This window comes from Physeter macrocephalus, chromosome 5 (genome assembly GCF_002837175.3).
Source record: "Physeter macrocephalus isolate SW-GA chromosome 5, ASM283717v5, whole genome shotgun sequence".
In the NCBI taxonomy this organism is placed as follows: domain Eukaryota; kingdom Metazoa; phylum Chordata; class Mammalia; order Artiodactyla; family Physeteridae; genus Physeter; species Physeter macrocephalus.
This window is the reverse complement of record NC_041218.1, coordinates 1,949,737-2,021,825: the sequence shown is the minus strand read 5'-3', so window position 1 is coordinate 2,021,825 and position 72,089 is coordinate 1,949,737.

Here is a 72,089-nt window from a genome sequence, read left to right as displayed (position 1 = left end):
CGGCCAGCCCCACACCCCTGGCCACTCCCTCCCCATCAGGTCCCCGTGTTATCCAGGTGGCAGGAGTGAGAGCGGTTAGATGACATCCTTTGCTAATTCGCTAGCACAATCCGTATGTATGCTAGTCAACGCAAACTAAGAAAACCAAGTTCTAACCTAATTAGGAAAACCACTAGCTGTGGAATACGTTATCGCGATAGAGTTCTAGCAGAAACAACGGAGGTGATTACCGAAGTGATTGCTTTTCCCACTTTTTATTGCTGCAACAAATACCGGCAAGCATAATATTATATTCCCCAAAGCTTCGTCTTGGCAGCTAACTTGTTAGTACAAGGCTTTGATGATAGTTTCTCATTGCAATGGGTGTTTTTTCAAGATTTTTGTCACATCATTAATAACTTCATTCAAAGATCACACATCTCTGCTTCAAATAAACCACTCAGCCACGTAGCCAGCATCTTGCTGACCTTACTTCCAAACAACCTCTGACAGTTCAGCAGAAGCACATGAGTAATTGCTTATCTCGTGTCTTTACTTACAAAATACTTCATATTTGTTGCTAATTATCTTTCCACGGCTGCACAAGTAGGGCATATAAGAAGATGCATCTGTGTCTTTGAAATTATTTCATAAAATACATGTAGATAAGTGTACAGAGACACATACTTTTTTGTATATTATTTAATGGCAAAACAAAGTGATTATCTCCAACAATCGATGCAGCCGTCCTAAAAGAGAGGAGTCTACGCTATTATCTCAAGACGCTGATTTCATATCTAAAGGTCAAACTATTTGGTTATTTCATCTAAATTTATAAATACTAGAGATAACTGAACAATTAACTGATCCGTGTTGCCAGGCTCTTCCCGGTCTGCATAGCGTAGGATGCGGCTTAGGGCACCTGGAAGGCGTCTACTCTGCCTGCATTCCAACCTGGAGCCGCTGGAATTCTCAAAGTGGCGAGAGGCTAGGGGACACCAGGTGTTCTGCAGATCTCAGCTTTCGCGTCCTCGTTGGTGTTAACCCGTCACCAATACTTAACTGAGCGCTCCTTACATATGTAGCGTTTGACCAGGTCATCAGAGTTTTAGACTCGGAAAAGGTGGCCTGGTCTTTACGTCATGATGGTGGCAGGTATGAAGCAAACTGTCTGTCAGCTGACTTACAAACATCAATCAGAAAATGATTAAAAAAACACCTTGAACCAACTCACAGTTGTTCAGTAGAGCTGGTTAGAACAACAGTGGCCCAATCAATACGTGGTGCAAAGACCATGAAAAATAGACCTCAAAAAATAATAATAATAAAATAAACTAGAATCTGAACTAAACAAGCTTAGACCTGTGTGCGACTTCCTCCTGCTTAATCCAGGCTATATGATCTCAAAAGCCCATTTGGAGCCTTTGATTTTTTTTAGCCTGCTTTCAATATTTCAGTTCCAGAGTTTTTATAAATCTTATATAAAGTATTTAGTCTCAGAAGAAAAAAAAATACCACTGAAGATATACTTTTAGTTTTGTCAAATGTTGGTTTGGCTTCTATTTGGCTTGACATTTGAGGAAAGTATCTGAATGAGATCATTTTGAAAACTATATCGGTTGAAATCTAAATTTGACTCAATGAGATGTGTGTTCCTGAATGTGAGTTATCTTTGAGTTCATTTACCTGTATGATCCTCAGCTGGAGCGTGGGGTAGGGCAGGGGAGTGACAACGAGAGAAAGAGAAGGTGACAACCCTGAAAACCAAACTGTATTTATTTCAAGAGCAGTAAAGTCAGGGTTCTTTCATTGCCCAGAAATTATTTCAGTGTTTTTGAAAAAAAAAACTACTGGAAGTACAGAAAGCTCACCTTGATAAAAATTATTATACCTTTAGTTTGCTTCCTGAAGAAAGGTCAGAGGGCCTAGATCCAATTAATGGTAAAAATCTACTTCAGTCCATGACGTAATTTAGTGGTGACCACATTTTACCATTCCTACCATCTCTTGAGACAAAAGCTACCACCGTGTATGTTACCTAAGCCCGTTCATAACGAGACTCATTATACGGACTAAATCCCCATACATGAAACAAACCAAAAAACACTGTACAGTTTCTCCTATAATGAAATTTTATTATGACAGATAAACTGCCGCTGCCTGGTCTGTAAGGCAAGAGATGAAACAGACTGGTCCCTAAGTTCTACCATCAATTAGTAATTAAAATTAAATACTTCATACCCAGAGGAGGGAAAGAAGGACATCATGCAAATACCTTCTTTCTCTAAGTTCCGAGGGCAGCTTTTTGTGTGTCTTTGTTGTTTGTAGCTTAGGAGTTGAAGTGGGTTTTCCTGCCTGGAATGGTTGGAATTCTTGAAGTGGCAAGAGGCTGGGCAAAGTCAGGCGTCACTGATGCTCGAAGAGAAGAATCTCGGAACTCAGCAACAATCGGCCATTCTCCCGCCCCTTGCAGCGCACAAAGGGAACAAAGATGAAGGCTGACTCTCAAAGACGAGTCCTTCTCTGATCGAGATGAACGAAGCAGTTTGGCTTGGGATCGTCCGAGACAGACTGTTGACTAAGACACAGGGACGCGCCCCTATAGGAAACCCTTCCCTAGTGATGGAGTGACGCCTAAAACACAGATCCCAGCGAAGCACCGCGATGGTGAGAACCTGCAGGACCACACCGGGGCGTCCTCTCCACCACGGGCTGATTACATCCCCGTCGCGTGTCCGCCAGCGCGTGCTGTGCGGGGGCAGCCGCGACGACCGGGCTCCCGCGGTCCTCCGTGCAGCCTCCCAGCTGGGGGACGCCTCGGACACAACAGCGCCCACGGGACCCAACACGAAATCCATTTCATAGCCCAGGACTCAACAGATGGACTAAGTGATGAAAGACGAAGCCAGGCCTGCCCGGTCGCAGGCAAGTCAAAGGGCCCGTCCCTGAGTCCCGCTCCCGGCACCGGAGGTCCTACCCTGCAACCCCGCGGCGCTTACCGCGGGCATCACCCACACGTGCACGGCTCTGTCCTGGCCTCGGCTTCGCAGGAGGAGGGTGAGCTTCTGCTGAGAAGACTCACGTCCGGACTTACTCTGTCCTCTGTGGTTTTGGGGTGGGAATGGACAGAAAACGAGCCTCCAGGATGCCTGAATCCAAGTCCAGAATCTTTGTCACCCTGAGGTCACAGGACCACGCGCTCGGGCTGGACGTCAGCCCCGCGCTAACGTTTCTTAGAGAGTCCTCTGAACACCTGAACTAGGAGACTAGGGACAGAGCGCGGCAGCAGGACGGGAGAACACAGAGGAAGGACTGGAACGTGCAGCCCTGCTCTCTCTCCTTCCCGAAAACTTAAGAAAACACCGACTCAGGACACCATAAACACAGGACGGCCAAATTCCTCCTGCAATACGAGGCCGTTTCTGTCTTCTCCCCTTCACCTCTGCACTTCACTGAGAAAAAGCCAACCCTCTTTGGCCATCACTCATCGCTGCCGGCCCCTAGAGCCAGGACGAGCTGGCTCTCAGTGTCAGAAGCTTTACAAACCAACCCCCGTGTCCTCAGAGGCCTGCAAAAAAGGATAAAGCAGAGAAGAAGCTGAAACCTGATTTGGGACTCCCATTCCAGGAGCTGTTCTCACCCTGACAGGTGGGAACTGAGTGGAAGCCTCTGTCGCCGGTATTTGTCTTTTGTCCGTAACTGGCCTGTGACCTGCTTATGAGTGAAGGGAACTGATGCGAATGAAGCTCCTACTATGTGCCCGGAGCTACTCAAGGTCCTCACATATCTCTACGGATGAAGCGCGGGGCTTAGGGGCTGGCAAGGTCGCAGAGCTGGCAGGCAGCACAGGTGACAGGATCCCTTAGGGTAGGGACTGTGCCATACAGAGGAGACCTCAGTATAAACACGGCCCCCATCAATACTCACCGAATGACTGACAGACTCAATAAACATCAAATAACAGAATAAGGAACTTATTTCCCTTCCCATACCATGAAAGATGCAGGCCTTTATTCCGCTGTAACTGCAGGGAGAAGAGGCACCAAAAACTAATGCCTTAAGGCTTCGTCGTGTTAAAGATACGGTGTCTAAGTGAACATAATTAATATACAAGTTCATTTACATAATATTCCCATTGTGGAAACCCATCAGCATTTGAGTTCGCTTTTCTTGACTCTTAATTCCAGTGCCTGTCTGCAATTTTTAAAATTATTAATAGTAATCCTACCCTTAACTCACTTCGAGATGAGTGTGGGTGCAGGGCATCCTGGGAACACCTGTGTCCAATGGCGCCAGGAGTTGAGATGGGAAGAAACAAAGAGAATTAGAAGGGCTCCACCCATGTACATGTGACTCACCTTTTGCTTTAGGGTTGTAAACCCGATGGAAGAGAGTAACCCATGGGAACCTCCCTGCCCTCTGTTCCCTGAAGACCGTCATGTTCTGTACACCTACCTCCAAAGTCTCCCTTGGCTCTCTGCCCCTAATTCAGCCCTTCAGCACCCATGAATGAAGCCGTCTCTCCTTCCTCATTGTTGACTGCTGCACCCCATTGCCTGGCGCATAGTAGGTGCTCATTAGACATCCCCTGAATGAATGGCTGGACGGAGGAAGCTGCCTCCCGGTCCTCCCTGCCTCTCCGCCACCCCACTCCCCGCATGCCGCAGAATCATCTTTCTGAAGCGCATCTGCTTTAAGAACTGAGGGGTGAGAAACAGTCTTCTATGAGAGAGAAAAGGCGCTTCTTAATCTCAAAATATATGTTCAGCAAGAGGAATATTTTTATAAAAATAAAGGATAACCTGAAAGAACGCGTACACTAGAAGCTGTAATTTCAACGATGGAATTTACCCTCTTCGTTTGAAGCATCAGCGGTACATATTATATCCGCATCAGTGACAATGATAAACAGTGTTTTAAGATTTAAATACATCAATTATAGCGTTCCTGGATATTCAGATGTCTTTTCCTGTTCCATTTTTTTACACAGTTCCTCACAGACTTCAAATCAATGCTTCAAAACATTTTTCGTTCGGTGTAAACTCATGGGAGCCATTCTTAGTTATAGTGTTCTTGTGAAAATAAGGAAAAACAAGGTTGCCTTGAGCAAAATGTATTTATCATGCTAAATGACATACGTTTTTATTCTGTATCCAGATAAAAAGAATACTGGGAAGGTTAGGGGTAAAGCATGTAAATCTCGAACAAATTTTCTGAACTGGTTTGTCACTGAGAGCCCGTACTTCATTAGCAATTCAATCCTTTGCTTCAAACATTATTCTTTGCACCTATTCCGCTAGTGAAATAAGCCACTGACATTGTAGTATAAGTTACTCCTAGTAAATCACTTTTCTACAGGTAGAAGGGAAGAACAGAAGAGAAAAATGGAAAGGCAGAGGGGCAAAGCCATCGGAATTCTGCCCAGAACAGCCTGTGTGTAAAGCTGCTTTCCCCACACCTCCCCTGAAAATCAAGATTTGGGAGGGAAGAGAGTCTTTCTACTATAACAACAGATGAGAGTGGAGGCTGACACAAATACTAAATACAGCCTTTGACTCTCTTATGCACAGTTTGAAACACTAAACAAAATCTACTGAACCTAGAATACTAGCAGCTGTAATTCCCAAATTCATTTTTCAAATAAATTCGTTTTAAGGCCCTGCACCATGGCGCCATCTGGTGTCGACAGAGAGAAAGACGGCCCAATCAAACGTGCAGTACGCATTCCCTTTGTTAGCTAGAAGGATGAAAAATTTAAAACACACGACTGTTGTCTTTCATCACATTAAATCCTAAACGGCTACGAAAAACAAATACAGTCTGAAAATAGGAAATGATTCCGTTGACAATGATCTTATTCTGAGCGGGTAATACGTTCAGTTCAGTTAACATCAGCACTGTACCAGTTCTTGCAACATGTAACTTTTACTAACTCTTTCCAAATGCATCTGTTTTTAAGGAAGAAAGGCGTTTTCCAAGCGGGGATGCTGGTGAGGTGTCTTCGTCATGACATGCAAAGCGCAAACTGGCGCTTTCTCAATCAAACACTGCCACCGAGGGAATTTTTTCCTCCTCCTCCTCCTCAGAGGAAAATTGGAAGTCACAGATCTACAAAGGACTTGGAGAGTCAAAATAATCAGGGAAAGAACAGTGCAAAGACCTCAGAGTCGAGTTCACCTTTGCTACCAGAACATCAGTACCCTTCCAGGGAAACGCCCCTGAAGCTCCAGCGCTCGGCCCCCCCAGCTCGCGCTCCCTGGGAGACAGCGGTCGGAGCACTCAAGCGAGCCACGCTGACCCCCGCCCCCACCGCGATGGGTCCCTGCACTAGCAGAGTCACGGTCAAACACAGACTGAGAAACGGGGATAAGGCAAGCAAAGGAAGCCCTTCTGCGCGCCCCCCGGCAGGTCGGCTGTCCCCGCGTGGCCGTCAGCGCCGCCTTCCAAGCTCAGCTGTCTCTCGGGACACCCTTAGGAGAAAGCAGACTCGACTTCCTCAGCACATGACGTGGCCGTCCCTGTTTCCCTGGCTTTGCACTGTCTTTCTGGAATGCCTGGCCCCTTACTCCACTGGCCCTTCTGGGCAGACGCATCTGGGATGAGAGCGGCTCCTCCCGAAGCCTCCAAGCCCCTCAGCGAGCCCTGCCCCGCCCCCTGCAGCCCCTCCTCCACCCCCATCACATGGTGGCCTTGCTGCCGTGTCCCCACCTGGGCTGCAGGCTCCGAGGGCAGGGGCAGGGCACTGTGCCGGCTCGGGCTCTGGAAACGCTGATTGACGGGGAAAGGAGAGACAGGGAAGGACGTGAGCACAGACGAGGACGAGGAGAAGGGCGAGCAGGCAGCGGAGTGATGCCGCATCTCAGGACGCCCGCTCCGGCCACGACACGGTCCCCACCGCCCACATGCAGGCCTCGTGTCCTCCGGGGCCCATCACCGCCCCCCGAAGACGGAAGAGTCCTGACGCCCCCTCCTCTCCAAGAAGCCCTGCCCTAGCTTCACTGCTCGCGCTGCCCTGTTTCGCTAGACGAGGTGGACAAGGAGGGGAGATGAGGTTTGACTCCGAAGGGCGCCTGGCAGCGCGGAAACCCAGGCTCTCCTTTGGGGAGAGCAAGCCTGGCCTGCCATCCCCAGAGGCCCGTCTCCTACCCCCAGCATCGCCCCACGAGTGAGCTGTGGGCGGCAGATGAGGGACAGGATGCGCTGCCTTCACTAAAGACCATTTCTCCCCCTTCCCCCCTCCGCCCGCAGAGCGACTTATTAGGAAAACACACCGGAGGGAGAAAGGTTTACCGCGGCCACCGTGGAGAGTGGCCGAACACCACCTAACCCAGCGGTAAGACGACCTCATTTTTAACTTTGGCATCCCTTGTGCTTCTTCTCTATGACTTTAAAGCTCCATCCAGCGGTGGGCCTGCAGTCGACGTGCCTCTCCGAGGTTCTGAAGAACAGCTCGGGGAAGGAGCTGAGGGGTCTCGAGCCCCAGAAGTTCTGCCCCATGGCCCAGACGGCCTGCCCCGCCTCGTCTGAGAAATGTGTCTCACCCTCCCTTTGGAGAAACCTACCCAAATCCACAGACAGAACGGGTGAGCAATTATTGCTTTTTTGATCTTAATTATGCATCGATCCAGAAATTGATCCCATTTTATCCAACTCTAAATTCTGGCTAAAGTTATCTTCTGTGAAGGAAGAGTCGGGATAACTGCAAGAACTTTCTCTGAGAACGGAAACGCGGACAAAACAAAGGACGAGAATATCTCAGATTTGGCGGCAACCCTTTAAATGATGAATTCATAGATTTCAGAATGTGGAAAAAGATTTTAAGGCTCGCCGGGATCTCGCTGGCTTGCCCACGCCCGGCCAGGCCAGCGCTCAGGCCGGAGGCCCTTGGTCTCCCGAATGGGAGCCCAACCAGCGCCCAGCCTTGGATGCAGGTGACCTCCACGAGGGATGCAGAGAAACTGGAACCTTTATACACTGCTGGTGGGGATATAAGATGGTGCAGCTGCTTTGGAAAAGTCTGACGGTTCCTCAGAAAGTTAAACATAGAATTACCATGTGACTCACCAATCCCACTTCTAGGTATGTACCCAAAAGCAGTGAAAACAGAAACTCAAACAAATGTTTGCATACATATGCTCACAGCAGCATTATTCACAGTAGCCAAAAGTCTGGGAAACAACCTAAATGTCCATCAACAGTTGACTCTACACAGATGTGGTCTATCCGTACAGTGGAATATTATTTGGCCATAAAAAGGAATGAAGGACTCATACCAAAGCATGGGGGAATCTTCAGAACATTCTCCAGGTGAAAGAAGCCACCCACAAGGTCACCATATAGTATGAAGCCACTTATGTGAAGTGTCCAGGATGGGTAATGTCTAGAGACAGAAAGCAGGTCGGTGGCTCCCAGGGTCTGGGAGGGGGGATGAGGGAACAGTAAGCGCCTGTGGGAACGGGCTTTCCTTTGCGGACGAAGAAAATGTTTCGGAACTAGATAGAGGTGATGGTTGTACAGTAGTGTGAATGTACTAAATGTCACTGAGTTATTCACTTTTAAATGATTAATGTTACGTCATGTGAATACATAAAAAAGGAAAAATATATTTAGCTTGTAATTGATTAGGGCTAAACATAATCAACCCTTCTTCCTACAGCTTGTGTTTGGGAATTAAGTAATTTCATCAGGTTCAGAGTACCCATCAGCTGGTCAGCTCCTTAGAAACCCCTCCAGAACTGCCCTGAGGGGAGACACCCACCGCGCTCCACATGTCATTAGTGTAGTCACCCCACAATGTCAATTCTAAATGGACGTGTGAAAACCTAATCATACGCTAGTTACAAGTCATACACGTGGTTCAGACCCGGCCTGGCTTATTGCGCCCAAACCTCAGCGGCCTGTCCCGTGCACTGGGGGTGGGACAGGGGCCCAGACCGCCCTCAAAGCCCAGGCCCGCAGAACACGGGGCCTCTCTCCTCCGGGAAGGGACGTCCGCAGGGCGCAAGCTGCCCTGGGGAAGGGTGAGGGCTTCGGGGTCTCGGCGTTGATGCTCTGGAAGGAGGGGGGCTTTGGTCCTGCACTGGCCCCACTTCTTCCCACTTGCATCAGGAGAGGCCAGTGCGTGCTAAACCCCAGGGGAGAAAGTCTGCTCTCACCTTCCTACGGAGAATAACTGGGTTTCTTTAAACCACAGGTGCTGTATCTTCCAAGAAGAACCTTCGCGTGTACAGATATCAACCGGTCTGCTCTGGGCTGGGTCCTGACTCTAGATGTTGGCTACATGTGCCCGCTGTCCTGTGACGTGAACGCTGTGTTCTTCCTGCTCTGGGGCCTTGGCGTGGGCCTGGTCTAGCAGCGATCGCCGAGCTGGTCAGAACACTGAAGCGGATACGACGACCCTCCAGCCGCCCCTTCCAGACCAGGAACGGCGCCCGGCAAACAGGGTGCCCGTCACAACACCCGCCCAAACAGAATGGAGCACGTGCCTTCGTGACCGGTACTGATGCTTTACTCAATGGTTATGAAACGAGGAAAAAAACAGTCCTATAAAATAAATCAATTATCATCAATACTTAAAGGAACACTGTAGTCAATTATTTTATAATTCACCCCATAATTTATTGATCTATAATTATTTTTAAGAGAGGCAGGCCTGTATCATTAGCATTATAACATCAGTTAACATCTTCCTTGGAGCAGCAGACTGAGCAACATCGCCCGAAATTAAGTAGTAATGTGCAGGCGTTACTGACAATATTTTAAATGAGACTGCCTGGGCAAGTACAGGCATAATGGCAGGACCACTGAAAGAGAAAGAGAAAGAGAAGGGGAAACAGAGATGGGAGGAAAGAAGGAGAAAAAGACAGAGAGGAAGGAAAACGAGGAGGAGGGAAGAGGAAGGAACTGGTTTCCTGAAGCACGTGTGGGACACTGAGTACGTGGCCAGACACTGAGCGCTTGCAGTGTCACAAAAGTGTGTGCGCGCGTGTGCGCGTGCGTGCGTGCGTGTGCGTGCGTGTGCGTGTGCGCGTGCATGTGCGCGTGCATGTGTGTGCGTGTCTGGGGTGTGTGTGTGCGTATGTGTGTGTGCGTGTGTCTGGGGTGTGTGTGCGTGTGTGTGTGCGCGTGCGTGCGTGTGCGCGTGTGCGTGTGTGCGTGTCTAGGAGATGTTATTCTGAAAGTTGCCAGGCTTGACGAACTGCTCAAAAGGGAAATCCCAAACGCAACGGAACAGCCCACATACCTGTCCCAGGACACATGAGGCTCCAAGAAAGGTGAAGAAGAGTCTAGTTACATATTAGCTAATTCACTTTCTGGCAAAGTATCCTTATAAATAATCGTATAAGAAGCCAGAGGAGGGCTTCCCCGGTGGCGCAGCGGTTGAGAGTCCGCCTGCCGATGCAGGGGACACGGGTTCGTGCCCCGGTCCGGGAGGATCCCACATGCCGCGGAGCGGCTGGGCCCGTGAGCCGTGGCCGCTGGGCCTGCGCGTCCGGAGCCTGTGCTCCGCAAGGGGAGAGGCCACAGCGGTGAGAGGCCCGCGTACCGCAAAAAAAAGAAAAGAAGCCAGAGGAGAACGTCGAGGAGGAAAGACACTCCAAGGTAAACAGAACCTGCATATGACTAGCTGGAGGTGTCCTCGGAGGACGGAGGGCACCCTGGGTGGCTCTCCCCCGAGACCCTCCCCTCACAATCTCTTGCTGTCATTTGCTCAGGACTTCCAAACTCCCCTAACTTAGGGAATGAAATCATGATGGGAGGCTTTTTAAATCAACTTGGGCTGTACGTAGCTAAAAGGTTACACATTTTTCCACCGTGTGTGCGTAAGTCAAGGATCCCCAACCATTCGGACTCACGATACTCTCTCAATGCTGATCTAAGTTTCTGATAATAGACACCACAGTGAAAGCTCCCTTAGAAATGAAGGAGGCAGGGAGAGAAGATACTCAGTGAACTCAACATATTCAATGGAAAAGACAAGACGAAACAGCACGTTAAGCATACAGACGACCCATTTATGCCTCATCTCTGCCTTCAGGATATGTTATGAGAAAGACTGACTGTCAACGCCACTGTCAGCCTCAGAAGGTTACCTGTCCCCTCCCCAACCCCTTAACAATACCTTAACCCGCTCCAACATCCCCATATAGCGACCACTGTAAATTCTGAATAGCCTGCTGGTGTTTCCAGACTAGATCGCACCTAGACGCTAAGACATCCCGTAAGTTCACTGCCCTCCAGTACATGCTCCTTCTAAGGAGACCCCATGTTTCAATACGCCTTGTGATCCTGCTGCTTTGTGATCCGGCGAGGATGTCCCAGTGACTGCAGACTGAACGAGAAGGACGCACAGCGTGTGAAAGGAAGCGTTTTTATTTTTGTCCCTTCAAAGACACTCAGCACACACCCTCTGCCACTGCCTGAAAGCCCAGCAGGCCCCGTGGGGGTTCTAATCACTCACGGGGCTTTGTTCCCAAGCCCAAGCACTCCCTCTGCCACCTCCAGAAATCTGAAGACCATCCACAAAGCTAAAATTTGGTTCTTTGGGGAGAGTAATAGGCAAACTTCTGGAGAAACCGATCAAGAAAAAAGACAAAGACACAACTAAGTAATATTAGCCATAAAGGGGGGGGGGCATCGGATATGATGCCAGATATAATTATTAAAATAACCTAATGCCAGAAATGTGAAAACTTGGACTCATGGATAAATTCTTTCTAACACAGAAGAACTCAAAAATCAACAGAATTCCTGAAGAATCGTTTTATTATTAAGGAAACCAAAGCAGTAGTTAAGGATTTCCCCAGAAAGAAAACACAAAACAAGGTGGTTCTTCCAAGTGAGTTCTAAAAAACTTTCAGGAAACGGATCAATCCATTCGCGTGCAATTTTATTCTTCCAGGGAATGAAAGAGCAGGACACCCCCATCTTATTTCCTGAGGGTGGTATAAACTTAAAGTCAAATTTAGACAACACCAACCTCATTCATGAATATATATAACCCAACTCCCGACAGAGTTTTAGTAAACCAGATCCAACACTGAATAAGAAAATACAGCATGTCATGGCCAAGTTTGATTTATTTCAGAAATGGAAGAGTATTTTAACATTAGAAAACCCATAAACTTCATACACTATATCATCAGAATATCATATGGTTATCTCAGAAGTTAGAGAAAACACATTTGATATAATTAAACATCATCCAAGCTAGGAATAGAAGGAAACTTCTTTAATCTGGTCAAGGTCGTGTATAAAATATCTACCATGAACATAATTCTTCATCGGAAAACACTGGAAGAAGCATTCCCTTAAAGCCTGATAAAGAGTAGGATGGCCACCAATTGCTGCTTTAATTCAACTCTGGACTGGTGATTAGAGCCAGCACCTTAAGGAAGTTAAAATACATTAAAGTCACAAGAATTGGAAAGGAAGAAACAGAGCCATTATTAACCAAAGAAGATATACAAAGAAAATCCAATAAACACTTGAAAAGATATTTAATCTCACTAGTATTCGGCTCAGTGTAAACTAAGAACAGAGTGAGATACCATTCTATGCCCACTATATTAATAAAAATTAAGAATTCTGACAACACCAAAGCTCAGAGAGCCTACGGATCAAGGGGTCACAGAGCACAAACTGACACACCTCTTTGGAAAGCAATTTGCTATTATTTTGTGAAATGGAGCATTTGGACACACTACAACCCAACAATTCCCCTCCCGGGTGTCTATCCCAGAGAAACCCTCATGCATGTACCTGAAGAAAAATATACAAAAATGTTAACAGCAGAACAGTGCACAAGACTAGAAACAACTCAAATGTCCTCACCTGGAGAATAAATAAATTGTGACAAATTCACACAAAGGAATGTCATGCAGCTATGAAAATGAGTAGACAGCAGCTACCTGCAGTAACAACTAAAGTCTCCTTCTCATCCCAAGAGCCATCAGGGTAGAAGTGGGCCAGGCAGCTAGGAGATAACTGGGTTAAGTAAGAGATGCTAAGAGCTCAGACTAAGGTAACGGTCAGAGGTAGACAGATTTGTGGGTCTTTGGGAGTGAGATGAAGAGGACTTGGAGACACCTCAGCTATGGGACGTGTCAGGGAGGAGTCCTGGGCTTCAGGCTCATGCACCTGGTTGGGTGATGTGAGCACAGGAGAAGTGGTGGAAGGAGTGGGCACAAGGTGCACCACTGTATCTAGATACAGTGGTGAGATAAGCACTCTGCAAAGAGGAAAAACCCCAAGGAAATGCGTGAAAGACCACACACATAATGGGGTGAAGAGTCTCAAGTGGAAAGGAGGCAGTAAGTGCAAAGGCCCTGAGGCAGGGTACGCTTGATTCAAAGACATCAGGGAGCCTGAGGGGGCTCCCAGGAGGCTGGGAAGACACTAGAAGAGGGAGGTGGCTGAGATGGAGCAGAGCCTTCAATAGTACGCATCAATAAATGTCAGATACCACCCTCCTTTGGATTCTCGAAGCGCCCCCGGCATACGAGGGACCCCAGTCTGGGAAGCACAGATGAACCACCCTTCAATAAAGTCAAGAGTCATTTTATAACATGCATAATCACTTCCGTATTTATTTCTACATTACTGATTTTCCCCCTCAGGTGATTAGGTTACTACTTGTAAATCGCTATTCTGTCTCATTCAAGTTCCTCCTTTCAAGCCTAAGATTTCCAATTTATCAAATTTCTTCTCCAAATTGAGGCTTAAAATTAGAGCAAAAATGCAATAATAATAAGCTAGAAATAGCATGTTGCTATAGTGATACCAAAGTCTAAAATTAGATTTTGATCTATAAAAAACAGAAAGTTCATTACCGTGCTACTCATTTTTGCCATTCTTCTCTGGGTCAAGCCCATTTCAAAAAGAGCCTTTATTACATACAATCACAGAATACCTGTCCCACAGTGAGAAAGAGATGGATCAGGTAATTGAAGTCCACAGGTAATCCAGAAACCTCATTTCAGTTCAATTTCAAAACCTTCTGCCATCAATACTTTATTATATCTACTCTCAAGTAACAAAATTGGCTGATTTATGAAGTTGGACAAGTTTTTTGGCCTCTCTAGACCTCAGTGTCCTCAGTTACCAAGTGCAGAGACTATGCAGATGACCCCAGCAGCTGCTCCAGGGCTAAGGTGCCCCAGCAGTTCCCATCACCTTTCCTCCATCCCACAGGCAGGAGGCTGCTAAAGGGACATCAAAGATCAACCACCAATGGATTGATAACTGAGACACTGATCCATTTCGTGGAGTCTCAGATCCAGAATTCACAAGTCTTCAGGCCACAGTAAACCATGCCTAAGGGTAAGACGGTAAAAGCCAATGAGGCAGGACATTGTGGCTTTATTCCATGGAAGCACGGGAGATAAAAGAAGGAGGGCAAACACAGGGCTTCCAATGCCTGTCAGGAAATACTTAACTAAGAGACGACTCTGTGGTTGAGAAACACAAGAGGTGGATGATAACAGAAAATCCCAGGTATGGGTGATGCCTCTAAGGTCTCAAAGTACAGTCAAAACATTTAGAACATCACCCAAGCTAACCCCTTAACTTACCAAAGATGGTCACCTCAGTTTAGTGGGTGCTGTTTTTTGTAGCTACACAAGTTGAGTTTCATAATAAAAAGGTTAGAGGTTCTTTTCCCAAAATTCACATTACAACCAACTTTGCTGGAACGCACTGACTCAGTAAAATAAGGAAAATGGGGAGACCAGTTGTTCTCGATCCTGGCTACGGATTCGAATCATCTGAGGGGGTTTTTAAATGCTGGTGCCAGAGTCCTACCCCCAGCAGGTCTGATCTCGTGAGACAGGGGTGCAACCTCAGTTTTGGAATTTCAAGAAAAATCCCAAATGGTTCTAGCTGCAGCTACGATTGAGAACCACTGAGTTGTCAAAAATCCGGAAGCACAATGGAGAAAAAGACGTATGACAAGAAAACCGAACAAACGGGATGCAGGTTAATCACTTTCTTCTTATGTTTACAGAATTGTAACCAAGGAGAGAAGAGGTGTCGGTCCTATAGGAACACTGGGGTCTAACCAGTTAAGAATATAATCCTATTTCCATTCCTTTTCTTCAAGCACATTTCCCACTGTGCACATGATTCAGTGTTCCTCTCTCATCAATCTACTCAGAATGTGCAGGCCTCCTGGTGTGATAGGTCCTTCAAGTTTCCTTCTACTTGACTAAGGCACCTGAGAAGCATGCCTGCAGCTCACATTCTGCATCACTACCTGTGCTGTGACCCCTCCACCTATCCGGGCAGGATCAGCTTGACTGGCTCCTCAATCCACAGCCACAGGCAGTTGTTTTCAGCTATGAGTTGGATTAAAATCTTGACTTCGATATTGACAGTCGAGTAGCCCTGAGACAAGTTTTATCGACCAAGCATCCCTCACACTGATGGAACCAAGATACTGCTTCTCTGCACGGGCCGGCTGTTGGTGTCATGGCTGTGTTTCAGTGTGGACCGCGCTGGGCAGGGCCCACGGAGAGCCAGGTGACATCGGGGATACCAAGAAGTACAGATGGCTCTGCACTTGTTGGATGAATCGGAACTGATATTTTAAACTCAGGGTCTCTACTGTGCTTGAGGGAGGAAAGAGATTCATAAAATAAAATATGTCCCTTCATCCAGGATACTCAGTACCTGGGGTTCTCAGTAAGAAGGCCGGAAAGCAGGGCACTCACACGTGGCAAGGTTATCTGTCCTTCCAGAACCAGCTGTGTATGGAGCCAGGCTCCACCCACATCCATCTACCCCATCCCAAGAGTTGAACATCTTTGTCCCTTGGACCCTCCAAGGTATTGAGCTGGGAGAGCAAGTGAGTTTTTTATAAATACGTTTTTTGGTAATCAGAAAAATAATAATAATTTTTTTAAAGAAGAAAACCTCAACGGTCTAGAGTATAAGAATGCTCATAAAACACTGATGAGAACGTACATTGATCAAACAGGCTGATGGAAAATTTGATAAAGGAAATTTGAAATTTTTCAAAATGAGCATTTATGTTGGGCACATTTTTTTTAACATCTTTATTAGAGTATAATTGCTTCACAATGGTGTGTCAGTTTCTGCTTTATAACAAAGTGAATCAGCTATACATATACATATATCCCCATATCTCTTCCCTCTCGCGTCTCCCTCCCACCCTCCCTATCCCACCCCTTCTAGGTGGTCACAAAGCACCGGGGCACATTCTTTAACGCTGCATCTTTACTTCTAAGAATTTGTTCTCAGGAAATAGTTTAGGGTGCACGTGAAGATTTAACCACAAGGCTGTTCACCTCTGCATTATTTTTTATAGATAAAAATGAAAACAATGTTGATGTCCATCAACAGGTAACTGTTTGGCTAAATCATGGTCTAGTCATGAGGTGAAATAAATACTACTTGGATATTAAAAATTACGCATGAATGGTCAAACAATGAATGCTCTTAATTTCCTTAAAACTTCTTAATCTTCAGAAAATTTTCCATAGGCATGTTTATCATCAAAAGAAACAAAACGGTAAATATCGTGGTGATCATTTTAAAATATACAGAAATATTGAATCACTACGTTGTGTAACAGAAACAACATAGTGTTGTAGGTCAATTATACTTCCAAAACAAACAAACAAAACAAACTCACAGAAAAAAAATCAGATTTGTGGTAACCAGAGGCAGGGGGTGGGGGGAGAGGAAATTGGATGAAGGCCGTCAAAAGGTACAAACTTCCAGTTGTAACATAAATGAGTACTAGCGGTGTGATGTACAACATGAGAAACAGAATTAACACTGCTGTGTGTTATAGAGGAGAATTGTTAAGGGGGTAAATCCTGACAGTTCTCATCACAAGGAAAAAATTTCTTTCTATGTCTTAATTTTGTATCTGTTTGAGATGATGGACGTTCACTAAACTTACTGTGGTCATCATTTCACGATGTATGTGAGTCAAATCATGCTGCACGCCTTACACTTACACAGCGCTGTGTGTCAATTACATCTCAGTGAAACCGGAAGATAAAAAAGAAACAAACTCTACAAACAATGTTGTAGGAAAATACAATTAACATGGAAAAGTACTAATAATATATTAAGCAAAATTTTTAAAAGTGCTGTAGTTTATAATGTGTTATGTGGGGATATATATGCATATGTATAAACACACATTTATATATATATATAATTTCATATTATATATATAATAGTTATAGTAATAGTTAGGTGAGAGACAAAAGCCTGGAAGGTTATTTAGGTTTTTATTACATCTAAACATTAAAGAATTCATCTCTTGATAATGGAGTTGGGGGTGAATTTTATTTTCTCTTATTTGCTTATCTGTATTTTCTGCCAAGAACGTGTGCTACATAAGTACGATTTTTTTCAAATAATGAGAGTTTTCCTTAGATAAGTATTTATGGAATATTTTAGGGCCCTGTTTTTAGATCTTTACTCCAAATATCAAGAAAATAACTGTTTGCTTGAAGAGAAAATGCTAGTAGGGAATGTTAGCAAGGAAAGCCATAGTGATGTTCAGGCGGGCATGATGCTGCAGCCAAGGTTCCCGGGAGATGGGATGGTGCCGGGCCTGAAGGAGGGGGTCGGGGTGGAGAGGCTGGGCAGAGGGCTCTCCACGTGGGAGGACAACCACACCGCCGAGGACTGCAGGGAGGGGCCCTGAGAGCCCTTCCTGGAATACAGCCCTCCCGGCCTCTCACTGCACAGAGGGTCGGCCCAGAGTCCACACAAACACCACCCAGATCTGCGCTTCCCCAGCAGGTCTCCCGACCTCTGAGCCTAGGAAGGCACCTGGCACTTCTACACGGCATCCTTCACGTCTCCATAGTAATAGGGACGAATGAAGCCTTCTCTTAATTACTTCTGCAGGCGCAGGAGGGCAAGGGCAGCATGCATTTGGTTTGCAGCTCTATCCCTACCACATGCTATGTGATATGTACACAGTACAGACTCAATAAATATTGTCTGAATAAAAACGAAGGACGTGCCTGCCAATCCTTTACAGGTCAAATCAGTGAGACGGTAACGAGAGTAAAGTTTCACACAATAACAGGCTCACAAAGGCTGGATTTGGGATTTAATTTAGAAACTCTTTTATCAGGTACCACATACTTGGATCAGCAGCCCAGTTTTAACTAGTGACATCTAGTTAACTAAAATCATGCATGACCCATGAACATACATGACTGGCCTTACTTATAGTAGGTTATCCACACAGAGAAAGGCAGGACTCCTTCCCCTATGGCCCACCACTTACCATCAGGGCTTGAAATTCCCAACATTAGTCATTCACTTGAATTTAACACATTAGAGGCTTATACCAAAATTCAAATTTATTTTCATGGAGCGTATTAGCATATTTTACCCTTATCCACCTTAAACGCTTAGCACTAATGGGTTCTCTTTCACATATAGACTATCTCCAAATAGGATTTCAGATGGTTTACAACAGTATAGACATAATAAAACCAAAATCAACCAACACTGAGAAAAAGATGAAAGTCAAGTAGTAAAGACTAGCAATAGGTAAGAGTGGTCACTGTATGTCTACCTACCTACTTGGATGGATGGATAGATGGGTGGGTGGGTGGGTGGGTGGATAAATGGATGGATGGATAAATGAATGGATGGACAAATGGATGGATGCACGGATAAATGGATGGATGCATGGATAAATGGATAGACGGACGGACGGACGGATGGACGGACGGACGGATGGACGGACGGACGGACGGATGGATGGATGGGTGGATGGGTGGATGGACAGACTTCCTGTCTGTCAAGCCAGAGCTGAGTTACATTATCCTTACTTAATATCAATACAGCAGTTCATGTGAAAATAGAGCTTTTCTTGGTCCCAAGCAATGTGATTCTAAACAATGCCATCAACGAACATTTTCTTTAAAATGCAGATTTAAGTTACGTGTGGCTGTGTCTTTATTGGCATTGTGGGCACAGTGTGGAAGCACAATTCTGCACATTTCCTTCTCAAAGAATCCAGTTGATGTGGTTCAGGCCACGTCACCTTATCTATTTTTAAAAATGGCGATAACAGTGGGGAAAGTGCACGTGACAAGCACTTCCCTAAGGGCTGGAGGGAAGGCTGTGGAAACTGAGAGATTTTTAGCCATGTAGCTAGCAAAGACTGTTTTCTTGAAGAGGCAAAGGAACCTAACCTGTCCACTGGCGAATAATGCAGGGAGGTGAGAGGGAGGAAGAGCCCTAGGCAGACTCAGTATTTGTCTCTGCCGGAGTGGTTTCCTGAAGCCATGGAGTTCCATATCAAACAAGCCATGATCTGGGTTATTTGTCTTGGTATTACCCAATTCCCACATATTCTACTGTATAACTTTAATCCCTTCTTGTATTATAGGTACCAACAGATTACATTAAAAATGAACCACGGGCTTCCCTGGTGGCTCAGTGGTTGAGAGTCCGCCTGCCAATGCAGGGGACACGGGTTCGTGCCCCGCTCAGTGGTTGAGAGTCCGCCTGCCAATGCAGGGGACACGGGTTCGTGCCCCGGTCCGGGAGGATCCCACGTGCCGCGGAGCGGCTGGGCCCGTGAGCCATGGCCGCCGAGCCTGCGCGTCCGGAGCCTGTGCTCCGCAACGGGAGAGGCCGCAACAGTGAGAGGCCCGCGTACCGCAAAAAAAAAAAAAAAAAAAAAGAACCACTGAATAAGTCATATTTATCTTTTAATAGAAGTATTTGATATCATCCATGTAAGTGCCAAAGGAAAACTATCAAAAACGGTTATTTGAGTTTGGGCAAAATTATAATTTAGATGATACTCTTGGCCATAATTTGCCAAATCCAGGGCTTCTTGACACCACTCCAGAAACATGAATCCAGGTCCCTGATCATCAGCATACAGGAAAGGCACCCAATTTGTCTAAAAGTACAGATACTAAAATGCGAGTGAAATATAAAAGGGGCTAGGTCTCAACATTGGTTTACACCATTTAATACAGGGATTTGATAAATTAGAAAATCATTTTGCCCTCCTGATTCTCATGATGGCGTTAGGATAAAACATCTGAAAAACCATTTAAAAGCTTAAATCAATATTAAGAACATTCAACTTGCCCAGTTAACAATTTCTGTCTGTCGAGTCAAAGGTTGATGGTGGATACATAAATTCTATGAAATGTCTTAAAAGATTCTTGACAGTTTTTTTCTATGAGTTGAAGCAATCGGTGTTAGAACAACGAATTACAAGGGAACAGTGATGTAAGAGAAAGAGAAATGACCCAAGACAGGCTTTAAAGGACAGACAAGCCTAGTGGCCAACACAATTTGGGACCCTGGGCCATGACGGTACCACTTGCAGGGGATATATGTCAAGGTATCCAAACGAGTCTTGGCTGCGAAGTCTGAGCTCTGGAGATGCCATCCTCTCCCCACGCCTCGCTGTTCCCCAAAGGAAGCCTCAGTCTCCCATATCTTCTACAGAGGCCGCAAGTGTGTAGAAAAGAAGGAGACTCACACCGACCTTTACAATTTCTTCACTCGTGCAGCCTGGACGGCCAGCCCTTGCTTTAGGTCATGGGGCTGGTTATCCTCTATTTCTCTTAGTCCTGTTTTAACATTCTTACCAAATTTAAGCAGCTCACTGGGAAAATCTGACTCTGGCCAAGATTAATAAGAGTATCTTGTTTTCAGGCTGTAACGTATCTTCACATGCAGAATTATTTTTTTAAATATGTCATTTTATTAAGTACACTAAACAGTTGTAAATTTACATTGAAGTGAAGCAAGGGTGCCTTCCTAGGTAATGGTTACGGGCTATATTTTAAAACAGCAACTTTGAATGTGTAACTTTTCCATCAATCGTACAAACACAAATTTAAAAGAGTTTATGCTTCATACGTAAGCATATGTATCGCACAGCTGCCTCCAAGAAAATAAAGACTTTTCCTAAGTCTTTAGAAATTAGAAAATTTTGAATGCTGCTCTAGTATAGAATTTGGGCCTAAGACAGCATAAAACATTTTCTCCCCAAAAGCAAATTTTCCATTTGTTCAGAATTGTACTTTTTAAAAAAAATAAATTTATTTGTTTTGGCTGCACTGGGTCTTTGTTGCTGCACGCGGGATTTCTCTAGTTGCGGTGTGCGGGCTTCTCATTGCGGTGGCTTCTGTTATTGTGGAGCACGGGCTCTAGGCACGTGGGCTTCAGTAGTTGTGGCACACGGGCTCAGTAGTTGTGGCTCGCGGGCTCTAGAGCGCAGGCTCAGTAGTTGTGGCTCACGGGCTTAGTTGCTCCGCGGCACGTGCGATCTTCCCGGACCGGGGCTCGAACCCGCGTCCCCTGCATCGGCAGGCGGACTCTCAACCGCTGCGCCGCCGGGGAAGCCCTGCCGTCTCTTAGTGCATTGCCTGTGACGTGCATCTCTGTCTGGCACAATGCTTATCCAATAATAAAACTGTTTTCTTTCTCTTCTACCTTTGTGCAGGGCTTTTCTGGGTAGGCAGGAGATTTTCTTTTCAATTTTATTTCCCCGACATAATCTCCCCATCTCAAAATTCTTAGGTTAATCACATCTGCAGTCCCTTTTGCCATATAAGGGAACATTCCCAGGTTCTAGGGATTAGGGCCTGAGCGGGGACTAAGGCCTGGACAGGGATTAGAGCCATTCGTCAGCCCACCACCCACTCCTACCCCATCACCTTCTAGCCCCCCTTCTCAACTTTATTGCTCTTCGTAAGTCTTATCACCTACCTGAAATTATTTGGATGTGTATTCAGTTAGATAGTTTTTGTCTAGTCACCCAGCACAGTATAAGCCACATGAAGGCAGGGATTGAACTGTCTTTTTTAACCACCGCATAGCCAGCCCCTAGAAAGGTGCCAGCCCCTGGCAGGAGCTCCATGAGTGTTTGTGGACCAAATGAAAGAGGAAGTATGAGCCCCCGAACCCGCGTCCCCTGCATCGGCAGGCGGACTCTCAACCGCTGCGCCGCCGGGGAAGCCCCGAGAGCGGTACTTCTGATTTGGATAATCCTCAGTGATGTTCCCAAATGCACTTATTAAACCTACAGACTAATGAGTCCCAGTGGAAATTCCATGAAGAGCATCGTCGTCTACCCCCACCTGTCCCCACTTTCTCCCACCAGATCCCTTGGCTTCAGCGTTCTTCGCTCAATGTTCCCCATCCGCAGTCAACACGACCACCCGCCCAGGGGCTCAAAGGCAAGAAACCAAGAGCATCCTCGGTTCCTTTCCTTCCTTGCACACTGTAAGACACACCGGCTCTGTGCCATCCTTCAGACGTGCAAATGTCTCCATCCGCACCTGACCACGCCCCCCCCCCCGCTGAGATCTGAATTCACGCGGTGTCTCGCCACGAGGGCTCTCTAGCTCTGCCACCTGAATCAGCCCCAGCTCCGCCTCCCCAGCACACCCTTCGTTTCCTCCACGGCGCTGCCCGCTGTCCTCAGCGGCCCGTCTGTTGCTCATTTGCGGATTATGTGTCTCCCCGGTGGGACCTGAGTTCCGCGAGGGCTGGTGTGCTCTGTCGTGTCCATCCCAGAATCCCTGCCGCCGGGAGCAATGCCTGGCACCTGGGGGGGTCTCGGCAAGCGTCTGGTGAGTGGACACCAGACGCTTGTGGAGAGCACGTGTGTGGAACCTTTGATGCTAATAAAGAGACAGGGCAGTTTAGGTATTAAGAGCCCTACGAGAGAGGCTTCACACCCGAGAGAGAGTTTACTACAAGGCTTTTATAACACGGTTCCAGGGCGGGTGGAGGGAAGCCGCCAGCGATGAGCACACCTGCCCCGGAGAGCCTCACCTGGAGGGACGCGGGGCTCTGCTCACACCGCCCTTCGCACCGCTCAGCCACGGGGCTCCGGTGAGGGAGGGACCTTGGAGACAGTCTCTTCCTGGCAGCCCCGGCACGGGGACACAGTGGGGACACGCAGCACCGGCCCCGCCCCCAGGGGAATCCGGAGAGACAGAGGCCAGGAACATCCTCCTCCCGAGTGAGGACCTGGAGGCCTGGCGGGACTGGGTTACAAATTTCCTAAGTACTATGCGAATGCTGTTCACTAGTGGCTGTATGCTAATGAAACCGGGAGGAGGGCATTTATAACACTGCCGAGGGGACTACACTCGGGGACCAGGATTGCAACAGGCTATTTCCCGTTCACGTTCTGAGCTTGCTCTGTCCATACAGACTTTCCCTCCCAAGGCTTTTCTCAGCGACCTGGATTCTCGTGAGCATCTTCGCCATCACCACGGCCTCTCCACGGCGTCTGGGCTAAAGCAAAGGCCCTCCTGAGGCGGACTCTCGGGCAGAGGCCGCTCTGCGCCCCCGGCGCGACACCGACCACACGGGCACTCAGCCCGGAGGCTGGTCCTGGAGAAGAAGGGCGTCGCGAGCACACCCGCTGTGAAAGCAGCCTCGTCGGGGGCTGGTGGAGACAAGCCTACCAGCAGGTGCTCTCGGTGCCACCGTCTGCCCACACACAAGATCTGTGCCTGCCCCTGTCTGTCGCATGACGCTTCTTAGCCCGACTGTGCTCGCCTGTATCCGCGGGGTAGGCCAGGAACGCAGTGGGGCTAAGACCCCCAAGACAACCTCAACCCCTGTGGAAGGGGAGCTGTGAACAAATACCCGCGCCTCCAGAGACCGCCCGGAGGCGTCCTCCACACCGCGTGCCCGCAAACACGACCCTCCGCGGGGCCGGCTTCTCCGTGGCTGCGCCATCTGTGCCCCAGGCTTGCGCACAGCCCCTCGCTCAGACGGGCCCCTTGGCTTAACGCTCTGCTGTGACTGTCTTGAATCTTCCATCCCTTTTGAACAAGGGGCTCTACGTTTCCGTTTTGTGCCAGACCCTGCAAATGCCGAGGCTGGTCCAGCTTGGTGGCCTCCTCCCTCCCGGGGGTCCTCTCATCCTCCACGTCCAAATCCTCGTCTCACGGCTGCACTCAGGGAAACTCAGACAAGGACGGCAGAAGACCGCCTGTGCCTTTTCTTGTTCTCCTCCTCGGTGACCTGCGTCCCCCACGTGTCCTTCAATCCTGGGAACAGCACAACACATCACGACAGTGTCAAGTTCTGTGACTCGGCTCTGGTCCTCCCACCCCTCCGGGCCCGGCTTCAGGGACTAGAGATTGGTGCCCCCGGCGTATGCTGTACGCTGACTACAAGAGCGAATACGACACAGGGTCCTCTTGGCATTCACTGATCCTTCCAAGGACCCTCCACGCCGGGGCCTTTGCACTGGCTGCCCTTCTGGAATAGCCTCCTACACGTTATAACTGTGTAATACAGAGAAACACACGCACGCACGCACCGGGACTGCACCTACATAACGAGGGCTGAGAGAGTCACGTGAGCCTTCTTTGCTTTACCAATGATTTAGCATAGATGTCCTCTAAACCCAAACTCCCCAGGTGCCTGGGAAGCACCTTGAGTTCACGCCAGTCATCAGATGCATTGTTTCCGGAGCACTCCTCTGGTATAAAGCCAAACGTGCCTTTGACAGGAATGACGGTGAACTCAGAATTAACTTCCAAATCCCATAACGCGTCCCTGTGCCGCGTGAGGAAGCTGTAACGGCCCCTGCAACTCTACTTCACTGTAGAGTCTCAAAGGGCAGAACCTTTATATTCTGTGGACACTCTACAGGAAGAAAAAGTTCTACCCAATATCCAGGACTGGGCCATTTCCTGGGACAGTGTTCAATTATTAATCTGAGCCCGATGAGGCTACATAACATCTTAATGGAAAGTCAACTGAAAAAGAAAGGTTGAGATAGCTGAATTTTTTCTCTTCCTTGGAAAAATGTTCCATATCAACTAAATATCCATTACATTTCAGCTAATATTAATATTAATATTTTATTCACTGAGTCCATTAAATCTAACATGCATTTGTCAAGCACTTGTTATGGGTTCACCACTGGGCTAAACATGATGAAGGTACGAGATATATATATATTTTTTTGGGGGGGGTGGGGGCAGGGCCGTGTTGGGTCTTCATTGCTGCGTGTGGGCTTTTCTCTAGTTGTGGTCAGCGGGGCCTACTCTCTGTTGCAGTGCACAGGCTTCTCATTGTGGTGGCTTCTCTTGTTGCAGAGCACAGGCTCTAGGCACGCGGGCTTCAGTAGTTGTGGCACGTAAGCTCAGTAGTTGTGGCTCGCAGGCTCTAGAGCGCAGGCTCAGTAGCTGTGGCTCGCGGGCTCTAGAGCACAGGCTCGGTAGTTGTGGCGCACGGGCTTAGCTGCTCCGCGGCATGTGGGACCTTCCCGGACCAGGGATCGAACCCGTGTCCCCTGCATTGGCAGGCGGCTTCTTAACCACTGCGCCACCAGGGAAGCCCCAAGATGTATTTAAGATATAGTTTCGGCCCTCAAATAGTTATAAATCTGGTTAGGGAAGCAATCTATTTTTACTTGAAAACCTTGATTAAGCTAAAATGCATTTACACAGACGGTGCTGTGAGAGGACAAGGGATGTTCCCTGAATACATCAAGTACATTCTGACATCGAGGCTTTTGCACCTGCTGTTTTTTCTAGAATCTTCTTTTCCTCAGACATCTCCAAGGTTCGCTCCCTCACTGCGTTCAGGTCTCTGCTCTAGTGCCCTGTACCAGTGGGGTCTTCTCTGACCCCCCCCACCCACTGTTCCTGTCTTCTTACCCGACGTGCATTTCTTCCCGTCCATCCTGACCTACAGTGATTCCTCCTGTGTTCCCCTCTTCTGTCTTCCCCTCCCCAGGAACACGCAAGCTCCGTGAGAGCAGGAACTCGGTCTGTCCCCGTCTCTGCTCTGTTCCTAACACCCACAAGAGGGCCTGGATCCTAACAGGCATTCTATCAGCATTTTGTTAAGTATTGTTTAGGGAATGAGTCATAATACAGCTTATTTCACAGTATGATGTCATATGGATTAAGATATTTTCCAGGAAAGGTCACAAGTACCACACGAAATTATAACTTCCTAAGAAACAAGCGCTACCTGCCAACATCAGCATTGCAAATCGTGCCATCAAACTTTACTTCAACTTGCTGATTGCGTAGATATCCCAAATAAATGCTGAATTTTTAAACATACAAACACATATAGATGTATTTACACATGAGCAATAGATAAAGTCAACCCCAATTAAACGTATTCTAAACTCTGAACATTAAAACCAAGGCTGGTGTTAATTTCGGATGTTCACACAATTTGAAACCAACAAGTTCCATTTAGATGGGAGCCACATTTTCTAAATATAGACTCCTTGTCAGCATAGACTGTAAAAAAGAGAGACAAAAGCAACTCTCCAGCTATCTCCTTTGTCTCAAGGTAATTAATTGCTATGCGATTATAAACTCTATTACGCTAGGATTTTTTTAATTTGTTGTGTGTTTGTTTGCTTGCTTGTTTTGTTTTGCTTTAGTCCAGAGAGTTTATTCCGTTGTCAGATTGAAGCTGAAACATCTTGCATGTGTAGTTTTCACCCAATGAAATACAATATGCACACACAGGCTTCCAAAAAATCCTCCAATTGAGGACCATCAGGAGATGCGTGCAGGGGTCAGGGAATCCTGAACGAAGTAGAAGGAATGGGGCCTGTTGAGTCAGACAGGGCTGAGGCCCATCTTCCTTCCCTCCCTCACTGGCAGCAAGCATCTCCTGGTGAGCGCGTCGGCCCCTTCTCAGAACATCTTTGAATCCATCGTCTGCATCACACGACTCTGTCATTAGCTGCCCCATCCGTGTTGTGTGGTGGGGAACATACGGGCCTTCTCTCCATACGGGGAGTTTAGCCATCTGGGAGTAGGGCCTGCACAGGGATGATTTCTCCTGCATTTCCTAAAGTAATTAAGCACCAAGCACACAGTCTAGATACATGTGTTGGCTGACAGGTATTTCTGCTTCAAAGCCTGGCAGACAATCCTCAGTGACCACCTTCTACAGACTGAGAATCAAACGCAACTGAGGAGCCCACCCAATATCAATAAAGGCCGCCCCCCCGGCAGACTTTATGCTCCTAGGTGTACTTGGTCCACTGGGGCCAATCTCTCCTAAGGACATGGTAGAATCATCAGCGAAATACCAACAAATGAAAACTTCTGTCGCTGATTAAATACTAAAATAACTCTGCTACAACACAAAGACTTTCATGCCAAAACAAGCAAGGAAAAAAGGTTTAGAAAGCGTCCTCGTCCATCAGGGTGGAGGAGAGACAGTAGACTAAACGGACTCCAGCCAAACCAACCTCAGAGACAGACCAGATATACAGTGGTGATGAAGAAAGTTCTTTTATTTTCGTTTGCTTCCCTGCAGTGCCCCTACTCTCATGGCAAGCTGTCCGGTCAACGAGCATCACGCCCACCTACTAGAAAACAAGCAAATATCCGCGTCCAGTTCCATCGGAATCCCGGAATGGAAACCCTGAGATCAAGGAGGGCTGTGTAATGGTAAGGACCACGCTTCTCTCCATCTCTTTGATGGAAACCACACTCTGGACACAGCTAAGCCTCGTTTACATGTGTGTATATATATATATACATATATATATATATATATATACACACACACATAATCATTCCTGCAAAGCTTTAAGACAGGGAAAGAAACTCTGCCATGAAATGCTTTACCTGACATCAAAATCCACCCCCCCAGTCCTTATCCCAGCCCCTCAATACAAAGCAAGTTTCACGAACACAGGCAAGTGCTCAATTTAAAGAAAACTGTGGGCATTAAAGCAGATTGTTTTATGTCTCTGACATGAATACTCCGGGTGGATGAACTATTGAGGCCTGGGTTTAAGTGTGATTAATGCCTAGTACTTGGAAAGCATCCAAACTTATTAAATCTGATGGAGGAAAACAGCATAACTTTCTCATATTATTTCCAAGAGATACGATTAGAGTGAACTGTAGTAGTGAATGAAACTAGAAGTAAGCCACAGGGCGGGGGCGAGGGAGCGCGGTTGTATTTACAAAGAATTAAGCAGGAGCCGAGCGCTTTAGCAAGTACAGGCAGAGTTCAATCACCTGAACCCCAGGAAAACAGCGAGACTGAACACCACGCCAACACCACCCCCGCGTGTGTTCTGTGACCTCCCCACCCACTGCCAAGCACGGCACAATGCTGGAATAAAAGGAAAAAGGAAGTGTTTGCTGTCTGTTCCCTCCTCTCCCCCCACAGTGAATATATCAACACACACACGCACACACGCACACACACGCGTGCGCGCACACACACACACACAAAAAGGAAGTGTTTGCTGTCTGTTCCCTCCTCTCCCCCCACAGTGAATATATCAACACACACACGCACACACGCACACACACACGCGCGCGCACACACACACACACACGTGACCTTGTACTCTGCCATGCCATGGCAGTGATGTTTAACAGCACCCTTTAAATGACCCCCTTTTCACATAGAACCCAGGAGCTACACAACCTATGCTTACACAGTATGTTTACAATCCCAGACAAGCTTGTCTGAAACTGATTATTCCCAGATCTAACAGTTTAGGTATTATGTATGTTCTGCCTTTCTGATCTGGAGTGCTTCTCAAAGGCAAGCAGTCCTAAGAATATAGATATTCACAGAATTCTTTCACTCCTTCTTTGAACAAAATGAAACTCCAAAGAAACTAACAAACGGAAGGAAAGTACAGACTGGGATAAGTGAACTCCCAATATCAAGCAGAGAATTTATGAGGCGTGTCCCATGTGCCCAGAGGCTCACATGAGAAGGTCAGCACAGGTAGGTCTGACGGCTCACTTTGGGGTCTGACAGCTCTGCAGAGACGCAGAAAAGGACAGCAGTCCGCTAGACCCAGCACAGACTCTGCTATGACTTTAAACATCACTTACCCAGACACTCCAATACTTGGATTTAGGGTTATTATTTGAGAGCAGAAACATACAAAAATATTTGTAATATCAAAGCCCATCTGAGTCAATTACAAATCTCAAGGCAGATCTGAGAAGTGGGAGGAAAGATGCTACACCCCCTCCCCAGTCTCTGAACTGATAAAAGAATAACAAATTTTTTAAAATCTGCCAAACAACAAAGCTTCAATTTATTATACATGCTCATCAATTTAACCCAGGAAAAAAAAAAACCTTAAAAGCCTGAGGGTGATGCAGGCCCTTTAATACCCAGGCCCTAAGCACGCCACAGATCAAGGCCCAAGCCCCAGCCTGCTTTGTCTGTGAAAGATGAAAGCCGGGTGAAAACAGGTGAAGGCTTTTTTGAATCATCACCTGCAATTAAGCAAAGGGAAACGAAGAGGAGAAGAGGTAAGCTGAACTCACTTGAGAAAGACATCCCGGACGGAGCTGGTGGACGCTTGCTGCCGCGTCTGCCGGCTCTCTCGCCCCACATCACGCACGGTCGCTGATTCCCTGCCTGGAAAGTGCAGGGCACGCCCGCCGGGAAACACACACGAGCGCGCACACACACACACACACACACACACGGCATCTGCACCTTACTCATAATTCTTTACGTGTGTCTTTTAAATTTTTATTTTATATTGGAGTAGAGGTGATTAACAATGTCATGTCAGTTCCAGGTGTACAGCAAAGTGATTCAGTTATACACATACATGTATCTACGCTTTTTCAAATTCTTCTCCCATTTAGGTTGTTACGTGATACTGAGCAGAGTTCCCTGTGCTGTACGGTAGGTCCTCGTCGGTTGTCCATTTTAAATAGAGCAGTGTGTACATGTCAATCCCACACTCCCTAACTATCCCTCCCCCCGACCCTTCCCCACTGGTGACCATACGTTTGTTCTCTAGTCTGTGACCCTTTCCATATATTTTTAACCGCTTGCCAATCTTTTGGAAACACTGTCCCAAACAACAAAGGTTTGCATGAGATTTCACTACATCTAAACATAAGGTCTTTGGACACCACAGCAATACTGGATTGTATATTTGAAACTTGCTAACAGGGTAAACCTGAGAAGTTGTCATCCCAAGAAAACCCCGTAACCGAGAGGTGATCATTGTTGACTTACTGGGGTGATCATTTCCATATACACACATATCAAATCCCAAACCTCTGCTAAACAAACAGAGAGGTGTCTGCTTGACTTTCTTCTCCACCAACATTCCAATCATGATGATTCCTAAGGTCGTTTCAAAAGTAGAGAGTGTTTACCCAAAGTTTCCAGACCTAACCCATTTCCCATTAATCCTATTTCCCTGATGAAGCTTCCTTCCTTCGAAAGAGCACAGTGATTTTAATAAAAAGATGCTGCAGCACCTACGTTACAGCACTGTATTGTCATTTTCAACTTCTGTTAGAGAAAAGCTGCACTGTTTCCAAGTGCCCGGTATCCCCTCCACGGGTGAACCGTCTTCTGCTGTGAATGGCAGGCCCTGAGGGGCCCACCGGCTCCCCTCCGCCAGAACGTCCTGCCGCCTCTTCAGAGATGGAAGAGCTCAGAGCAAGCAGCGCCCTCTGCCTGCCCATCACACCGTGTAGAGTGGTCAGTGCATACTTTACCAATGTGCTTACTGGCTCCAAAGGGCCAACTGTGAAACGGAAACTGACACTCGGTAATGCCAGCTTCACATCTGTGTGTTGCCCGTAAAGCATCCCAAATAAACTCTCAGATTAACTCTGATTTCAAAAAGAAACCCCAACTGTATCAAAATGAATAAGTAAGAAGTTAGTAAGGTTGACTCCTCATATGACAGGAAGCTCAAAAAATTGTCCTTTTTTTTCCTAAAGATCATTTGGGAGGAGGATGGAAAGAATATATTCCCTCCTTGTGTCAGAACAGTTTGGAAGCTTCTAAAACTCCAGGTGCATTCTGACTGCTTTCATTTCTATAAATCGATAAAAAAGAATTGATGTGAGCTAGCTCTCTGACACCTGGAGGTTAAGGGTGATGTCAATGCACGAGGCCACCAGAGAGGACGGCTGCTTCTCGGCCTCTAGAAAGCATCTGCTCCAAGGTGAGAATTTAGTTTTCATCTCACAGTTAATGAAGAGAGCAGAGAATCGTGGCTATTGGATAAATCCCGGCCTCAAGCTGGTCCCCAAGGCCCACGCTCCCCATGTCAGAGTCAAAACTTCTATAAACGTTGACCTTTCTTGTATCTCCCCTGGAGCCCATCAGCCATCTTTTCTATTTCTGTTATTTCTGACCCCGGGTTTATGCGCCATGCTAGGCGCCCAACTATAATGCTCCTGAGGAAAAGTGAGCCTTCCCAAGTCAAATCAAACGTGTCCAGTAAAGAGAACTGTATCTTCCGGCTGGATCTGCATCTGTGGTCCAGATCCCACGGACTCCCAACCTTTCTGAGCTAAGCAAGCAAACAATCCAAAGAAATGGTGTTTCCAATAATCTTGTTATTTTGTCAAGGAAATGAATATGCAAGCAGTGGCAGGCTGGATAAAATATGCTTTTATTTTTCAAACAGGCAACATATCCAAGATAGCACAGCCTCGGCGGGCGGCGTGGGTGGGGGCGAGGGACTGGGAGTTCGGGGTTGGCAGATACAAACTATTACGTATAGAATGGATAAAGAACAAGGTCCTACCGTAGAGCACGGGGAACTAGATTCAATACGGTGTGATAAACCGTAACGGAAAAGAATATACATATATGTACCACTTTGCTGTACAGCAGAAATTAACATTGTAAGTCAACTATTCTTCAACCTTAAAAATAAAGAAAACGCCGTGAATTTAAAAAAGTAAAGAACACCGCCCTTCTTCTCAGTCTGTGCTAGACCTCCACCAGGCGCCATCCCATCAACCACGGGTTTTCCTTCCCGGCAAAGAGCCTCGCGCACGTCGCCCTACGTTTTCAGCTATGGCGTTAAAAGAGGAAAAAGACACTGATGAGGCAAAGTCCTACCCGGTGGCTTTTCTAGGTAAAATCTTGGGAGCACACCAGAGATGTGCCAGTTTGGGTTCCTGCAGGTAAGAAAGGGACGCTTTACTGCCAACAACAGGAATCTGAAGAATTTGTCAGCTCAAACTAAGTGCGAATGAAGAATGGATCGGGTAACGATGTTTCCTCACCTGACTTGCCAGCAGTGAGTGAGGTGCACATGAACGGAATTCAGCTGATCTCCTACTACGGCCCGGGAACAAACACGGCTACTCTGGAAAGTGAAGGACGGATCTCAGACTCCCATCAAAAGAAACGCCCGAGCAAAGGCAGACTCGAGGTCGGACCATGTGCCTCTTCCTTTAAGGCCTTGCCTACCCTGAGATTTTAGGAAACTTATGAATCTTACCGGCTCTCCGTGTAGTTGTCACCTTGTCAGGACTGGGGAAGTGGGAAGGTCAGGGCCCAATTAATTTGTTTACCTTCTTCTAACTTAGTAACTTCCAAGGAGCTAATTTCTTTGGCCCTCTATTGCCCAAGGAGATACCAACACTTCAAGTTATAACAAAAGCCACCAACTTTTTTCAAAACTCAGCTACAGCTGCAGGTGCCCCTGGTTTTCTGTTGCTTGCACTGCCTTATACCTTTCTGAAGCAACAGTTTTTTGCTACAGGTACGTGGACGAATGGAGCTTCCGGCCCCCAAGAAAGCTAGACTCTGGCTGTGCTCACAGAGCTCCAAGCCTTCAATCACTGACCTGCCGCTGGAAGCAAGGAGATGGGAAGGGGCAGAGGAGGAGGGCGAGCTTCTTAACCAGGGTCTTCATTTGATCTCCTCGGCCTCAACTGCCCGCCTGCAGAGAAGGGGACTCAGCGCCATCGCATGTTTCCTTTCAGCATGAAGGACTCAGGGGTCACGAGGAGGGGTCTGAGTCGCTGGCCCTCTCTCTGCTCAGTAATTCTCAGAAGGCTCTAGGTCAGAGCCCGGAACTTCATGGGGCACCGTGGCTGGAACTGACGAGATGACCAACAATGGGAACCGAGGTCCAAACGCCCTGTCCCCAGCTGGGTCACCCTAACCCGGCCAGTCCGCCCACAGAGAGAGGCCCTGCCCTAACGGGCCAGCCGCGCTCCCAGCTCCCTTAACCAGAGCCCCCAGCAGCCAGCCAGTGCCGGCGGGAAGACCAGCTGAAGGTGCCGGTCTGGATCTTTAACCAGGGAGAAGGCATCTATCCGCGTGGGACAACTATTACACGTGGGGCCCCCCACGCTCCGAGTTCAGAGAGCCACCTCCTCCCTGGGGTTGCAAGGATGCACAGAGGAAGGGAGTAAACGCACAGGCCAGCGACGGCGCACGGTTGTTGCCGTGAGCGTGTTCCCGGTATCTCCTAAGCATACCTACACTAAACACGTTATCAGCTGAGTCTGAAATTCAGATATAAGCGGGCACCGTGGATTTCACCCGGCAGCCCTAATTCCAGCCAACCTGGAATCCGACCAGCCATGTCCTCTGTGTTTCCCTCCCTGGTTACCTCGGGGGCTCCTGGAGGGGTAAGGGACCGGGACAAACACCTGTGGCCGCGGCAGGCCGTGCGGCCGGCGCTCGGGGTGGAGGTCACATCGCCAGATCTCCCCACGGCTCGCTTCCCCCCTCTGTCCCTCCCGCTGGCCCTTCATTCAAACAACGCCAGGAGCCTCTCCACGCCCCAGATCTGTGCTGGCGCCGGTGGGGCTCACGGGCCCCCGTTCCAGGACCAGGCGGTGGGCTCAGTCTGCAGCCGCCCGGCCCCTGGTCCAAAGCCTGCATTTCTTCAGTCATTCTGTGTCCCTCTCGATTCCGCTACAGGCGCCGGTTTGAGGGGCTCCAGGGGCCTGTGCGGAGCGGGGCACACGGGCGGGCTTTCCCTCCCCCTGTCCCGGCAGCTGCGCCCACAAAGCAGAGTCTCCTGCCACCGACACGCGAGGTCGCATCCACGTTCACACACTCACGACAAGATCAGCCTGACTGGCCCCTCCGTCCCCCTCCTCGTCTCCCACCCTCACTGGTCTGGATCTGGGGAGGAACAGGGGTCTCCACATGGCTGGGCAGGAGGCTGCTCCCCCCTCCACTTAGGTGCTCCCCTGGCAGGCAGGACCCGCGCCTGGGACCGTCGTGTGACACTCAGAGCTGGCGCGGCCCGTGTGCTCTGCAGAGACCGTGTGTGGCCAACACCCGTGGACATGGACGTGGCCCCGGCGCTGCAGGCGGCCTGTGGACCCGGCCTCACTGTGCACCTTCTGCTGCCACGTTTACACGTGTGGCACAGCCTCGGAAAGAAAGCCAGGTGCCCCTGGGTGCTTCTCGCCCCGACCCTCCCTCACCTTGCACCTTCTTTAGCATCCTGCTCTCTGGCCTCTTCAAGGGATGCGGTAACCTATTACACACCTTCTCTTTTTAAAATGCTTATCCAGATTCTTAGGTTTTCAGCGAGTATCCACTATTTACGAATGTTTAACGTTCAACACACAGACCACTTGCCAGCCTGACCTTGGCCGTCTCTCCCCAGGAGCCCCGTGGTAACTGACCGGCACAGGTGCCTTTGTCAGGGACCCTCCCGGTCTTTCCATGTTTCGTCACTCAGCCCCCGGCTTTATCCACTCAGCAGATGCCCGCTGGCTGCTCACCACGTGTCCAGGCCGCGGGGACACAGAGCGAGTGAGAGCATCGCTGCCCTCGGCCCGCCCGGCGGAGGAAGTCGGCAAGCGGGAGGCGCACCAGGTGGAGGGATGGGGTGAGCGCCGGGGCACACAGGCGAGGTGATGCCGCGTCCAAGAGGACGGAAGCCCTTCTGTGTCCGGGGGCTGCGGGCAGCTTCCCTGGAGGTGACATCTGATCCAGAAATTGACGAGACAGTTGGATGTGCAGACGAGGGGAGAGAGGGCTCTGCTGGCAGGAGAAGCAAGTTGCCGGGCAAGGTGGACAGGACGGGCACCTGGGGACGACGGTCCAGTACGCGGCGGCGGCGGCGGCGAACGCGCCTGGAAACACGGGTGGGTGAGCGAGCTGAGAGCCCCGACGCCAGACTTGACTCGTGCATTCAACCTGTATTTCCTGAGCACTGATTACACGCCAGGCACTGGTCCCATCCTGGGGACCCAGCACTGGCAAAGCCCCTTCCTCAGGAGGTCACACTCTAACAGGGTAAGACAGTGATGAAACTAGCGAAACAGATCAGACTCAGATTAGGACAAATGCTGTAGAGAAACAGATAGGAGGGAGGAGGCAAAATGAATGCCAAGGAAGTGGAAACTGGTACTTTTTTAAAACAGAACTTTACTTTAGATTAGTTTTAGATTTAGAGATAAGTTGCACAGCTAACACAGGGACCCTCTGCCCGGTTTCCTCTCCGTTAGCAGTGGGGCATTTGCCACAGCTAAGAATCCAGTGCTGCTCTCACCAGCAGAACTCCAGACTCTGGTTCAGGCGTCCCCCGTCTCCCCACCAATGTCCTTTTCTGTCCCAGGCCCCACCCGGCACCCACACTGCGCCCTCAGCACGGCTCCTCATCCTCCTGGATCTTCATAACCTCAGTGGGAGTTGTCTGATCTCACCCTCGTGGATCAGGCTGGGCTTATGCGTTTTGAGAAGACTGCCCCAGAGGTGCTGTGCCCTTCCCATCACATCCTATCTGGGGACAGGACTCACCGAGACAAGTGAGCTGAGGGAGGGACGCACGCAGGTAACAGAGGGAAGAGAGCCGAGCGAGGGAAACGGCAGGTGCAAATGTCCTGTGCAGGAACGGGCCAGGCGTGATGGGAGCAGCAGAGAGGGGCCAGGGTGGCTGACACAGCGCCGTGTGCAAGAGGAAACTCGGTAAATGGGCTTGGACAGACAGAGGGCCAGATCGTGGAGAGTCTTGGAAGAAATGGGGACTTTTGTTGAAGTTTTTTGTGCAAATGAATGCCATGGTCAGAACAGTCGCAACGTGCATGAGAGACAGCCACTACTGCCTGAGCCCCCCTCCTGCATCTCTGGGAATCCCCTCCTAGTCTGGGGGGAGGGGCGGGAGGGCAACAGATCCTGGGACCCCATCCTCCCCGGCACAGCTATTGAAAGCATCACCTGGTGCAAACGCGCTTCCCAAATCAAGTCGAGCCGAGTCAGTCGAGGATTTCTCAGAAATTTGAGCCAAGAGATAAAGAAGGAATCAGGCAGTGAGTGGAGGGCACCGGAGAGCTTCCAGACTGGAGGTGGCTGGCCACACCTGACCGTGTTTAAGCCGGGGAAGCCAGCACATGAAACGAGAGGGATGCAACCAAGACGTGACAACGGCAGCAGTGGTTTAACCCCTGATTATTTATTTGGTCTCCACTCCCAGCTGAACTGAGACCCCACTGTTCTTCACGTCCCATCTCTGGCTTCTCCAGTTCCTGAAAATAAACACCCTTCCCATTTTAACAAAAGCTAGCTTGAACGGGCTTCTCGTTTTTGTAGCTAAAAGAACGCTGACTATAAAAAGAAGACTGAGCCGGCGAGCGTATTTGGGGCGAGTACAGGGAAGGGTCCCGGGACGCAGGCGGACCCGTTGTAAGACCCTGGCAGTTGCTCTGATGGACAGACGTCCTCCTGCGCCTGGTCCTCCCCGTCCTCAGCCCAGGCGGCAAAAAGGTGTGAAAGGAAAGAATCCCCGTTACAGTGCCAGGGATGTAGTTCGTCACCATTTCCAGGAAGTATTCAAGTTTTTAAAAATGAATCCTGAAGCTACAACCCCTTAACCCTATGGGAGTAGCTCTTCAGGGTGGAATTCCAGACACCAGGGCACAGAGGAGTGGAAGGTAACTTTGAGCAGGTGAGCCTTTCAAGTGCTCCCACCTGGTGACCGCGGCCACCTCCAGATAAGCTTGGCTGGGACCGCACCACACCAGTAGGATAATGTCCGTCGTTAGAGGCAGGAAGCGAGCCTAAGAAGGCGGCATCCTGAACGCTGCCAAAAGGGTTTGCTTCAATCTCAAGCTTTGATCACAAATGTAACAAAAATATCTAAGGCCGAGGCAGCCTTTCCTTTGCACATACATCCAAGAGGCTATTAGTACAAGAATCTAGAAGTACGTCCAAATAAATATTCCCCACCAGACCGCTAGAATCATCACTAAGTATGTATCTACACAGGTCTTTAGATATTTCAAGTCTGGTCTCTTTGGGGCGATGAGGAAACTGCTGGGCTGAGATGAGGACGACTGACCCAAGGTCACATGGCTGGTGGCCACCTCCTTCACCGCCCACCGGCTCACAAACTCACCCACCTGCACGCAAGGCTGTGTGTCATCACCATCGGCACCCTCATAACAGTTCACTTTTCTGCTGCTTCACCTTGTCAAACGGTTTCCTACTCCAGCTCAACAGTGCCATTTGGGCCAGTCACGTTCTTCCTTGTCCACTGTCTACACAGCTACATCCAGAGACTTAGAAAAGAAATTAATGCCCAGTCTCCCCTCTTCCTTTCAAGAGAAAAGCGAGCTTGGGCCTTCCCTGGCGGTCCAGAGGTTAAGACTCCGCGCTTCCACTGCAGGGGGCTCGGGTTCGAGCCCTGGTCAGGGAACTAAGCTCCCGCATACCACATGGTGCGGCCAGAAAAAAAAAAACAAAAAAACTTAATCAAAAACTTTAAAAACACCAGCTTTCACAGAGAGGGGAGCGCCAACGCGCTCATCCGCGCACCGCAGCGCGCCAGCTCCCTCTGCGCCGGGACGGCAAGGCGGGAGCCTCGGCAGCGCTCGCACGAGCTGCTCTGTGGCCGGGATCCGCCCAGGACAAAAGCTGCCGAGTGGCAGATGTAGTAATATTCAGGAAACGCAAACATGGCTCAGGACCGCCTTCCCACATGCAGGAACCCTCCACGGGGACCCTCCTCTCCGCCTGCAACACCGCGCACACAGCTCGCCACCCTCAACGACACGCAAGCTGCCCCTCTGCCCCAGCAGCTACCGTCGCTGCTCTCCTGGAGTCGCCTTTTTATTTTTATTGTTTATCAATCGACTGACTGATTGATTGCTGCGTTGGGTCTCTGCTGCTGCGCGCGGGCTTTTCTCTAGTTGCGGCGAGCGGGGGCTGCTCTTCGTTGCCGCGTGTGGGCTTCTCGTCGCGCTGGCTCCTCTTGCTGTGGAGCACGGGCTCTAGGCGCACGGACTTCAGCAGTTGTGGCGCGCGGGCTCTAGAGCGCAGGCTCAGTAGTTGTGGCGCACGGGCTTAGCTGCTCCGCGGCACGTGGGATCTTCCCGGACCGGGGCTCTTACCCGTGTCCCCTGCACTGGCAGGCGGATTCTTAACCACTGCGCCACCAGGGAAGCCCCCCAGAGTCACCTTTTTACTTTGTAACAACTCAGTTGGGAGTTTCTGTGAGTCTCAGCTGTCCCGTGAGCTCAACCGCCAACTACATCCCCCCCACCTGCTCTCTCCTGCTCCGCACCCTCTCCCAGATCCCCATGACCCCTTCCAGCACCGGGACACTGAAAACAACCCAGGGTGAGTGCCTACCTGGGCGCTGTTTACTTGGAGAAACCCACCTGGGGCAGGTGAGGATGGTGAGTCTGCGGCCTTCCTGCCCTGGGGCGCTCCCGCCCCTCCTCCTCCCCAGATCAGGTGGGGAAGACCTGCAGCTTCATGGTCAGAAGGGGTGAACTTGGTGCAGGCGGGTGGCCAAGCAGCTAGAAAAGCAAGGGGCTGGGGAGGGGTGGGGTACTGTGGAAGCAAACAAGCCAGGAGACAGTTGAGATACACTCACACAAGCTGACTGCTAAACTACAGATGCAGGGGGAGGCGGGGAGGGATGGCATGGGAGGTTGGGGTCAGCAGATATAAACTAGCACGAAGAGGATGGATAAACAACAAGGTCCTACTGTAGAGCACAGGGAGCTATATTCAACATCCTGTGTCCTATATTCAGTATTCAATAACCATAACGGAAAAGAATATGAAGAAGGATGTATATATATGTATAACTGAATCACTCTGCTGTACAGCAGAAATTAACACAACATTGTAAATCAACTGTACTTCAATTAAAAAAGTACATTGAAAATAAACAGAATCTGTGCTCCTTCCACAGAGCCTGAGGAAAAAAATATAAAATAAAAATAGAATAGAATAGAATAGAATAGAATAGAATTAAATTAAAATAAACGTGCAGGTGGGGGGGTCCCAGGGGCATCTGTAAACATCACAAGCATGGGACATTTGTGAGTTGCTGTGTCTTTGAATGCATTCTACAATCCATATGCAGTCCAAGTGGCAGAGAGAGGAATCCTCAGTGTCCTCAATGTCAGAGCACAACCTCCACTCAGATCGTCACTGATTGCTAAACTATGCAGGAACAGGGAGACCTCTAGGTAGCCAGGCCAAAAAAACCAAAACAAAACAAAACAAGGCTTCCCTGGTGGCGCAGTGGTTAAGAATCCGCCTGCCAATGCAGGGGACACAGGTTCGAGTGCTGGTCCAGGAAGATCCCACATGCCATGGAGCAACTAAGCCCATGCGCCGCAACTACTGAGCGTGCACTCTAGAGCCTGCGAGCCACAATGACTGAGCCCGCGGGCTACAACTACCAAAGCCCACATGCCTAGAGCCCGTGCTCCACAACAAGAAAGGCCACCCCAATGAGAGGCCCGCACACCACAACAAAGAGTGACCCCCGCTCACTGCAAGAAGAGAAAGCCCGCGTGCAGCAACGAAGACCCAATGCAGCCAAAAATAAATAAATAAAATAAATAATTTTTTTTAAAGTACAAAAAACCAAACCAAACAAAAAGCTGACTAGAGATATTCGTGGCTGTACATTGCAAGGGAGACATTTTGCAGTGTGAGCCCCCGCAGGTTACTCGCCTGCACCCTCAGAGGAACAAACCAGAATCACAGTCACGTCAAGATATTATCTAAAACTTCCAGTTTTCAAATACAAATTACAAGATATGCAAAAAATAAAAAAAACATAACCCATACTCAGGGTAGAAAAAGAGCAATCAACAGAAAGTAGACTCCAAGTGGACCAGAAGTGTAATTTAACTAAGATCTTTTAAGAACCTATAAATATGTTCAAAGAATCAAAGGAAAACAGGTTCAAAAAACTGAAGGAAAATGTGCTAAGCATGAGTGAATAGAGAAGGAATGGGAAAAAAAGTTGGAAACTATAAAATAGAGCCAAACAGAAATGCTTGAGCTGAAAATTACAATAACTAAAATTAAAGTTTCACCAGATAGACTCAATAGCAGATATGAGGTGGCAGAAGGAAATAGTCAGTAAACTTGAAGACAGATTAGTAGAAATTATTCAATCCAAAGAACAGACAGAAAAAAGACTGAAGAAAAATGAATAACACCTCACAGTCTGTGGAACAATCCTATGTGTACCAACATACATGCAATTGGAGTCCCAGAAGTAGAGAGAGAAAAGGAAGAAAATTTACTTAAAATATTGTACAAAAACTTCCCAAATTTGGTGAAAACACTAACTTAGAGATCCAAGAAGTTCATCAAACCCAAGTAGAATAAACAACAAGAAAACCTAGACACACAATAGTCAAACTGCTGAAAGCCAGAGATAAAAGGAAAATCTTGAGAGCAACAAAAGAAAAATGGCACATCACACACAGAAGAGTAAAGATACAATTTAAAGCCAATTTCTCATCACAAACGATGGAGGCCAGAAGATACTGGAATGATATTCAAAGTACAAACAGAATAAAACTCTCAACTGAGAATTCTATACCCAGTTAAACTATCTTTCACAAATGGTAGTGAAATAAAGATATTTCCATGTATACAAAACCAAAAGAATTTGTTGTTATCAAAACTGCACTACACGGACTTCCCTGGTGGTCCAGTGGTTAAGATTCCACACTGCCAATGTAGGGGCACAGGTTCAATCCCTGGATGGTTGGGGAACTAAGACCCTGCATGCCACACAGCACGGCCAAAAACCAAAACAAAACAAAACAAACAAACAAACAAAAAGCAGCACTACAAGCAATGATAAAGAAAGTCCTCTGGGATGAAAGAAAATGACACCAGATGGTAATTCAGATCCACAGGAAAGAATGAAGCACATCAGAAATGGCAAATATGTGTATAAATATACAAAAACATTTTTTCTTTCATTTATTATTTTTAAGAGCGTTTAAAGCAAAAATTATAATACGTGTTGATAGACTTTAACATATAGAATGTGTGTGTAGGTTCATATGTATGTGTATATGTGTGTGTGTATATATATTTAATTCTATACGTTATACCAATGCAAAGTACCTATACTTTACCAGAAGAAAGTCATTGTTAATTTGAAGTAGACTGTAATAAGTTTAAGATAACCATGTAACCCCTAGAGCAACCACAAAATAATAAAAAAGAAAGAAAAGCACACAAAGAAATATAGGTAAGAAATCAATAAGTATATCAAAGTGCTCTATTTAAATGTTTAACACAAAAGAAGGAAGAACAGGAGAACAAAATGGCGGACATGATCCAACCATATCAATAATTACATTAAATATAAATTTACTGATCACTCCAATAAAAAGGCAGCTATGTCCAGATTGGATCTAAAAGCAAAATCTAATGATACACTGTCTACATGAGACACACTTTAGATTCAAAGATACAAAGATGGTAAAAGTGAAAAAATATGCAAACTTTACACATGAGAGAGCTGGAGTGACTGTGTTCAGATCAAATAGCTTTAAAACTAAAGAACATTACTCAAGGGACTTCCCTGGTGTCCCAGTGGTAAAGAATCCGTCTTGTGATGCAGGGGACGAGGGTTCGATCCCTGATTGGGGAACTAAGATCCCACATGCCGCGGGGCAACTAACCCCGTGCGCCACAACTACTGAGCCCACACGCCTCAACTAGAGAGCCCGTGTGCCACAAACTACAAAGCCCACGCACTCTAGAGCCTGTGTGCCACAACTAGAGAGAAGCCCACACACCGCAACAAAGATCCCGCATGCCACAACAAAGACCCAACGCAGCCAAAAAGAAAAATTAAAAAACTTTTTTAAAAAAAGAATATTACTCACGACAAAGAAGCACATTTCATAAAGATGAGATGCTCAACACAAAAGAAATACATAATAATTTAGGTATATATGCACCCAGCAACAGAGCTCCAAATTACACGAAACAAAAACTAACAGGATTGAAAGAAGAGACAGGTCACAACTAAAGATTTTACTAGTTTTCTCTCTATAATTCATAGATCAAGTAGCAGAAAAACAGTAAGGATATAGAAGATTTAAACAACACTATCAAACAACTGACAACTATAAAACACTCCCACCCAGCAACAGCAAAATATGCATTTGTTTCAAACACACACAGAACATTCACCAGGATAGACCATACGCTGAGCCATAAAGCAGGTCTCAACAAATTTTAAAAGACCGAAATCATAAAGAATTTGTGCTCTGACCACAGTGGAATTGTATCTTAAATTGATAACAGAAAAATATTCTGGTAAATCCCCAAACATGCAGAAAGTATACAAGATACTTATAAATAACCAACAGGTCAAAGAAGAAATCAAAAGGAAAAATGTAGCTTAAACAGAATGAAAACGAAAACACTACACATCAAAATTTGTGAGATGCAGTTAATGTAGTGCTTACAGGGAAATTCATCACTAAAAGTTTATATTAGAAGAGAGTCTGTAATAAAGTCTATAATTAGTGACATAAAATTCCACTTTAAGAAGCTAGAAAAATAAGAACAAATAAAATGCAAATTACTTTGGGTTTCTTACGAAAGAAAGAGATACTAAGATTGTGCAGAAATCAATGTAATGGAAAACAGTCAAGTGATGGATAAAAATCAATGAAACCAAGAAATGATTCTTTGAAAATATCAATAAAATTTATAAACCTTCAGCTGACATGGTAGTTGGTGAACAAATGTTCATTTTGTCATCTGCTTCCCCTCCTAAAGCTCCCATAAGCTGGTTATGATTGACCTCCTAGCTGTCAAACTTCAAGGTCTCTTCTCAGCCCCCTTCCCCTTGACCAGCATGACCCTGATGGCCACGTTCATTCCTGAGACACCTCCAGCCTCTCCAAACTTCCTTCCCTCTGCTTCTGGCCCTCTTTCTCCTCCAGCCCAGAGCTGGGACCTGCCCAATGTTCAGCCTTTCAGCCTGGCTTCCTATAAATGTTTGATCAAAGAACTGACCCACTCACAGTTTCACAACACCCACCCTTCAGCCTTCCATCTCCACCCATTTCCTAGCCCCGATCACACCGAGCTTAGAATGACCAGCACTCGACACAGCGTCCCCCCACCCAAGCCAGCTGCATCAACCGTCTCCGCCACCTCTACCAGCTGGTCACCCACAGCCGGAAACTCACACTTCCCGTGTATTTACCTTACCCCAATGATGCGGCTGCAAAGACACCTGAGGTCCACCTTACTCACTTTTTCACATCTCAGCATCACGAAGACAGTTCTGTACACACCGAAAGCAAACCACCACCGTTTCTGAGTTCAAGTGCCTTTCCTTCACCTCTGTGGCCGGTGACCCTGTGCTGTGTCTCTTCTGTTTGCTGCTTCCTCTCCTCCCATCCCTGCCGCCGCCTCTCTGGTGTGTCTCATCTGTGAATCACAGCGGCAGACTGTCGTGCACACGCTGCTTTCCTTGTTTAGCAGCTTGCCTCCCATTCAAACCATTAACGCTAGAGTCATACGTCCTATCAATCTTCTGAGCCTGGAAAGCCCTTCTCCTCTAAGGCAGGACGTGTCCCCACTTGGGGTTTGCCCAGGTATCCTCGGCACCCCTCCCCCCGTGCGGCTCCTTTCCTGTGCCATCCGTCTGCCTGCTCACTCACTCTCCACACCGTTCCCATCCTGCAAGGGCCGGATCAATACCTCCCTCCATTAGGGTGCTTTCCCATCCTCTCAAAGTCCAGACAGACATTTACTGGCTCTACTACTCTTCTCACACACGTGAGTGTCTCAGGCACGAGAATTTTCTACTTCTGAGAAGATTATGAAGTCCTTGAAGAGGAGGGCAGTGCTTAACTGTGTAGCCCTTACAGCTCCTAGCACAGTCTTCAAGACAAAATAGGGAGGACCTATTGCATCAAATTAAAAGATTACTGTGGTCTCCAAAGACAAGGAGAACGTAGATGAACAGGGCTGGGAACACAGAAGTACGTTCCTCAGATCTCCCCAATCTGCCTCCTCCATGGAAATTTCATTAAGTTGGGACCTCAGATGTTTTCCCAGAATTAACAACAATTTTGTTTCCATCACATTTGTTTTCCCAAGAAATAGATGCCAGGGTATTATTTTTGTTTATGAAATAATTTAGAGGAAAAAAAGCTAGTGCAAATGCTTGAGACATCAGGTTTAGGAAACTAAAAAGTGAGTTCAAGCCTTCAAACACCTAAGTGCTCAAAGGAGCCGGATGATTATTAAAGCTCGTGCCTCACAAAAGCCACCATGAACAACGCGAAGAATGGGCGTGAGTCCCCAAGGGAGAGCCCACCAGTAAAAACGCCGGCGGGGTCGGCAGCCACATCAGACAAGAGAAACTCAGTAACGCAGAAAGAATCAGACAGGCTCAACCCAAGAGCCTCCTCTTACACTGAGAGACACCCCCGCCAGACCACACGTGGAGGAGGTTCCTTAGAAGCCACAGTCGACATGCTACATCTGTTGAAGGGGCAGGCTAGCGGCTCAGGTCACAAGCCCTGGGGGTCCACAAACCACAGCTCTTACACCTCCTAGTTGTATAACCTCAGGAGGTTACTCGGTCCGTGCCTCAGTCTCCCTCTAAGAAATGGGGACAGCAATGGTACTTATACGTTACAATACGCAGGAAAGGCTTAGAACGGTGCCTGGCACATAGCACGTGCTCAGTAAATGCCCTGCTGATAACATGGTTATTATTATTTGTGCCTCCATTAACACCTGCTGCTCTCCTTCCCCTGTGCAGGCTCCTCGTTCCCACCCAGCCCTTTGCTGCCTTCACCAAGTTCCGTGTCATCACCCCCTGGCATTGTCACCACACCCTGGCACCGTCACAGGCAGCTATCTGAACCAGATATGTCCTGAGGACTTTTTCTGTAAAGATTCTGGTGCCCGCACCAGGAACAGCTCGATAAGCAGAACCCCATAGAGAATGTCAACTTAACAAGTCTTTTTTTCTTAGCATCAATTTACTAAGCATAACATTAAGCCATTTAGGGTCTGAACAACCAAACTCTGAATCCGTATTTTTGTCCATCTGTTGTTCGTTTAGTTTTTTTATCATTAACACATTCTGTTCATAATTCTATTCGACACTGCCTTAGGGTAGAGACTACCGGAACTGACGCTGACGTTACCAAGCAGTCTCAATTACACGATCCTTTTTTGAAAAAACATCCCTACTTCCTACCTTGCTTTTTTCTTTCAAATCTATATCCACCAATAGAACTTTAAAACCAAGACCTGTAATTGTCCTCTCTATCCGACCAAAGTGTCAATCTTCGTGAGAGGTCACTGAAAGGGGAGTGATCTGTGCCCATTTCGGAAATCAAGACTGTTACCTCTCGCAAAGGGGAGCAGTCAGCCGCTCGGATGGACTAATCTTTTCCGAAGTGCAGCACGTTGTAAAGAAACTGTAAAACTCATACAGCGGACAGTCGTCATGTTTCCCTGTCTAGCTTCCTGCCCTGCTCTATGCACCCTACCTCCTCTGGCACCTGGAGGACCAAGTAGACAGGAGGGCTAGACGCCCCCTCCCCACTCCAGTCCAGGCAGAGCCTGGGTGTGTGATCACCCCTGCTGGCCGGCCGGCTGAGCGCTCTTTCTGGGAGTTCTGCGTGTGGGTTAAGACAGGGGCCGCGTCCCAGCCCAGCCAGCCCTGCACGTTACCGCTGAGGCGGGCCCTGCCTGGGGCTGCTCTGGGGCTCCTCTGCTCTGACCCCTGGGCCCCTGGGCCTCTGTCCCTTCCAAGTCTGCTTTTCAACCTTCAGTCAAACTTGGGAACCTCCATATCTTTCCAATAAATCCTCCTTTTTTTTAAATCTTAAATAGTCATGGTTTCATTGTCAACTAAGAACCTTGGCTGATACAATGGTTTGAGGCTGAGTCCTGTTACCATGAATGATCCGACGTCTGCTCGCTCACCGGGCCACGCTGTCCCTCCCAAGGAGGGCATCGTGATATGTAGGATGCATGGCGCGTGTGTTACCAAACTCCACCCCCTAGTTGGCCATCTCCACTGGGGGGGTCAGCACTGTCTCTGAGACTGTGACAAGACGGGCCGGGATGACCGAACACAGCTGTGGCTATCACCCCAGGATTATGTCCATTTTGTGCCCTAGAGATAAAGACAAACAAAAACAGACATCTTCTGTGGATCTCTGTACCCCCAAACCCCTCTTGCCCTCCACTGCCGCCACTGCCTTAGTCAAGCACACACATACCTCCCGTTTTCTGGACCCAGGGTGAGTCCACTAGAGTCCATCCGCAACAGTTACTGCCCTTGAGAGCAGAGCACACGCAGAGGAGAACCCAGAGTCGGGACAACAGGCCAGTGGCCACTGAGCTATCGATCACCGGGAGCCCCAGGGTGGAGAGGCAGAAATGCAAACAAAATCCTGAGGATCCACAAGGACAGAGCACAGGAAGGTGGCCACTGGTGAGCTCGCTGCAGCAGCCAGCAGAAAACCAGTGGAGATGAATCCTCAGAAGAAGAGACGGGCTGGGGAGCAACAGTCAGGACAACGGCTTGAGGGAAGAACGCTCGCTCTCGTTCAGTAGGAGGTAATTTAGTTAAAATTAACCATCTTCCTGGGCAGTTCTTTTCTTCTTGTTCCACAGACATGGGTGGGAGCCTTTAAAGGGAACTAACCCCAAGCAGAAGAACCCCAGCTAGTAGATCACCTTCAAATTCCCTCTCTCCAGCCCTTCTTCCTCTGAATCTGTCCCTAAAACAGATGCAATTATCTCAAACTTCCATTCAAACATCTTTGAAAGCACCCTCACACATTGCTGGAGAAAACGTAAAATGGTTCAGCTGCTGTGGAAAGTAAGTTAGCCATTTCCCAAAGCTAAATATAGAATTACCCTGTGACTCAGCAATTCTCTTCCTAGGTATGTACCCAAAAGAACCGAAAACAGGGACTCAAATAAAACCCTTGTACACCAATGTTCACAGCCACACCATTCACAACAGCCAAAAGGTGGAAATGACCCAAATGTCCACCAATTGATGAATGCACAAACAAAATGTGGTACATCCATACAATGGAATATTACTCGGCCATAGAAAAGAATAAAGTACTGACACTTTACAACATGGATGAAAACATTATGCTAACTGAAAGAAGCTAGGCACAAAAGGTCACATATTGTATGATGCCATTTATGTGAAATGTCCAGAATAGGAAAACCCACAGAGACAGGAAGCAGAAATGTTGGTGGTTGCCAGGGGCTGAGGGTTGCAGGCACAGGGAGTGACTCCTTAGTGGACAGAGTTTTCTTTCGCAGTGATGAAAATACTCTGGAACTAGACAGAGGTGGTGGTTGTACAACCACATGAATATAGTAAATGTCACTGAATTGTGCACTTTAAAATGGGCACTTTTATGTCACGTGAATTTCACCTCAATATATAAAATACATGTTCAACAGACAACAAAGATGTGATACACACATGCGCGCGAGCACGGTGGAATACTACTCGGCCATAAAATAAGAAGATTCTGCCATTTGCAACAACATGGATGGACTTGAAGGGTATTATGCTAAGTGAAATAAGTCAGACAGAGAAAGACAAACACTATATGTTATCACTTATATGTGGAATTTTAAAAATAAAGCAAATGAATGAGTATAACAAAACAGAAACACATTCACGGATATAGAGAACGAACTAGTGGTTACCGGATGGGAGAGGGAAGCGGGGAAGGACATGAGGGGGTGAGGGATTAAGTCGTACAAACTACTACGTACAGAATAAATAAGCTATGAGGATCTATTGTATAGCACAAGGATATCTAGTCAATATTTTATAATAACTTTAAATGGAATATAACCTATAAAAATTTTGAATCACCATGTTGTATACCTGAAACTAAAATAATATTGTAAATCAACTGTATCTCAATTAATTAATCAATTAATTTAATTAAATAAAGGCCTAGAGCAGAAGCAAGGAGGGAGGGAGGGAGGGAGAATGAAAGGAAAGAAAACACAACCCAGGGAAGTAATATTCCCATTTTACAAACGAGGAAAGGAAGACTAAGAGCTGGGCTACACTCACGTCTAGACCCAGAGGCCCCTCCTAAACATTCACTTACAGGCTCTCAAGCCCTCGGCCCGAAGAGGCCAGGGTGAGAGAAGGGAGGGGCTGACTTTCCCACAACAAAATGTGTGCGTGTGTGCGCGTGAGTGTGTGTGAGAGAGAGAGAATTCCATCTGGATCTAGAAAACATTATGGGTCAGACAATAGTTGACCTCCACAGATGAGCTCTGATGGAAATCACACTCAATTTGGGGAATGAGGTTGTTAAGTAACCTACTATTAACGATACAGAGAAAAGTTTCAGTGTTTGCTACTTACACTGATAACTTCCTCTGATCCATGTCCCAGCCTTGTCACAAAGAAAAGTTAGGATGTGCTGACACATTGCCCGTATTTAGCGTCTATCCTAAATGCAAGATTTGCCTCCTCTTCGCTCCTTCCCCTTCTATCTGCGCCTTGAATTACTTGAAATTTATTCCATTATGTTATCTTTTTTTAATCGTATGCCTTCACAGGCCTATTAGTTTTCCAGTATTGAGTAGAAGTATTTTTAGCCTCCTAATGCTATTGATTTAGTTACTTTTAATTTGATGATCTGTACTTGACATTTTTTGACCTTATACTCAAAATCAAAGCCCTCATTACATTCACCTTTAAAAACAAAAATCATAGCAGAGTTTTCTTTGATAATTGGCCAAATGGTGTCATTAAACAAAAGCCAGAAGCCAGACACAAAGCTACAAGTACCAAATAGTTTATACTGGAGGAAAACTCAAAGATATGACCGCTAATACTATACAATCCTATCTTTAGACAAACTCATTCTTTTCCATCCTAGTTAAAAACAAAATTGTCAATCTAAGAGCAGAAATATATCAGCAGTGTTTATTATCTGCCAAGTGATAGGGTTATAAATAAAAGTAATTCTCTGCCCTTGTAAAGTATCTTGACACCAGTAAATCATTCTGTTGGGAAGTAGAATTTCATTCCCTGTGCTATTAATTGTCCCATCCCTTCAAGACAGCTTGTCAGGGAACAGGGACAGAGGCTATTCAAATAAAGCCTGTTGGATCCTTGCAGGAGTATCTCTTTACCTTGTACCTATTGTTCAATTTGTGCTTCCCCCACCCAATATCCACCAATACGCCTTAACCTTTTGAAAGCACTGACTTTCTAAGAAATCAACAACCATGAAGATTCTTTAAGTATTTTTTTTAAATCTCAAGAAATAAAGATGGAAAGAAGTCCACTAACAAATCCATTACTTTTGCAAAGACTATCAAATAAAAATTATTTCCAGGAGGAATAAATACTGCAAAGGGCAAGAAACTATAAATTGAGAAAAGTTAACAAATATGCAAAATATGTATTATAATGAAGAAAGCTGCACCAAATCTCTCAAGACTTTATTAAACCCTAACAGGGTTTAAGTAAAGTATGATTACTTATTACAATAGTAATTGTAGAAAGTTAGAATTTCCAAGAGAAAAATTACTCCGTGCATTTTTGCTCTTTCTTTTCAAAGTGAAATAGGTGGTCATTGTATTAATAAATCTTAGTGAATGAATAATGTACAGTGTTTGGGACAGGATGTGGCACACAGTAAGTGCTCAATAAGCACTAGTGAGTCATAAACGTCTTTAAAATTTCAAATGCCTTCAAGCACATTATCTCATTTGACCTTCAGATGACGCTTTGCGGTTGGTCAAATGCCTCAATGCATCCTTTTAAGAAACGTTTCTCAGCATCTCTTCCATGCAAGGTGCTGTGCCAGGCACATGCACTATATGCCCTCAAGGTGCTCACACCCCAGTGGAAAAGATGGGCGTGTAAAAAAAAATTATTACAAAATAACACGGAAAATGCAAAGAAGGGCTTTTCCCAGGTGAGGAAAAGAGGCCCCGAGTGACAAGGACAAGGCCATCTCCAAACACAGAGCCAGGGCAGGCTGTGAACGCATGAAGTAAAATCGCGCAAATCCAGCCTCAACTCTGCTCGGCATTTACACCTGTGCCTGAGCCCCGCTTAGGGAAACGCCTGACGGCCGAGGAGGTCATCTCCATGAGGCAGAGGCCGAGAGCACAGGCGCAGCCCGTGGACTGTTAGCACCTCCTGTCAACGTGGCTCCAGCAGAGGCAGGCCCATGTGGAGCCTGGGAAGCCATGCCCCCTCCGTGGTACAGAGCAAACAGCCTCACAAGACCTGGACAAACCCCGCCTGCATTTGTCTTCTCCCCACCAGGATGGGGGAGTGTAAATTACAACTATAACTATCCTCTCCCCACATCCAAACTCCAGGGCCAAAATGAGAGAAGCTGAATTTAAGCATTCTTGTTTATTTCTTCTATTACCAGAAAGTTCTCACCACTTTCTACCTTCCTGGTTTCAGTGGAGGTGACACTGTGCAATTTTAGGACTGGATTATATCATTTCATGCACTTTTCATTAATTAGTTCATTTATATTTGTCTGGCTCAGCTGAATCATAAATAGTCCTAAGAATCTTATAAAAGCCTCAGATAGTGCCTGGCCCACACCCAGCAACTACTCAGGATTTCATCAGCTTGAGTAAATTGGAAGGAAGAACAGAGAAAATGAGAAAGATGCAAATATGGTGGAAGAAAAGACAGGAAACACGCACTTCCCCTCAAAAATGGAGAAGCAAAGGCCCCCAAAGAAAACACATGTGCTAAGGACACCCAAAGAAGCATAACATCAGACACTGTGAGGCGTCACTGTCATCGTGAGACGGCCACAAACACGTCAACTGTGTGGCCTACTGCCCGTCTCCTAGCAGTATCAGTAGCAAAATCCCTATAAGTAGAAAGAGCCAGTGACCTATTTTCTGTAATAAAAACACCAGAGGTAGGGGAGATGTGGTCACAGCAGCGCCACAGAAAAGGGAAGAGACCAGAACCAGTTACGGCGACATCAACAGTGATCACAAGTTTATGCCGCACCTTAGAAAGATGAAGCCGGGCCTCCTCACTGCTGACTTACTGTACTTCACCTCTCCAGGTAAACCTGCATGGAGATGATGGAGACACCGTCCCACCACCTGCAGGTACAGAATCAGAAGTCAGGAACACACAGTCAGTAGCCTGCCTTTTCTAGGCACCGTGCCTAAAGAGCTTGCTTTAAGGTAAACCCGACACGTGAAGCAGAAAGCTCGTAACCCAACAACACGTAAATTAAGCAGTATGTATTTTCTTCTAAAATAACGTCCCTCATTTCTTGTCATTAGCGAACTCCTCTATTCCATTCGAGCCATTTGTTATGTGTTTCACTGACTATATGTCGGGTCGGGGGGCAACCAGTGAACACAAGAAGTGGGGCTCCCTGCACCACACAGGGCAGACCCCAACCCAAAGAGGGAAGGAAGGGCTGAGCCTGAACTCTGCAGGGCTGCGGCCAGGTGGCAACCAAGGGAACCACTGGATGGATGGATGGATGGATGGATGGATGGATGGATGGATGGACGGACGGACGGACGGACGGACGGATGGATGGATGGACGGACGGATGGATGGACGGATGGATGGACGGATGGATGGATGAGGTAGCAGTGTAAAGAGAAGCTGCACAGAGAAAGTGGCTCCTGCACTGAGACCCAGGTTGAACAGCGCTTGGATTGGTGGGAGGGCAACCCTGCAGAAGAAACACCAAGACAAAACCACAGCGGTGAAAAGGACTCAGCAAGGACCCAGGAAAGCAAGGAAAGTAAGTCACATCAGGAGCCACGGAAACCAAAATTCCACGTAGAAATCCAGAGGACTGAGACCCAGGTTGGATTGGTGAAGGAGCAAAGGGAGGGCAACCCTGCAGAAGAAACACCAAGACAAAACCACAGCGGTGAAAAGGACTCAGCAAGGACCCAGGAAAGCAAGGAAAGTAAGTCACATCAGGAGCCACGGAAACCAAAATTCCACGTAGAAATCCAGAGGATTTTAGGTGAGTGTAAGGCTGCCATCACAAGATGCCACGAACTTCGTAGCTCAAACAACAGAAACCGATTGTCTTCTGGTCCTGGAGGCCAGGTGCCAGGGGCTTGGCTCCCCTGACACCAAGGGGACCATCTGCTCCCAGCTCTCTCCCTGGCTTGTAGGGGAACATCCTCATCGTCATGTGGTGTCCTCTCTGCAGGGCTACCTGTGTCCAAATGCTCCCTTTTTATAAGGACAACAGTCATGTTGGATCAGGGTCACCCTAAGGACGCCAAGAATCTTAACCTGATTACACCTGCAATGACGCTATTTCCAAATAGGGTCATGGGGGTTAGGACTTCAACGTATCGATTTGGGGGGCACACAATCCAACCCAGGACAGTAAAAGCCATTTTCCAACTTTCACGGACCCATATATCCTAGAAGAAGAGAGAAGGCCAAGGCAGGACTCCTGCAGGATTGTCATGGAACGTTCTTCATCCAATGCTCCTTGCGCCATATTTCTTGTGTAAAATTTGATGCTTTTTTACTCATCTTTACTAAGGCTGGGATGTCACTGATTTCTTCTTACAGAGAACAGGAGAATTCAGTTAAGCAAACATCTCAATTACACACTATATGGGTGGCCTCTTTGTATTGAAAACAGGTAATACTCTGCTCAGCAAAGTTGTTATACACTGCATTTTTGTATTTTTTCTTTTTACTTATCTGTAATATGTAAAGTTTCTACAGTGAACAGGTACTACTGTTTTTTTTTTCTTTTTACTTTTTTGACCCCCTTCACCAATTTCTCCCACCTGCCACCCCTCTGGCAACCACCAATCTGTTCTCTGTATCTATGAGCTTGGGTTTTTTGTTTGTTTGGTTTTTTAGATTCCACATATAAAAGAGATCATACAGTATTTTTCTTCTCTGTCTGACTTATTTCATTTAGCAAAATACCCTCAAGAACCATCCACATTGTTGAAAATGGCAAGTTTCCTTCTCTTTATGGCTGAATAACTTTCCATTGTGTGTATATAAGTATACACATTTACTTGATCCATTCATCTGTTGACGGACACTTAGGTTGCTTCCACATCTTGGCTACTGTAAATAGTGCTGCAGTGGACATGGGGGTGCATGTATTTCTTTGGGTTAGCGTTCTTGTTTTCTTCAGATAAATACCCAGAAGTGATATCACTGGAAACATAGTTGCTTTTTTTTTTTTTTGAGGAACCTCCATATTGTTTTCCATAGTAGCTACAGCAATTTACGTTCCCACCAAGTGTACGAGGGCTCCCTTTTCTCCACATTCTCACCAACATTTGTTATTTGTGGTCTTTTTGATGATGTCCATTTGGACAGGTGTCAGGTGATATCTTTGTGTGATTTTCATTTGCATCTCTCATGATTAGTGATGTTGAGCATTTTTTCATGTGTCTGTTGACCACCTGTATGTCTTTTTTAGAAAACTGTCTATTCAGGCCTTCTGCCCATTTTTTAATCAGATTGTTTGTTTGTCGCTATTGAGTTGTATGAGTTCTTTATGTATTTTGGATATTAATCCCTTATCAGATATACGATTTGCAAATATTTTTTCCATTCAGTAGGTTGCCTTTTTATCCAGAAGTTTTTTAGTTTGATGTAGTGTTCTTTGTTTATGTTTGCTTTTGCTGCCTTACTTATGGGGACGGATTCAAAAAATCATCACCAAGACCAATATCAAGGAGTTTACCACTTTCTTCTAGGAGTTTTAAACAGTTTCAGGTCTTACATTCAACTCTTTAACCCATTTTGAGTTAATTTTTATGTATGGTGTAAGACAGTGGTCCAGTTTCATTCTTTTACATGTGGCTTCAAGTTTTCCCAATACTATTTATTGAAAAGACCATCTTTAGCCCCATTGTATGTTATTGACTCCTTTGTCATAAATTAACTGACCATATACGCATGGGTTCATTTCTGGGCTCTCTGTTCTGTTCCATTGATCCATGTGTCTGTCTTTATGCCAGTACCATATTGTTTTAATTACTTTGGCTTTGTAATATTGTTTGAAATCAGGGAATGTGATGCCTCCAGCTTTGTTCTTCTTTCTCAAGATTGCTCTGGCTATTCAGAATCCTTTGTGGTTTCACACAAAGTTTAGGGTTCTCTGTTCTATTTCTGTGAAGAATGCCAGTGGCATTTTGATAGAGACTGCACTGAATCTGTCGAGTGCTTTGGAATGTATGGACATCGCAATATCTGAGTTCATAATAAAAAGTAGAACTAACCTTTACCAGGTACCATGTGCTAAACGTTGAGGTAAGAGCTTTACCTGCCTACCCCGTGGAGACTCTCAGCAACACTATTAAAGGGGCCCTTTTATTCTCTCCATCTTCCATTCAGGCAAATGGAGCTTTGGGTCACTCATCCACTTAGTGGCCGAATGAGGACTCTGTCCCCATGGCCCGACTGTCCAGCCTCTATGGCAACCTCACGCACAAAACGAAATTTGCTTTCAGAATCATGACCCAGACAAACTGCAAGATTCTTAGTCACACAAGAAAGATTGAATCTCCCCCACCAGCTATCGATTACTTTAACAAAAATAACAGCAGAGTTCATATGTCTGACAAGGACTTTCATAACTAAGGAAGAAAAAGAATTCAGTGCCTGGTCAATGCGTGCACTACCAGCAGATGGGGAGGGGGAACACCCCCAAGTTCTGGATAAACAAGGTTTTATGGCAACACTGGACTCCATGGTTAAGCTTTCTTATGTCAGCTCCCCTCTCTTTACATTTTGTAAAAATTTGAATAATTTTGATCCCAAATAGGCTCTGGTGGCCCATGAATTTTTCAAGATGATTAAATAAGGTTACTAGCTAAATCTTAACATTAAAAACTGTGTCTCCAACTAAAGGAAGTTATTAATAACTAGATTTGTTGCCTTTTTCCCCCTTGAAATTCTGACTCTTTAAAACAAAATAAGTATTACTGTCATAATCACCCATTGTTGCTCTAAATGGCCATGTATCAGGCTTTACAAGTGGGTTTTCAATTCACAGGCTTGGTTTACTGGTGCTAGTTTTGTGTCCCAATTTCACCTCCTTCATGGAGTATTAATAATTCCATGTATTTATCATAATAGCTTCAAAATTCTACTTTATTATACACAGTTTGACTTAGAGGGTCTGACAGTACACATACTTCTGCAAAATCTGAACAGTTGACTGAAGGACGGTACAACTCCACGTTTCTAGAAAGAGCTTAGTCTGAGGTTACAGAGAAGAAGTAGCAGTGGGAAGGATATTCAAGCATGAGAAAGTCAGAAAAGGAACTATTACAGAGATGAAGGGTAAATGTCAACCTTGTGTGACACCTAAAAATAGACTTTTCAAAGGCACCTGGAGGATCATCTAATACAACATTTTCTAAGCATTTTTCTGAAACATTAGGTTCACAGAATGTTAAAGGACATCATAAAAACAAAAAAGGTGGGGGGATCAATAGACAAATCATTACAGGAAATTCTGAGTTTAACCAAATTAAATGGTAATTCAGAGCATTAAAGACACTGTGATTCTCCAAGTGGGAGATAAAAATGTTCACTGTTTCCCAAATTTATTTGCGATTCCTTTTCCGTGGAGCATCTTAAAGGCTTGATGCTTTAAAGGAAACAGTTGGGAACCACTCATCAAGTGGAATCTGTCTACACTGAGATGGAGCGAGGAACGGGGTATCTGTGGCAGTCCCAGGACTGGAAGGCAGGTCTCCTGCTTCCCCATCTGGTTCTCCTTAAACAGTGTGCCTTGCAGCCTCCAAGGAGCCACGTGTATTTTATCATTATTTCTGTACATAGAATTAAATGTGTATAAGTAGTCTCCGTACATAGCCTCTTTACTGCCACACTTACTGAAATCCTGGAGGCACCGTATCAATCACCCATCTATTCACATCAAAAACTGCTATGGCTTACTGAGCACTTACTATGTGACAGGCGCCACACTAAACGTTTCTACGACAGAAGGACTATTATCATCCCCATTTTCCAAACCAGGAAACTGAGCCTTAGGACTGCCCGAGGTCAGTAAGAAAGCAGCAGACAGAGATTCAAACCCAACCCAGGCCCTTAATCACCAGACACACACACACACACACAGACACACACACACACAGACACACACACACACACACACACACACACGAGAGACTGCCTCTCGGGTTTAGCACTCAATAAACGTTAATGATAGCTGGTGATGAGTGACACAAGATTAAAGCATCAGGAAGGGGTGTTAGAAACAAGGAAAAGGTGTTACCAAGGTGTGGAGGTGTGTTCGTTTTGTCTTAAGTGCACTGCAAGGCTGAGCTAATCATTAAAAGACTTTGGTTTTGTCCTGAATGTTGCTTTTCTACCCGGCTGGGGTCCTCTTCCTCTGAAATTATGCCAGTGGGAGGTGTTCCCCGAAGACTGCTGTCCCCTGGCCTTAATGTCTCTGATTTTTGATCTAACGTCAAATTCTTCAAGGAAGTAAAGGATGCAAAATATTTCCCAGAAAAACAGCAGCAAGAGAAGCCAGGTGCCTTATGCCATAAATTTTACCTTGAAAAAGCCTCAGTTTTTCTTTTAAGTGGTAAATTAATCAAAATTATAAAATTGGCATGCCTCCTGATCCTTTACTTACTATTCAAAAGTGAAGAAGAAGGTTTTCTCAGTTATTGAGCAATAATTATGATCTGCGACTACCAGATATTCCAAGCATTATGTCAGCTTTCTGTGCCATAAAAAGGGCATACGACACTACCTCTAGCCTTTGGGGGCTAAAATTCAGTTGCAGAGATCAGAAACCCAGAACATGTCAAAATACAGAATTCAAGGTGTGCCAGATTTCACAAGAAAAATTTTTCCAGCAAATGTCGCATTTCTGAGTTAAGCCACAGAAACTGGAGCTAAGCTGGAGGGGTCACTGTGGGCTCGAGAAGTGACGGAGGCAAAACTGGGGGGACCGGGAGGGCCATGGTGGGGGGCTCTGACGCCCCCAGAACCGGGGGCTCATTGAGGGTAACGGTTACCAGACCACACCTCCAGCCAGGGTCCATAACGTGTGACTTTTCTCCCCGGCTTCCATTTTTATGCCCTTCCTACCCTGGGGACCGCTTTCCGTGAGATCACGGGGGTGCCTGTTCGACCCCCAAACACAAAGGCTTCTCTCAAATATATATGCAATCTGATGGAGTGAGGATTAACGGGGACGGCCCTACCTTCTTTACCTCTGCGAAACCCCATTTCCACATAAAAATAACGCCTGAAGTTAGTAAAGTGCACTCAGTTTTCAAGGGGACTCATAACTGTTTTCTCATATTCTCACAATGTTCCCATAAGATAGGAAATATGGGTATCATTATCATTATTTAGCAAGTAAAAGGGAAAAAATGAGGCCCAGACTGCTAGAGACGGAACGAAAGTGATCCATCAGATTGAGGGGGCAGTTGGCAAATGCGAACACGGCCTGAATATTTGATGGTGATGGTTAATCTTGTTTGGCGTGATAATGGCATTGTGTTTACACAGGAAAATAGCCTTGTTTTGGAAGGATATACGCTGAAGCTCTGGAGGATTAAGTGCCCTGATGCCCAGAACATCTATAATTTACCTTACGATGCTTCAGCAAAAATGTTACGTCAACATGTTAACAACTGCTGAAAGTAGGTGGTGGCCGTCCAGGCGTTTCCATCACCCTATTATTCTTTTTTATACTTGGAATTTTTTATGATAAATATAACAAAAAATAAAGTAAGCCGTCCATAATGTTTAATTTGCACACATCCTCCAGGTATCATTACGTACAAACCATGGAAGTGGATCCCAAGATCTAGTGCAGTTCACGGTGTCTGCTGGGCGGCAGGAAGGAAAACGCACACGTCTACATCCCCTACGTTATCAGTACTCAACGCGCTGCAGGAGAAACGAACAACAATGCCGCTGGGGTCCAGATAGAAAACAGTCTGCGGGCTTGGGCAGCGTCTCCGCCGGCCACCCCTGCCTTGAGGAAGCAGCCCGTCCAGCCAGACAAAGGCCTGCCCTTGAGACTGACATGCCAGCAACTCTCAGAAGGGCTGCCAAGGCAAACAGGGCCAGCCTTGCCCTCCGGTCACAGCCTCTGCCTTCCCTGCTTGTTCAATACTTTTATTCTTAACCTCAGACTCGCCACGGCCTCCCCTCGTTTCCCGCTCCGCTCTGGGCCCCTGGCTGCACAAGCTCATCCGCGGACGCCGCCACCGCCTGACCAAGCAGCTGAAAACCAGGGTTCGCACCGTCTCGACCTCGCTGCCTGCTCCATCAAAGGGACTAACGAGAAAATTCCACGCAACCCAGGCGGCAGGAGCCACATCTGCTCCGGGAGACTAGTGTCCTGCCCGCTTAGCAGTTCGTAATCCCAGGGACACACTCAGAGCTCCCTGCTGCTGGTTTCAGACGCGCTCCCCAGGTCTATCTCCGCCTGAAGTTACCGCCTAATCGGAACAAAAGGCCGTGGTGCACACAAGAGGGAGGAGATGTGGGGACATATGTATATGTATAACTGATTCACTTTGTTGTAAGGCAGAAACTAACACACCATTGTAAAGCAATTATACTCCAATCAATATGTTAAAAAAAAAAAGGCCATGGTGCACATGCATACGAGTGTGTTTACAAAGGATGTGGCTGTGTGTGAGTGTGCTCTGCGACGGGTGTTGTGTGACGTGTGTGCACAGGTTATGCGTGAGCAAGTGAGCATGAAGGCTCACGTTGCTCTGGCACGAGAAGCAGGCTTGTCACCTCTCCCCCCTTGACCAGATTGATGTGTCAGGGAAAATAACTGGAAGCGTTAGCATTGCAAGTATTATGCTGCCTTCTTATACTTGTTACTATTTATGCTTACTACTTACGGTGACCAAAAAAAAGAGACCCATTACCTTTGTCTTTACTGGTTTAAAGTGAAGAATATATGTATACAGCTGTATACCATTTTATTTTTTAAACAGTAATTTTATTTTACTGTTTTTCCCTGTGCTACACAGTAGGCCCCTGGTGGTGTCCACTTTAAATGCGGCAGTGAGTACATGTCAGTCCCAAACTCCCTAACCATCCCTCCCCACTCTTCCCCCTTGGTAACCATAAGCTCGTTCTCTAAGTCTGTGAGTCTGTTTCTGTTCTGTAAATAAGTTCATCTGTATCATATTTTTAGAGTCCACATGTAATATTTGCCTTTCTCTGTCTGACTTACTTCACTTAGTGTGATAATCTCTAGGTCCATCCATGTTGCTGCAAATGGCATTATTTCATTCCTTTTTATGGCTGAGTAATATTCCACTGTACAGATGCACTACATCTCCTTGATCCATTCACCTGTCGATGGACGTTTAGGTTGCCTCCACGTCCTGGCTATAGTAAACAGTGCTGCTATGAACACAGGGGTGCATGTATCCTTTCACACCATGTTTCTCTCTGGATTTATGCCCAGGAGTGGGATTGCTGGATCATATGATAGCTCTATTTTTAGTTTCTTAAGGAACCTCCATATAAAATAGTAATTTTGAACGGTAATAATGGATGACTTAAGATCAATTTCTTTTTCATGAAATATGGCTACCTACGAGTCCATATTATATGCTACCTGAGGTGACCGAATCACTAAAAATACTGAGTTTAAAAACGTGTTTCCTTTGTTTAAGTCCCAGGAAGGTCTACATGCTGTAACGGTCACTGCGTGTACCCTGCGCCGGTTATAGCAGACATCTGTGGAAAGAATGAGTAAACGAATGGGCCTGGGTGTGTCCCAAGAATGGCCAGGGGTGTGGCCAGGGTCCACACGGCATAGCACTCACGCGGGTGGTCAGTCTGCTTGGGCCACCCTTGCTCCCAAATCACCACAGACTGGGCCGTGTATGCACCAGAACCTCCTTTCTCACCGTCTGGAGGCCAGGGCAGGTGACGGGTCCTCAGAGGCCTCTCTCTGTGGCTTGCGGATGGCTACCTTCCTGCTGCCTCTCCACACGGCTGCCTGTTCACACGTCCAGCCCACCTGTCACGTCCTCTTCTTCGAAGACACCGGTCCCAGGGGATTCGCCTCATGGAACTTAAGCATCTCTGTGAAGGCCTGTCTCCAAGTAGAGTCACATCGTGAAGTACTGGGGCCAGGACCCAACCTACGGATCTGGGGGCGCAGTTCAGCCGTAACAGGCAGATGTGGGCCAACTGAACTTCTCTTCCCTAGAGGTAAACTGGGACACAGAAAGCTCTGGATTCTTGAGAGTAGGGTTTGACCCACAGGTCCAGGAATCATTCACAGTTCATTGGGTTAATGATAAAAGTGGAAAAGCAGAAAAAAACGTCAGTAAACACTGCACTATAGTGGGTGGATCGGGACGTGTGTCCAAGTGCTGGATAGGACAGGACTTCCCGGTGAGACTCGGAAGCTGGGCTTCTGCTCCTGGGATTCTGGAACAGGAGCTGATGAGGGAAAAGGAGTGGTGGAGGAAGACCCTGCTGTTTAGAGGAGGTCATGTTGGGAAAATGAGTGTTTCTACATAAAGCTGTAGACAGGAACATGTGGGCGGGCATCTCCACTAAGTACTCAGCACACTCCCCGCCTCCCCCAAGGGGCAGAAATCTCTGTCTGCTCTCCTCCAAAATGTGCCGGAAAACAAGTTCTCCTACCCCGACCAAACGACCAAATGACACTGTCCATGTCTGAAAGCAAACAGCCGCAGCCCAGGTCAGCGAATAGCATGGGGCCTCAGACACTAGAGACGGAAGGAGGGGACTGGGAAGAGGGGGCCATCCCACACCACATGCTCCACTGGACAAACGGACCCAAAGCGGACCCTGTGAGCCAGGGCCTGGGCTTTGCTGACCGAGGGTCCCCATATTCCCGCCTTCACCAACGAGGCTCTCTCCAAGGACTTTCTAGATTTTTAAATTATCAGGTTGAATTCACTCTCTCCTCTCATTAGAAGTACTTATAAGAGATTCTCTTCTGTTTAATACTCGTAAGTTCATGAGAGAACTAAAAATTTTTCAATACTTCCAAAATAAACTATAATTTTAATTTTCAAGTCTCAATAATTCAGCCCTTAAGAAAAAAAAATCCCGACAGTTCTCTAGATGGGAATAATTTCCTCTTTAATGATCTTTGCTACCATCTTGGTTTCAGAAGGCAGTGTTGAACGTGGCCACAAGCCAAACAAATACTCTCTTCATCTGATTGCCATGCTCAGTCAACACTGAGCGTGTGTGCCTTTCAGACCAATGACATAATAGACCTTATTTTTTTATTATGTAAGTTACAGGTGTACAGTATAGTGAGTGATTCATAATTTTTAAGGGCTTCCATTCCTATACACTAACAATGAAAGATCAGAAAGAAATTAAGGAAACACTCCCATTTACCTTTGCAAGAAAAAGAATAAAATATCTAGGAATAAACCTACCTAAGGAGGCAAAAAGACCTGAACTTAGAAAACTATAAAACACTGATGAAAGAAATCAAAGATAACATAAACAGATGGAGCGATATACCATGCTCCTGGATTGGAAGAATCAATATTGTGAAAATGACTATATTACCCAAAGCAATCTACAGGTTCAATGCAATCCCTATCAAATTACCAATGGCATTTTTCACAGAACTAGAACAAGAAATTTTACAATTTGTATGGAAACACAAAAGACCCCGAAGAGCCAAAGCAACCTTGAGAAAGAAAAACAGAGCTGGAGGAATCAGGTTCCCTGACTTCAGATTATACTACAAAGTTACAGTAATCAAGACAGTATGGTGTGGCACAAAAACAGAAATATAGATCAATGGAACAGGATGGAAAGCCCAGAGATAAACCCACGCACATATGGTCACCTTATCTTTGACAAAGGAGGCAAGAATATACAATGGAGAAAAGACAGCCTCTTCAATAAGTGGTGCTGGGAAAAATGGACAGCTACATGTATCATTAGAGAAATGCAAATCAAAACCACAATGAGGTATCACCTCATACCGGTCAGAATGGCCACCATCAAAAAATCTACAAAGAATAAATGCTGGATAGGGTGTGGAGAAAAGGGAACCCTCTTGCACTGTTGGTGGGAATGTAAATTGATACAGCCACTATGGAGAACAGTATGGAGGTTCCTTAAAAAACTACAAATAGACCTACCATACGACCCAGCAATCCCACTACTGGGCATATACCCTGAGAAAACCATAACTCAAAAAGGGTCATGTACCACAATGTCCATTGCAGCACTATTTACAGATGCGGCACATATATACAATGGAATATTACTCAGCCATAAAAAGAAATGAAATTGAGTTATTTGTAGTGAGGTGGATGGACCTAGAATCTGTCATACAGAGTGAAGTAAGTCAAAAAGAGAAAAACAAATACCGTATGCTAACACATACATATAGAATTTTAAAAAGCAGTACTGATGAACCTAGTGGCAGGGCAGGAACAAAGACGCAGACATGGAGGATGGACTTGAGGGCGCAGTGGGGGAAGGGGAAGCTGGAATGAATTGAGAGAGTAGCACTGACACATATACACTACCAAGTGTAAAACAGATAGCTAGTGGGAAGCAGCCGCATAGCCCAGGGAGATCAGCTCGGTGCTTTGTGACCACCTGGAGGGGTGGGATAGGGAGGGTGGGAGGGAGACGCAAGAGGGAGGAGATATGGGCATCTATGTATACATATAGCTGATTCACTTCGTTGTACAGTAGAAACTAACATAACATTGTAAAGGCATGTCTACTCCAATAAAGATGTGAAAGAAAATTAAAAAAAAAATTTTTGAAGGGCTCCATTTATAGTTATTAGACAATATTAGCTATATCCCTCATGTTCCACAATGTATCCTTGTAGCTTATTTTATACCTAATAGTTTGTACCTCTTAATCCCCTAGAGAGACCTTATTTTTAAGTGCTTTGGGATTGGAGTTTCAGAATGTCATAGATTTCAGAGCAGGAAGAGTCTCAAAGCTCAGGTAAAGTCTTTTGAAGTTGAGAACTGCTTCTGCAGGCAGAACGGTGTGGAGGGAAATATACAAAGGATGCGACCACACAGGGTCCCAGACAGCCGTCCACACTGTGCAGCATGCCATCCGTGACGCTGTCGGCACCCGTCAGCTCCGTCACCTTGGACACTCTCTCCCACCCTGCCCAGCAGCCCTCCACCCTCCTCTGCTCTGCTCTGTGCCGTCCGCGACATCACAGAAATGCATCCCCCGCCCCCGTGACTTCTGGCTTCTGGCTGAGTCCTGGGAGGCTCGGAAGACAAATGCCTAAGTAGCTGCGGGAAGGCGCCTCCCCCAGACAGCCAGTGCCCCTCCTGGTCCTCGCTACGGGCTCCCTGCTGGGACAGGTCTCCGGGTGCTGCAACGTCCCGGGTGTGTCCCCCGAACCCGGCCCCACGTTACTAACCCCTTCACTGAAGTCTCTGCATTTGCATCCTGCTTCTTGCCAGGACCGCAGCCCGCAAGAGGCTGATGAGGGACATAAGGAAGAGGTTTCATCAAACAATCGACCGTGTTCTCATCACTTCACTGCAGATAAGACGGTTTCAATATTTAAAGATGTGGCACCGTAGGCCTTACTAACCTGAACTCAAGAAAATGAAGCCGTCACTGCCACAGTCTAACGTCTTCCAATGGCTCACCTCAGGCACCCAGGGTCCCCGGCACGGTCACCCCTGCCATCATGATGTCCTTAGCGTGGCGACGCGTCTGTCACACAGGACTCAGAGACCCGCACGGCGCGGTGGCTGCACAGGCCCGCCGGCCCTGCAGCCGCACCCTGGGAAAGGGGGGTCAGCAAGGGCAAACAGCCCCCGGGAGCCTGCTTCCTCCGCTTCCACATCACCACGTGGTTTCCATTACGTGGAACGACACCGCATCCTCTTAGGAAGAGCAGATAAAAATAACGGCAGCCCAGCCTCCAACTGGACCTCCCTGCCTTCAACTCAATTTAAGGAGCCCCTAATAGCCCAGCATTCACAAAACCAGGGCCACCCGAACAGCCTTTTCTACATAAGGCTAGAGACAGTAAGAAGTCAGTTGTGATTTGATTTTAAAAAACTGGAAAATGCATTTTTTTTAATCAAACAACCTGATAGCAGGGTGAAATAAAGAATCCACTACTTCTAGGAGCTAAAAATAGTCTCCTAGAGAAAAAACTCTCCAGCAGTTGATTTAGCAGGAAAAGAGATTTTCATTTAAAGCAATGAGTCTCAAATTTCTGATTTTCCTATGAACTCTTTATGAGTCATTTAAGACCTACCAAGATACTTCTGCTCCAAACCCTCTTGAGCCATTTAGGGAATGATATGCTATTGGCCTTCATCGTGTGTGCTGACGATTTTCTGAATTCCTGTTTCTTTGTCTTCCCATCAGAAAGACTCATCCACCATCAAAGTCTGCAGACCACGAGCCAACCTCATTAGAGTTGGCAACGGCATCATAACACGCTCTGACAACAAAACAAAACTTCATCTGAGACCAAACGTAAACCTAGGTTGTGAAAGATGTTTCCCGGGCAGGACTGGAATTCCCCTCATTAGCAGGGAATTCTCCTAATCTGCCCAAAATGCATTACCCTGTACTCCAAAACACCTTAGTATTTCTCCTCTCCCTGGATGCTTTATTCTTTTTTCTTCTGTAGTTTTCTTTTGAGGCACTAGATTTTGAACATGTGACGAGACAGCGTCACCTAGTGGAGAGAATGTCCGAGAAGTCAAGATACGTCAGGGTCATTTCATTTTTTTTAATGTCTTGATTTTCTCAACTATAGAATGGGGTGAACACACCATGACAGTCCACTTCCTACATACATTACAGAGACAACTGCAATTAACCTAGAAGGGACTTCTAACTTCTCCAAAAACAGACAGAGCCAGCCAAGTCTCTGGTTTTAGAGCTCCCACGCGTGATATTCTCACAGTTTACAAGTGGCTTAAGACTCACTCTGCCCTTCAGATGGAGAGGGAGGGTGTAAAACAGGTCTATTGGGGCTCTTTGTCCTTCCCCTCCAGTAGCTGATATCCCCACCCCTCCGTCCGCTCTAGTCCCTCTGGAGGTCTTAGCAGATGTCAGTGCTATTTCTCTGAGGTTTTTCTTTTTTTTTTTTTTTTTTTTACATTTCAATGGCCAATTATGGAAAACTTCCAATGTATCTAATGCTGGATTTTCAAAGTCTCTCACAGGAAGTTCAGCAGGTCTTCGGGAGTCTTCCAAGACATACTTCGGTCTACCCCCAATGCAGACACCTCTGTCCTGCCTCCCTGGAGTCAAGCCCTTTCTGAAGAGACTGTTCTGGCCCTACCCACAAAATTAAAACTTGAACATTAGACAAAGTCTAATATAGCAGGTTGCTGTAATAAAATACCACAGATTGGGCAGCTTATAAAGAACAGAAATTTATTGCTCGTGGTTTTAGAGGCTGGGAATCTAATGCCAAGGTGTCAGCACGCTTGCTGTCTGGTGAGGACCGGCTTCCCGGTTCACAGCTGGCGCTTTTGTTCCCTGTGTGTTCACATGGAGGAAGGAGGAAGTGAACTCTGTGGGGCTTTTTTTACAGGGTGCTAATCCCATTCATGAAGCTCCACCCTCATGTCCTAATTGCCTCCCAAAGGCTCCACCTCCAAATACCATCACCTTGGGGGTTAGGATTCAACATGTAAATCTGTGGGGGACACAAACATTCAGATCATAACAAGAGGCAACATTTTGATGGAAATATTTTCCACAGGAGGATGCCCAGAATTCTGCCTGGCTATAAATTCAGTTCGGTCTGGAGAAGATCTATGGCCATGCTTCATGACTTAAACCAGCCCCCATCAGTGCACTTCCAGTCAACTCAGCATGGAGCCTACGTCTGCACCACTTCTATCTCTTTAAGACACTCATCAGCACAGGAACGTCCTCCAGGATAGATCACATGCTAGGCCACAAAACAAGTCTCAATAAACTTAAGAAAACTGAAATCTTATCAAGCATCTTTTCCAACCACAACGCTATGAGACTAGAAAGTAACTAAAAGAAAAACACTGCAAAAACCACAAACACATGGAGGCTAAACAAAATGTTTCTAAACAACAAATAAGTCACTGAAGAAATCAAATTAGAAATTTTTTAAATAGCTGGAGACAAATGAAAACACAACAATCCAAAATCTATGGGATGCAGCAAAAGCAGTTCTAAGAGGGAAGTTTATAGCGATGCAAGCCCATGTCAGGAGATAAGAAAAATCTCAAGCTAACCTTACACCTAAAGGAACTACAAAAAGATAAACAGACAAAACCCAAAGAAATCATAAAGATCAGAGCAGAAATAAATGAAATAGAAACTAAAAAAAAAATAGAAAAGAGCAATGAAACTAAGAGCTGGTTCTCTGGAAAGGTGAACACACCATGACAGTCCACTTCCTACATACATTACAGAGACAACTGCAATTAACCTAGAAGGGACTTCTAACTTCTCCAAAAACAGACAGAGCCAGCCAAGTCTCTGGTTTTAGAGCTCCCACGCGTGATATTCTCACAGTTTACAAGTGGCTTAAGACTCACTCTGCCCTTCAGATGGAGAGGGAGGGTGTAAAACAGGTCTATTGGGGCTCTTTGTCCTTCCCCTCCAGTAGCTGATATCCCCACCCCTCCGTCCGCTCTAGTCCCTCTGGAGGTCTTAGCAGATGTCAGTGCTATTTCTCTGAGGTTTTTCTTTTTTTTTTTTTTTTTTTTTACATTTCAATGGCCAATTATGGAAAACTTCCAATGTATCTAATGCTGGATTTTCAAAGTCTCTCACAGGAAGTTCAGCAGGTCTTCGGGAGTCTTCCAAGACATACTTCGGTCTACCCCCAATGCAGACACCTCTGTCCTGCCTCCCTGGAGTCAAGCCCTTTCTGAAGAGACTGTTCTGGCCCTACCCACAAAATTAAAACTTGAACATTAGACAAAGTCTAATATAGCAGGTTGCTGTAATAAAATACCACAGATTGGGCAGCTTATAAAGAACAGAAATTTATTGCTCGTGGTTTTAGAGGCTGGGAATCTAATGCCAAGGTGTCAGCACGCTTGCTGTCTGGTGAGGACCGGCTTCCCGGTTCACAGCTGGCGCTTTTGTTCCCTGTGTGTTCACATGGAGGAAGGAGGAAGTGAACTCTGTGGGGCTTTTTTTACAGGGTGCTAATCCCATTCATGAAGCTCCACCCTCATGTCCTAATTGCCTCCCAAAGGCTCCACCTCCAAATACCATCACCTTGGGGGTTAGGATTCAACATGTAAATCTGTGGGGGACACAAACATTCAGATCATAACAAGAGGCAACATTTTGATGGAAATATTTTCCACAGGAGGATGCCCAGAATTCTGCCTGGCTATAAATTCAGTTCGGTCTGGAGAAGATCTATGGCCATGCTTCATGACTTAAACCAGCCCCCATCAGTGCACTTCCAGTCAACTCAGCATGGAGCCTACGTCTGCACCACTTCTATCTCTTTAAGACACTCATCAGCACAGGAACGTCCTCCAGGATAGATCACATGCTAGGCCACAAAACAAGTCTCAATAAACTTAAGAAAACTGAAATCTTATCAAGCATCTTTTCCAACCACAACGCTATGAGACTAGAAAGTAACTAAAAGAAAAACACTGCAAAAACCACAAACACATGGAGGCTAAACAAAATGTTTCTAAACAACAAATAAGTCACTGAAGAAATCAAATTAGAAATTTTTTAAATACCTGGAGACAAATGAAAACACAACAATCCAAAATCTATGGGATGCAGCAAAAGCAGTTCTAAGAGGGAAGTTTATAGCGATGCAAGCCCATGTCAGGAGATAAGAAAAATCTCAAGCTAACCTTACACCTAAAGGAACTACAAAAAGATAAACAGACAAAACCCAAAGAAATCATAAAGATCAGAGCAGAAATAAATGAAATAGAAACTAAAAAAAAAATAGAAAAGAGCAATGAAACTAAGAGCTGGTTCTCTGAAAAGATGAACAAAACTGATAAACCTTTAGCCAGACTTATCAAGAAAAAAAGACAGAGGGTCCAAATCGATACAATCAGAAATGAAAGAGAAGTTACAACCATCACTACAGAAATACAAATGATCATAAGAGATTATTACAAACAATATATACCAATAAAATGAACAATCAGAAGAAATTAATAATATTCCTAGAAATATACAACCTCCTAAGGCTGAATAAGGAAAAAACAGAAAATATGAACAGACCAATTACCAGAAATGAAATGGAATCAGTAATTTTTAAAAATCCCAACAAACAAAAGGTCAGGAACAGAGTTTCACAGGTGAATTCTACCAAGCATTTAAGGAAGAGCTAACACCTATCCTTCTCAAACTATTCCAAAAATTGAAGAGGAACAAATGCTTCCAAACTCATTCTGCAAGGCCAGCATCACTCTGATACCAAAACTAGACAAAGACACCACAAAAAAAGAAAAAGGCCAATATGACTGATGAACATAGACACAAAAATTCTTGACAAAATATTAGCAAACTGAATTCAACAATACATTAAAAAGATCACACACCTGGGCTTCCTGGGTGGCGCAGTGGTTGGGAGTCTGCCTGCCAATGCAGGGGACACGGGTTCGTGCCTCAGTCCGGGAGGATCCCACATGCTGCGGAGCAGCTGGGCCCGTGAGCCATGGCCGCTGAGCCTGCACATCTGGAGCCTGTGCTCCGCAACGGGAGAGGCCACAACAAGTGAAAGGCCCGTGTACCACAAAAAAAAAAAAAGAAAAAAAAAAAAAAAGATCATACACCATGGTCAAGCAAGATTTATCCCAGGGATGCAAGGATGGTTCAATATTTGCAAATCAGTCAATGTGATACACAACATTAACAAATTGAAGAATAAAAATCATATGATAATCAGATACAGAAACATCTTTTGACAAAATTCAACATCTATTTATGATAAAAACTCTCAATGAAAGTGGGTATAGAGGGAACATACCTCAACATAATAAAGGCCATATATGACAAACCTACAGCCAACATCATACTCAACAGTGAAAAGCTGAAAGCATTTCTTCTAAGATCAAGAACAAGGATGCCCACTCTTGCCACTTTTACTCAACATGGTTTTAGAAGTCCTTGCCACAGCAATCAGACAAGAAAAATAAATAAAAGAAATCCAAATTGCAAAGGAAGAAGTAAAACTGTCACTGTTTATGGACGACATGATACTCTATATAAAAAATCCTAAAGATGCCACCAAAAAAAAAAAAAACTATTAGAACGGATAAATGAATTCAGTAAAGTTGCAGGATACAAAATTAACATACAGAAATCTGTTGTGTTTCTATACACTAACAACAAACTATCAGAAAGAGAAATTAAGAAAACAATCCCATTCACAATTGTATCAAAAAGAATAAAATACCTAGGAATAAATCTAACCAAAGAGGTAAAAAACTGTAAGTGTCTCTATAAGACACTGATGAGAGAAACTGAAGACAACACAAACAGACAGAAAGAAAGACTGTGTTCATGGACTAGAAGAATTAATATTATTACCATGACCATATTCCCCAAGGCACTTTACAGCTTCAATGCAATCCCTATCAAAATACCAATTACATTTTTCATAGAACTAGAACAAATAATTCTAAAATTTATATGAAAACACAAAAGGCCCTGAACAGCCAAAACAATCTTCAGAAACAGCAAAGCTGAAGGTATCACATGCCCTGATTTCAAACTATACTACTAAGTTACAGTAATCAAAACAGTATGGTACTGGCACAAAAACAAACACACAGACCAATGGAACAAAATAGAGAGCCCTGAAACAAACCCAAACTTATATGGTCAATTAATCTACGACAAAGGAGGCAAAAATATACAATGGGTAAAAGACAGTCTCTTCAATAAATGGTGTTGGGAAAACTGTACAGCTATGTGCAAAGAATCAGACTGGACTACTTTTTCTCACCGTATTTAAAAATAAACTCAAAATGGATTAAAGACTTAAATGTAAGACCTGAATCCATAAAACTCCTACAAGAAAACATAAGCAGTATGCTCTGTGACATCTTGGATATGTCTCCTCAGGCAAGGGATACAAAAGCAAAAATAAACAAATGGGACATCAAACTAAAAAGCTTTGTACAGCAAATGAAACTGTCAACAAAATGAAAAGGCAGCCTACTGAATGGGAGAAGATATTTGCAAATGATGTATTTGATAAGGGGTTAATACCCAAAATACAAAAAGAATTCATAGAACTCAACATCAAACAAAATAAACCACCCAATTAAAAACTGAGCAGAGAAGAGCTTCCTCACGGCTCCTCTCCTCGTGGGCCTGGCTTCCTGAGACAAAGACTTGGGGAACAGTCACATCCCCGTAGCCGCTGTGGCCCCAGGACGTGACCAGAAGGCATCCCATGCCTCCGCCCGTGTCCATTCTAAATTCCCACCCTCACCCATCATTTCAGCAGGTCTTGGGAGCTTACTGGTGGTAGAACCCAAAGCCCTGTCCCTTCTCAGGTCACAGTTAGGCGAGGACGTCCAAGACCGTCCCAAGTGAACCACCTGATGGGCAAACACACACACACCCCACCCCTTTGTGTACCAAGAGCCCTGCCCCCTCGCTGGTCATGGTCAACTGCACCTGCCAGCACCATGACTGTCATCTGCCATCCCTGGACACTAGGAGTCCAGAACACCTGGCAGCAGTTGGGCCTATTATTCTCACTCTTGAGGGCCTAGGACCCCCAGGCCGGCCTGCAGAGCCCAGAGTGGTGAAGGGTAAGAAGCACTGCTCTCCCAGGGCCACTGGGACCACATGTGGAGCTACTCTCCCCCTGGCTCCTGGGCCCACGTGGGCACCCAGAGCCCCAGAGAGCTCTGCTTCAGCACACAGAGAGCATCTTCGCAGGGTACTGCCTCCCAGCTGGGGCGCTAGGCACACTCCCGCTGACCACTCCAGGGCTCCGTCAGCCCTGAAGCATATAGACCGTGAGGTGTATAATGTGTCCAACGATGGCCATGGCCTGGCCCACCCCTGCCCCTCCTTCACTGCGATTCTCTGAGATGATGTGAGGTTCCCTGCCTGCAGCCCCAGCACTCAGAGAGCGGCGTTGGCCGAAGCTGTACAGCAGGGAAAGCAACAACACCCAGAATTGGTCATTATTACCAAGAGGACAAACCGTCGTCCCTTCGGAGCAGAAGGGCCCAGTGGAGTCAACCCACCCAAGTGGCCAGTTGGTCTCCTTAAGGACTCGTGCCCCATCGGGGCCTCAGCAAGGACTTTAGTCGCTGGCTGGCTGAACATTCAGATCAGCCTTGGTAAACAGGAGCCTCTGCTGTTGGCACATGAGTCCCTCCATCTTTGCCCCCCATGAGAGTTCTGACCTCCCAAGGCTAAGGACCCAACTGTAGGGGGATCCAAATCCACGGGTTCATCTTCTGTTCAAATCAATCATGGCCACTCAGCCTCCCAAGCTTCTGTCACTATCTATGTACCAGTAACTGTGAAATCTGTATTTCCATTCAGGACTGGCCTCCGGAAACTCAGACACACGCGTCTGCATGTCTACCACCCGTCTGCACTTCCATGTACCACAGCTCTTCAAACTCAGCCTAAGAAGGAGCTCACGAATTCCTCCACATGGCCTGCCTTTCCATCTTAGTCCATAGAACCCCTGTCCCCAGGCATTCAACTCCTCCCACTTCCAGACCCCGTGTCCTGTCCAATGCAAATGCTCAAATACATCTCTGTTTGTTCATGTCTCCACCTTAACCTGTGCCATCATCATCTTTCTTGGACACGACAGCCTCCTGGCTGGTCTTTCTGCCTTCAGTACCATCCACCTCTAAAACATTTTCCATTTTGCAAATAGGGTGATCATTCAAAAGACACTTGTCCATTTAAAATGGTTCAAAATCAAAACTAATGAAAAATAGATGAAGGAACTGAAATGTAGTGTGTGGCCCAGAGGAATCTTGGGGGGAGGCTTGATGCTCGCCATCAGTTTTCTGCAGCTCTGATTCTTTTTCTGTGCCTATTTACTTCATCCAAATTTAATTTATTT